The sequence below is a fragment of the Humulus lupulus genome, chromosome 8, assembly GCF_963169125.1.
Source record: "Humulus lupulus chromosome 8, drHumLupu1.1, whole genome shotgun sequence".
Lineage (NCBI taxonomy): Eukaryota > Viridiplantae > Streptophyta > Magnoliopsida > Rosales > Cannabaceae > Humulus > Humulus lupulus.
Window position 1 is genome coordinate 169,137,067 of NC_084800.1, and position 72,089 is coordinate 169,209,155.

General features: G+C 37.3%; 2 protein-coding genes across 2 annotated transcripts; one reads left to right on the forward strand and one right to left on the reverse strand.

Moving 5' to 3' along the window:
- The first annotated feature begins 21,936 nt into the window (after window positions 1–21,936).
- LOC133798651 (metacaspase-4) lies at window positions 21,937–23,828 on the forward strand. The gene is made up of 2 exons (XM_062237073.1): window positions 21,937–22,379; window positions 22,739–23,828. The coding sequence occupies exons 1-2, from the start codon at window positions 22,034–22,036 to the stop codon at window positions 23,659–23,661; spliced, it is 1,269 nt and encodes a 422-aa protein (XP_062093057.1). The 5' UTR covers window positions 21,937–22,033; the 3' UTR covers window positions 23,662–23,828.
- LOC133798650 (protein FORGETTER 1) lies at window positions 23,805–45,957 on the reverse strand. Its single transcript, XM_062237072.1, has 32 exons — window positions 45,240–45,957; window positions 42,795–42,860; window positions 42,491–42,664; window positions 42,270–42,400; window positions 41,937–42,013; window positions 40,566–40,747; window positions 40,360–40,437; window positions 38,384–38,516; window positions 35,911–35,971; window positions 35,754–35,835; window positions 34,666–34,794; window positions 33,917–34,060; window positions 33,703–33,802; window positions 33,498–33,629; window positions 33,132–33,202; window positions 32,829–33,001; window positions 32,631–32,724; window positions 29,682–29,779; window positions 29,456–29,591; window positions 29,220–29,326; window positions 28,734–28,829; window positions 28,518–28,605; window positions 28,301–28,421; window positions 28,065–28,164; window positions 27,865–27,988; window positions 27,033–27,110; window positions 26,826–26,944; window positions 26,402–26,452; window positions 26,217–26,319; window positions 25,357–25,485; window positions 24,486–24,597; window positions 23,805–24,191 (listed from the first exon to the last, which is right to left on the reverse strand). Exons 1-32 carry the CDS (start codon window positions 45,726–45,728, stop codon window positions 24,160–24,162), a joined length of 3,810 nt encoding a protein of 1,269 aa, XP_062093056.1. The 5' UTR covers window positions 45,729–45,957; the 3' UTR covers window positions 23,805–24,159.
- Window positions 45,958–72,089: the final 26,132 nt, after the last annotated feature.

Here is a 72,089-nt window from a genome sequence, read left to right on the forward strand (position 1 = left end):
GCATTGGTCGCAGCCCTGAAACGTAGTGTCAACATCTATTCACTATGTTCCTCATTTTACTATATTGAGTCATGGAGGGTGTCATATGCAGAAACTATATATCCTTGTGGTAATGAGGATGAATGGATTGTTCCTGATGTAAAAAATATACAAGCGTGGGTACTTGTTGATAAAAATCTTGTTGGTCATCCAAAGAAAAAAGTAGAAAGCTCAAAGAGAAAGCGTCTATCGTCCCTAGGTGAACATCTGGTAGGAGGGCGTAAATGCAGTAGATGTGGTGGTCATGGCCACAATAGGGCATCTTGTAAAGCCAGATTTCAAGTTAAAAATATTTTTTGTTTGTTGTCTTTTACGCAACATCACCCTGTATTTTGGAGAAGAATAAAAAAAATATGTGTTCATGCCTTTCTTTATTTTTTCCCTCAAATTTCGTGCTATAATTTGATGATTTTTTATTCTTATTCGGTGATTTTCAATAGTTAAATTGATATCAAAATAGTAGCTAAACCTATTGAACGATATCGAAATTAATTAGCATTTATGTGTATGGATTGAAGGATTCAAATTTTTTATGTTCCTCAATGTCAACTCGATAGACTCGATTGCTTCACATTTATTTAACTATAATCGAGTAGACATCGAAGAGCATCGAAATATATTGAATTTAATTAGCATTTCTTTGTATGGAGTAAAAGGTTAAAATGTTCGATGTTCATCAATGGAAAAATGCTAATTAAATTTGATGTAGTTCGATGTTTCTTTGATGTCTAATGGTCATTATAAATTACTTTTTTATAAATGTATCTTTAATATAACTTTCAATATAAATTATTTTTCTTAATAAATATTTAATATGTTAAATAAACTCCTATAATTATATAGACAGCATTGTTACGAGCAGCAACACAAGTTTGTTTTTTATTGTATATTGTTTTGACTATTTGATTGAAAGCAATATAAAATTAAAAAAAACGAACAACTCATTTTGGGATAAAAATTGGGAAATTTTACATTATATGCCCTATAACATAGCTAATTTTTTTAAAATGCCAACATATCTTACTGTCCCAAACATATGACATTTCCAATTTTTTGGACAAAAGCACCCCTAACATTAAACACTCACAACCAAACTCTCTCATTTCTCTATCAGGTGAATTTTCTCTCTATCTCTCAGACCCCTCACATTCTCACTCTCTCTCTCAGGTGAAACTCTCTCTCTCTCTCTCTCCTCGTCACAGCCGTCGTCGCCACCATCTTCTCCGTCGTCAGCAACGATAAGGTTGTTTTTTTTATAATTTGAATCATAATGTATAAAATTGATGAAATGAGTTTGATTTTAATCTTAATAGAGGATTTTAATCTCTATTTTACAAAAATATAGCTTGAAATGGGTTTGATTCTATGTGCATCGTTTTGGAAGGTTGGGTTTAAGTTCGGCGAAATTTGGTTGGTCAATGTTCATTCAATGTCATTTCGATGCTAAATCGATGGTAATTCAATGACATTCAGTGCATGTGTATATTTTTTTAATAATTGAAATGTTGTGTCATCGATGCTCAATCGATGGTATTTCGATGAATCATTAAATAAAGACGATAGTCAATCCATGGTTTTTTTATGCTTGCACAGTTTTCAGTTTTCATTTTGCATAAAATCAATGAAATTTTGATGATATTTTGATGTTGATTTTGATGGTTTTTTAGTATTAGTTGTTATTTGTTAAATGTCCGTCCATGCAATTTTGATTCTAGTTAGATGGTATTTCGATGCTTTCTTGGTTTTAGTTTTCTTTTGATAAATATATTAATTTTGATGCAATTTCGATGGTTGTTCGATCACATTAATTCAAATGGTGATGCATCGATGCTATGTCAATGCGATGTCAATGACTTTTAAATGTTATCTGCTTGAAAGATATTCGATGCTATTTCGATGGTATATCGATACTTTTTTGTTGATTTTATTTTGTATATAATCAATGTTATTTCGATGCTGATTCGAGGGTGGCTTAGTTTAGTTGTTATTTGTTAAATGTATATCGAGGCAATTTCGATTCCATTTTGATGGCATGTCGATAGTTTGTTTATTGATTCGTAAAATCAATTTCGATGGTATATCGATAGTATTTTGATGTTGTTTCGATGAATACTTGTATATGTTGATTTTTTATTTTTGCTTCAATGTAAAATCGATGGTAATGCGATGGCATTTCGATGACAACAGCAGACTGAGTTTTTTTTTTTTTTTGTTTGTAAATTTAACTAACTAATTCTCTCTTTTTTTGGATATTTTGCATATTCCTCCCAAACGTATCCCACTGCTTAAGATCCCCATAGAGGATCATTTTGTTGGTCATATGACCTATAGGGGTTCTGGGAGGTTAACTAAATTGAAGAAAAGGTTTGAGGAGCATGGATTGTTGGGGAGGGTGAATGAGTCTATTTTTGTACTATTCTTCACAGCCCCTGCCTTTTCGTTCTTTGGCGCATTGGTGCACACACTACTTCAGGGATAAATTATGCATAAGCATCGGGAAAAATAGTTCACAAGGCATGTGTAATACTTGCATGCTTGCCAGATACAAACGATAGATCCTCAACTTCCCCAATCGCTTCCTTTAGCTTTGACATGAAATACTTCCAAAATCATGATTCTCACTATCCACAATACCAAATGCAACTGCACATAGATGGTTATTTGCATCCAGCATGACTACACATAACATCTTCCCAGTGTATTTTTTCTTTAAAAAAGTATCGTCCACACATAACACAGAACGACATGTACGAAACCCTCTTCTACTAACTCCAGGTGAGAAAAAGCAATATTTGAGCTGATCCTCCTCAGTGACAAAATCTATCAACGTCTCAGCTTAGTGTAGTGCACCCAACTGTCTAGGTGGCATCGAAATAGCATCGATGTCGAATACCAGAGTTATCGTGATGAACAAGATTTCCCTTCATAGCCCCATTTTCGTACTTATGTTGTTGTGATGAGCGTTTATTTCTCACAAGTGATACCTTCCCGATATCATCAGCACAAGATGAGTACCGACAAAACAAAGTTTTTGTGGGATTCTGACGTGTTGTCCATGGTGACCGGCATTGAGCAGCAATTTCTGGCATCTTGGGGAGGATTTCAGAGTGTATATTGGTGCCAGATTTATGAACATCAACATTGGTTTGCCATTGAGGCTTCTATTTCTAGTTGGACACTCACTGTTTATGAGTCATACATCTCGGTGATTAGTGACGAAAAGATGGAGGAAGTTATGAAGTCATGGTGATTGTTGTTTCCTTCTCTGTTGCTGCAAAGTAAACTATTATCTGATAGCTTGATGTTGAAGATTCCTGCAGAAGGAAAAAAGCCGCATCAGTTCATATGGCATCGCCTAAAGCAACACGAGCTCACTCAGTCAAAGAGAAGGTAAAAAACATCATCTTCATACTATATCTGTTACTAAGGAAAATTATAGTATTGTACACTTAATGTTTATATTTTTTCTACAAAGGAGATTATGGTGTGTATGCTATCAAGCATATTGAGCATCTCATTGCCGGCATTCCATTGGAAACCATCTGCGATGAAAATATAGAGTTGTTCAGGAACAAGTGGACGACAGACTTATGGTATCAAAATGTGCGGCCTTAACTGCCTTTTGTATGAAACATGTACATTGTGTTTTTTTTTTGGACATATATTATAAGAGCAATTATGATATGCTCTTCATTTTTTGTTGATGAGTGTATATATACATGGTCTTTACATGTTCAATTTGTGTTTTGGGTTCTCTTGTTTACATTTTTTGTAACTTTCATATATCATATATCGAGCTGCCATCGAGCTATATTAAACTATTATCGAACTGTCATCAAACTATTATCGAGTTCATATCAATCTAGGATCGACATAACATCGATTTCATGGCGAGCTACAATTGAGCTAAACATAACTTGTAAGAAAAAATTAAAGAAAAAAGAAGGGAAAATAAGCTAACTTAATGATACAACAAGTCCAAATGGGAAAAAAAGTTTATAGCCTAGCTTTGCATGTAGCCCTGTAGTGGCCAAGACCACCACACATACTACACTTGCACTCTTTGCGAATGATTTCGCCATTCGATAGATAGCGGTTTATCTTCCTTCTTCCCACCTTTTTCTTCTTCGGTCGACCAACTGGTTGTTTCTCAACGGGTACCCCAACTTGCATATTCTCTATGTTCTCAGGAACTTCCCACTCGTCCTTATTTCCAGTTGGGTAAATTGTTTCTTTGTAAGTCTCCCTCCACATCTCAGTAGTGTAATATGGGGAACACGATGAATAAATGTTGACACCGTGCAGGATGGTTGCAGCCACAGCACAAACACAAGGGTAACCCATTATTTGAAACATGCCACTGGAACATGATTTGTTCATCAAATTCACCTCACCATCACCTCTTGATGTACCACATGAAATTCGAATTGTCCAAGTGGGTGGACTTTCAAGTACCTTGCATCATCCACAATGTCTGAGACATCTTTCTCATATATTGTTGATAATTTGGATGTGCACTTCTCTACCTCATCACAGCACACAGCAAACCATGACTGAATTGTGAAACGAATTAATTCCACAAAATTAGTGACTGAGAAGGTTGTTGCGTCTCTGGTTTTGTTGTTGAAACTTTTAGCGTAGTTGCTTGTCATTATATTGTATCGATTCCCAGGAAAGTAAGCACGAGTCCACTTATCGAAGCCAATACCCTCAAGATATCGAGCGATGGTAGGATCAATTTGCTTTATATTGTTGAATAACCTGTGAAATTTTGACTTCCGAAATTCATAGGCCACATTCCACATCTCCTTGTGACAGTGATCAGTCTTGAACTTAGTGATTACATTCATACTTATATGATAGTAGCATGCACCGTGGTAGGCATCAGGGAAGACCAACTCAAGAGCATGAATAATGCTAGCATGCATCTCTAATACAAAAGCCAAATTATCAACAACTCCAATGGCTTCCTTCAATTTCATCATGAAATACTTCCAAGAATTATGATTCTCACTGTCCACAATTGCGAACGCAATTGGATAAATGTGGCTATTCGCATCCAATGCAATAGCACACAACATGTGGCCACCATACCTTGCATTTAAGAAAGCTTCTTCCATACATATAATAGGACGACATGATGTAAATCCCTTTCTACAAACTCCAAGTGAGAAGAAACTGTAACGTCCCAAATTTCTAATAAGGCTTAGTGCCTTGATTAGTGTGTCGAGAGGGCATAATTGGATATGTGTGTGTGTGTGTGTGTGTGTGTGTGAAATTAATTGATTAAATGTGTGATTATGTGGCATACATGATTTATATGGTAATATGAATATATGTGCATGTTTATGTGAATTAAATATGCATGGGAGCTCGTTCTTGTTAATAAGGGCATATTTTTAATTTTTGACCTATTGAGGGTATAAATGTGATTATGTGTTAAATGATTGAGAGACCACATTATTATGTGGATATATTTTCAGTATTCGGCTCGAGGCGATCCTAGGGAGCGGATTAACAGAATAGTCACAACGGGGTCAAATGCCCGGCTTAGGGTGAGCCTAGGGGTATTTTGGGAACTTAGCGTATATTTGGGATTTACCGGGTAACGGGTAATTATTTGGTGATTAATTGCGCACGTCGGGATTAATTGGGAATTTATACGACCACTTGAGGATTAGCGGGAAATGTGGTAAATGACGAGTTTGCCCTTAAAGGCATTAAGAGGCTGAGATAACATTAGGGTCTTTTTGGTCATTCCCTAGGCTTAGGATAGACTTGGGGGACCTAAGGAAACAACTGGAAACTAAAAAGAAAACTCACAGTTCTCTCTCTCTCTCTCTCATTTTTCTCTTCTCTTCTTGGTGCTTTGGAAGATTTTGAAGCTCTAAGGAATTGGCCAGGAAATCCAAGGATTTAAAGCAAGGATGACTTGAGGATCAGTTCAGGGTCGGAATAACTATCAAGGTAAGATTTAAAACCAGTTTATTAGGTGAATTTCTCTGATCAAGTTAAGCCTTTCTTAAGTTTTTAGCCTAAGTATGAATCTTAAGATTAAAGGTAGTTTTGAGCTAGTTTATAGGTCATAGATGTTGTATATGCTGTAGTGAACTTGTTGAGGGTTTGATTATGGAAAAATGAGGTTTTTGGTATGGAAATTCTAAAGATTTTTTTATTGAAAACGTTGAAGATGTTGGGGTTTTATGCCCTAATTAAAACCCAAATTCTTTGTAATCTCATTTTATTATCAATAAAAGAATAGAAATCATTTTTTGACTTGGTCAATCACTTTGCTCACATGTTTTATTTTCATGATTATTTGTTTAATATAAACTTCTATTAAATCCTGAGCATATAGCTAATCTTATTTATAGTGACGTAATCACAGTGGAATATAAATATGATTATATGTTCAAAATAAGTTAGTCCTAAGATTAGTCAGTGCACCAGATTTACACTGACTTGCCAATCTACGATATGATCTACTTCCACATTATAGTGTTATGTTCTTTCCAGAATATTAGCAAAGTAGATAAGATCGGATGTATTTGTTACATTGGACAGGACCGATATTGACAGTTGATAAGATAAGTAAACATACCGTAATTATCTATTCTAGTCATATCATATAGTTGACCATAGGTCAATTGAATCTCAATTCTGAGTGATTAGTATTCTAACTGATTATATTATTTGAGTTCTTTGACTTGTTCGTTACCAGCTTACCCTACGGACTAGCCCATACTTACATCTTGGGAACTCGGTAGTATAATTGAGTGGGAGTGTTAATCATAGATATGAACATCTATAGCTTCTGATGAAGAAGTGAAACGATGGTTTCCTTTTAGTTTGGTTCAAGGTGTTAAATGATAGAGATCTCATTTCAGTAATTAAATTAGTTTACTGAAATATCATTTACAAGGAACTAAGTGTTTTAAGGATAAAATACAATGAGGGGTAAAACGGTATTTTAGTCCTATCTCATTGTAGACCGTCTATAAAGGATTGAGTGACAATTATGGTTGTAACAATGGATAATTAATAGCGTATCTATATTTGTTATAGAGTGTTCTATGAATTCAAGAGTACAATTCCAAGTCTATAGTGGAGTCACGAGGAATTAATAAGTTAGTAAATTTATTTGTTAGATTTATGATAACTTATTGGAGCTTGATTTCATAGGCCCATGGTCCTCATTGTACCTTGGATAAAATCATCTAGATAGTCTCAATTAATTGATTTAATCATCAATTAGAATTATCAAAGTTGACCAGGTCAATTTTGGATAGTTTCACAGAGTTGTGTAATTTTGAGAAGAAAAGAGAAATTATGGCAGATTTATTAATTAAGATAAATTGGTATCTAAATTAATAAATAAGTTTAAATCAAGGTTCAAATTATAAATAATTAATTTGATAAAGGATTTAAATAATTATTTAATTAATTAAATCAATAGAAAATAATACATGCCTTGATTTTAAGTCCAATGGGCTTATAATCAAATGGGAAATTTCACGGGCCTATAGCCCATGATAATTTCGACCTAGGGCTTCAAAGTGGCTATTATTTTATTGATTTTTTAATTAAATTAAATGGCCTAATTGAGTCTATAAAAGGAGTGCTTATAGAGAAGTCAAAACATAAGTTTGATAAGTCACAAGTCAGATTTCTGATAGTTTTATATTCTCTCTAAACACAAGTCCTTTTCTAAGCCACTTTGTTATTTTCTCTTCTTCTCTCTATATTTATCTCATGTGTTGAGAATTGCCCACACTAGTCTAGGTGGTTCTAAGGATACATTGGAAGATTGTGAAGAAAATAGAAGATCGGTTCAATTTCTTGATAATACTCTGCAACAGAAAGGATACAAGAGTTAGAGAAACTGAAGGAAGGACTCTTAATTCCGCTGCGTATACTGTAAGTATTATATTATTTGTTTCTCTTTGTATTCAATTTTAGAAACATGTTTTAGGCTATCTCGTATTAATTTGTTTAATATTAGATATACATGAAAATAAATAAAGATATTGTATAAGCTTTTCTAACAACTGGTATCAAAGCCAGGTTTACATGTCTGTTTGCACTATATGTGGTATTTTTGCAATTGGGCTTTGATGCATATAGTGGCTCATATGTTTGTTAGATATATGGTATTTTTCCAAATAAAATATTCATAAAAATGATAGGTCTTATTTGGGCCCATTAGAAAATGTAAAGTTTAAATTCCTCTCTTGTAGGTAATTCCACTTGTGAAGGCTCATTTGCTTTGCATGACTATAGTGGGCCTAATCAATTAATAACAATTAATAAAACAAAGGTTTAAATTCCTGTCTTTTGGACCTTGTATGGAAGATAGGGGACCTTTGTAGTGGGAACGACATACTGGACCCAGCCCTCCTCCATACAAGCCCAATTTTTAAGGCCCATTTACCTGAGTTGGACTTAATTGTATAGGTTCATTATATTAGTTAAACCTAAATATTGATTAGCAACAAATTAATTTTAAATTAATTGAATTTGTTTCAATGTGACACTTTAGAATTAATAAGAAATTATAGGACTTTGGTTTTAAAAATTTTAATCTGTTTAATTTTTTTTTGGAAAACCATAGTCATTAATTTTCTAAAAATAAACAATAAAAATACTAATTTTAATTTTATAATGAGCTTATTTTAAGAATTTGATTCGATCTCCACCGTTGGTTTAACATAGTCAATAGCTTAATGGGGCCTCGAGGCGCTTTGATTCGTCCCCCTACGGAAGGTGTTCATTAGTTATTTTGACAAGGTTAGATTTCAAAAGATAGATAATTATAGATCAAATTCTACTAGACTCACCCCTACGGTGACTACTAGGACTAAATCTATGATTATTGAAACCGTGGGTCTAGCTCATAAAATAAGAGATTTTGTTTTCTTATTTTGATCGAATAGTAGGTTGTTAATAGTGGTGTCCATTATTAAATGAGTTTACAACTCTATTTAACTAGTGGTATTTTTGACTCTCGCCAACCGGGACAAGGATATCATAGATTAGTTAAAAATCTAAAGAAATAGAGATATGATTGTTTTTCGTATTTTTTCTCATATCTTACATATTTTTGGTATATATTGTGCTATTTCTTGAAATTTGTGTGAATAGAAGTTTTATTGAGCAAATGTGATTGATTTCTATTTTATTGATAATTTGTAGTTTTAAGTTAAGTAGTGTCTATGTCTACTCCCATCCTTTCTCAACTTTCGATGGAGAAACTCACTGGAGAAAACTTTCATAATTGGAAGCAGAATATCAACATAGAGTTGATAGGGGACAACTTCGAGTTCGTCATGATTGAGGATTCCCCAGAACGAGCACCGTGTCCGCACGTTAGTGATGGCACCGTAAATGCTCGTGATGGTATCGTAAATGCTTGGATAGCACCGTCTCTGCACGTTCGTGACGGCACCGTAAATTCTCGGATGGCACCGTGTCTGCACGTTCGTGCTCAACTCAACTATGGTCTGACGCAACTCATGAACGAGCTTCAGATTATTGAACCTATCATGGGTGGACCTAGTAAAGGAGGTGAAAATAAGACTACTGATGTTGCTGCACATCTAGCTAAGGCTGAAGCTAACCAAGCTTCGTCTTCGAAAGCTGGAAACAAGAGGAAATGTGGACAAATAAACAACCCCAAGCCTGCAAAGGCTGCAAAGACGAGTGCACAACCAAGTGCACAGACGCCTAAGGGGAAGAACAAGAAAAACAAGAAAGGTAAAGATAAGTGCTTTCATTGCAAAGAGAAGGGGCATTGGAAACGAGATTGCCCTAAGTTTCTAGCAGCGAAAAACAAAGGTAATGATTATAGTTCATTTATCTTGGAAACATGTGTTTTAGAGAATGATAAATCTGTTTGGATTAATGATTCTGGAACTACTAACCATGTTTGTAACTCTTTACAGCTTCTTGAATCGTGGGAGGAAGTGAACGAAGGCGGCTTAAAGCTTAGAGTTGGGAACGGAGCATTCGTTAAGGTCCAAGATAGTGGAATAGCTCGTCTGAAGTTCGGAAATAAATACTTAATTTTAAAAGATGCATTTTTTATTCTGGATTTTAGTAGAAATTTAATTTCAGTTTCCATGTTGCAATTAGAACGATTTGTTATGACTTTCACAAGTTTTAATATATTTATTTCTTTTAATGGATCACAATTGTGTATTGCATGTTTGGAAAACGAGCTTTATAATCTGCGACCTAACGAACCCCTCGCTCTTAACAATGATTTATTCAAAGTAGCTAAACCTAGGACCAATAAACGTCAAAAGACCGATAACAATAATATGACGTATTTATGGAACTTGAGACTAGGTCACATTGGCTATGATAGGATTCAAAGACTTACAAAGGACGGACCTTTGAGGGAACTCACCTTAGGTGAATTACCTGTCTGTGAATCTTGTCTAGAAGGCAAACTGACCAAGCGTCCATTCTCTGCAAAGGGTGATAGGGCCAAAGAACCACTTGGTCTTGTGCATTCAGATGTTTGTGGACCTTTGAATATACAAGCCAGGGGTGGTTTTGAGTATTTCGTCACTTTCATTGACAATTACTCTAGATACTCATGTCTTTACCTAATGCATAGGAAATCAGAAACATTTTCAAAGTTTCAGGAATTCCTAGCAATGGGTCAGAACCAATTAGGTAAAAGGTTAAAGATCTTGCGATCTGATAGGGGTGGAGAATATTTGGATATGCAGTTCCAAGATAATTTAACTAAACTTGGGATTTTATCACAACTTACTGCCTCAGGTACTCAGCAACAAAATGGTGTAGCGGAAGGCCGAAACAAAACTTTATTGGAAATGGTTAGATGCATGCTTAGTTACTCAAATCTACCAACTTCGTTCTGGGGACATGCAATTGAAACTGCAAATGACATTCTCAATGTTGTGCCGTCAAAATCAATCCCCAAAACACCTTTAGAATGCTGGAATGGTCGTGAACCTAGTTTACGCCATTATAGAATCTGGGGGTGTCCCGCTCACGTCCTGAGGAAAAAGGAGAGAAAGCTAGAACCGCGAACTGAAGTTTGCATGTTTTTTGGCTATCCTAAAGGTACTCGGGGTGGACTTTTCTACAGTCATTTAGAAAAGAAAGTGTTTACTTCTACAAATGCTACTTTTCTGGAAAATGACTATGTCCAGAACTTTAAACCTCGCAGCAAAGTAGTTTTAGAGGAGATGGTTAAAGAATTGACTCCATCCAATGTTCCATCGTCATCAACGCAAGTTGATGATGAAATTCCCACTCTTCATGTACAACCGACACAAGTCGATTTAAATGAAGAAAGTACCACTATTCCTGAGCAAACAGTCATGGAGCCTCATCGTAGTGGGAGGGTTTCTAGGAACCCAGTTCGCTACGGTTTGGCTGGTGAAACCAATATGGTTGTTGGTGACACTAGTGATGATGATCCATTGTCTTTCAAACAGGCAATGGCTAGCCTTGAAAAGGAACTATGGCGCGAAGCCATGAAACAGGAAATGGAGTCCATGTACTCAAATTCCGTTTGGGATCTTGTGGAAGCACCTAGTGACTTTAGGGCCATTGGGTGCAAGTGGACCTACAAGAAGAAACGAGGTGTTGATGGAAATATCGAGACTTATAAAGCTCAATTAGTGGCAAAGGGTTATACCCAAAGAGAAGGCGTGGACTATGAGGAAAATTTTAGTCCGGTAGCCATGCTCAAATCCATTCGCATCCTCCTATCCATAGCAGTCGCTCTCGACTATGAGATCTGGCAAATGGACGTCAAGACAGCTTTTCTTAATGGAAAACTTGACGAAGTCATTTATATGGATCAGTCAGAAGGATTTAAAGTATCTGGACAAGAAGGAAAAGTTTACAAGTTGAATAGGTCCATCTATGGACTTAAGCAAGCTTCTCGTTCCTAGAATCTTAGGTTTGATGAAATAATCAAAACCTATGGCTTTGAACAAAATATTGATGAGCCCTGTGTTTACCAACTGAAGGCAAATCAAATAGTGGTATTCCTGGTTCTTTATGTAGATGATATCTTACTCATTGGAAATAATGTTAAGAAATTATCAGATGTGATGAATTGGCTGAGCACTCAATTCCAGATGAAGGATTTGGGTGAAGCAAGTTATGTTCTAGGTATCCAGATCATCAGGGATAGAAAGAACAAACTTTTAGCTCTATCTCAAGCAGCTTACATTGATAAAGTGCTTGAAACGTTTCTCAATGACAAATTCCAAGAAAGGGCGTCTACCGTCCCGCCATGGAATTCATCTTTCAAAGAAGCAGTCTCCCCAGACTCCTGAAGAGGAAGATGCAATGAGAGAAGTTCCTTACGCATCTGCAGTTGGAAGTCTGATGTATGCCATGTTGTGTACTAGACCAGATATCTGCTATGCAGTGGGAGTAGTGAGCAGGTATCAGTCAAACCCAGGACCGGAGCATTAGATAGCAGTTAAGCATATCCTGAAGTATTTGAGACGGACTAGGGATTATATGTTAGTCTACAAGGGTGGTGTTCTGAACCCTGTAGGCTACACCGATTCAGATTTTCATACTGATGTCGATGATAGAAAGTCTACTTCTGGAATGGTGTTTACTCTTGGGGGTGGAGCTGTGATTTGGAGAAGCGTAGAGCAGTCTGCAATCTCAGATTCCACCATGGAGGCTGAGTACATAGTCACGTCAGAAGCAGCTAAGGAAATAGTCTGGCTAAAGAAGTTCTATTCGGATCTTGGTGTTATTCCAGAAATGGATAAACCGCTTGTGTTGTTTTGTAACAATACAGGAGCAATAGCCAACTCAAAAGAACCTCGAAGTCACAAGAGGTGTAAGCATATAGAAAGGAAGTATCACATTATTCGAGAATATGTGGCCAGGGAAGATGTGAAGGTTATGAAGATTGCAACTGAAGACAATCTTGCGGATCCGTTTACAAAGACACTACCAGAAGCTACATTTGATAAGCATATCAAGGAAATGAGATTAGTAGAATTAAGGCATTAGTTTCAATTAGTGCAAGTGGGAGTTTGTTGGGGTTTTATGCCCTAATTAAAACCCAAATTCTTTGTAATCTCATTTTATTATCAATAAAAGAATAGAAATCATTTTTTGACTTGGTTAATCACTTTGCTCACATGTTTTATTTTCATGATTATTTGTTTAATATAAACTTCTATTAAATCCTGAGCATATAGCTAATCTTATTTATAGTGACGTAATCACAGTGGAATATAAATATGATTATATGTTCATAATAAGTTAGTCCTAAGATTAGTCAGTGCATAGGATTTACACTGACTTGCCAATCTACGATATGATCTACTTACACATTATAGTGTTATGTTCTTTCCAGAACATTAGCAAAGTAGATAAGATCGGATGTATTTGTTACATCGGACAGGACCGATATTGACAGTTGATAAGATAAGTAAACACACCGTTATTATCTATTCTAGTCATATCATATAGTTGACCATAGGTCAATTCAATCTCAATTTTGAGTGGTTAGTATTCTAACTGATTGTATTATTTGAGTTCTTTGACTTGTTCGTTACCAGCTTACCCTACGGACTAGCCCATACTTACATCTTGGGAACTCGGTAGTATAATTGAGTGGGAGTGTTAATCATAGATATGAACATCTATAGCTTCTGATGAAGAAGTGAAACGATGGTTTCCTTTTAGTTTGGTTCAAGGTGTTAAATGATAGAGATCTCATTTCAGTAATTAAATTAGTTTACTGAAATATCATTTACAAGGAACTAAGTGTTTTAAGGATAAAATACAATGAGGGGTAAAACGGTATTTTAGTCCTATCTCATTATAGACCGTCTATAGAGGATTGAGTGACAATTATGGTTGTAACAATGGATAATTAATAGCGTATCTATATTTGTTATAGAGCGTTCTATGAATTCAAGAGTGCAATTCCAAGTCTATAGTGGAGCCACGAGGAATTGATAAGTTAGTAAATTTATTTGTTAGATTTATGATAACTTATTGGAGCTTGATTTCATAGGCCCATGGTCCCCATTGTACCTTGGATAAAATCATCTAGATAGTCTCAATTAATTGATTTAATCATCAATTAGAATTATCAAAGTTGACCAGGTCAATTTTGGATAGTTTCACAGAGTTGTGTAATTTTGAGAAGAAAAGAGAAATTATGGCAGATTTATTAATTAAGATAAATTGGTATCTAAATTAATAAATAAGTTTAAATCAAGGTTCAAATTATAAATAATTAATTTGATAAAGGATTTAAATAATTATTTAATTAATTAAATCAATAGAAAATAATACATGCATTGATTTTAAGTCCAATGGGCTTATAATCAAATGCGAAATTTCACGGGCCTATAGCCCATGATAATTTCGACCTAGGGCTTCAACGTGGCTATTATTTTATTGATTTTTTAATTAAATTAAATGACCTAATTGAGTGTATAAAAGGAGTGCTTATAAAAAAGTCAAAACATAAGTTTGATAAGTCACAAGTCAGATTTCTGATAGTTTTATATTCTCTCTAAACACAAGTCTTTTTCTAAGCCACTTTGTTATTTTCTCTTCTTCTCTCTATTTCTATCTCATGTGTTGAGAATTGCCCACACTAGTCTAGGTGGTTCTAAGGATACATTGGAAGATTGTGAAGAAAATAGAAGATCGGTTCAGTTTCTTGATAATACTCTGCGACAGAAAGGATACAAGAGTTAGAGAAACTGAAGGAAGGACTCTTAATTCCGCTGCGTATACTGTAAGTATTATATTATTTGTTTCTCTTTGTATTCAATTTTAGAAACATGTTTTAGGATATCTCGTATTAATTTGTTTAATATTAGATATACATGAAAATAAATAAAGATCCTGTATAAGCTTTTCTAACAGAAGATTTATGGGTTTTGGGCTCGAGTTGCGGAACTGTTTTCAAGTGTCACAGCCTGTGTGTACGAGAAGGCTCTGGGGTCCTTGAAGTTTCCCAAGCGTCGCCGCACAGGTTAGGGTGCGCCACGGCGCGTGTCCAGGGTTTTGCCTTAGAATTCTCTCTAACTTGTAGATGGTCACGGCGCCTCTTAGGAGGGTCGTTGCTCAAATAGGAGTTATTGGCCAAATAGGGTTTTTTGGCTCAAGAACTCAAACCTAAGTGCTCGGAAAGGATTCTACTACCTAGTTTAGTAGAATTTGAGGTCCCGGAGGCTAATATATTATTTTGATGCTTTTAATTGCTTTAGGTTTTAATACTTATTTATTATTACGTTGTGACTAGGTTTACCGTTAAGGCTCGGCATTAGGGATCGTACGTGCTCGGGACCGTCTTACACCTTCAGCTCGGGACTCAAGGTAAGAAAGCTGCACCTAGGTTGTGATTGGGGCTTGGACCCCTGTTAACGAATATTCTTATGATTGTGAATATATCTGTATTTGAGAATATCTAGATAGGCATAATTGTTTGTGCTACAATCAATTGTGTGTTCTGCAATCTATTCATTTGTTATATTTGATCTGAAAGTCCGGCCTAAGGGAGTCGAGGCTGATGTTAAGCTTGCGGAAGTCAGCCCGACCTAAGCTTGCCGGGGTCAGATAAATAACCTGAAGGCTCGACCTAAGGGCATTGGGCCTGAACGTCTTTGAATAAACAAAAATGCCTTTTTGCACTTAACTAACCGTATTGGATGCTGAGATTGAATTACATGTTGGATTAAACTGCTTATCATTGCCTAGCTTATTGCTTATGTTATGTTGTTATTGAATTGATCGGTTTAAGCTTACCGTATTTATATTGTTGTTCATTTGTGATTGTGAATTAAGTTTTCTTATCAAGCCTTGGTTCACGGGTGCTATATGGTGTAGGTAAGGTAAAAGGAAAGTTGGACCAGTCGTGAGTTGGAGAGTTTTAGGGGCGGCGTGTACATTTGTAGCTGCTCAACCACCACGGCCGAGGGATCAACAGGGACTAGAGCCAAACTTGATTTTTCCACTTAGGCTGGCTTTAATTATAATCATTTTGAGAGTTGTAAATGTTGGATTAGCTTATACAGGATCTTTATTTATTTTCATGTATATCTAATATTAAACAAATTAATACGAGATAGCCTAAAACATGTTTCTAAAATTGAATTCAAAGAGAAACAAATAATAGAATACTTACAGTATACGCAGCGAAATTAAGAGTCCTTCCTTCAGTTTCTCTAACTCTTGTATCCTTTCTGTCGCAGAGTATTATCAAGAAACTGAACCGATCTTCTATTTTCTTCACAATCTTCCAATGTATCCTTAGAACCACCTAGACTAGTGTGGGAAATTCTCAACACATGAGATAGATATAGAGAGAAGAAGAGAAAATAACAAAGAGGCTTAGAAAAGGACTTGTGTTTAGAGAGAATCTAAAACTATCAGAAAATCTGACTTGTGACTTACAAACTTATGTTTTGACTTCTCTATAAGCACTCCTTTTATAGACTCAATTAGGTCATTTAATTTAATTAAAAAATCAATAAAATAATAGCCACTTTGAAGCCCTAGGTCGAACTTATCATGGGCTATAGGCCCGTGAAATTTCTCATTTGATTATAAGCCCATTGGACTTAAAATCAAGGCCTGTATTATTTTCTATTGATTTAATTAATTAAATAATTATTTAAATCCTTTATCAAATTAATTATTTATAATTTGAACCTTGATTTAAATTTATTTATTAATTTAGATACCAATTTATCTTAATTAATAAATCTGCCATAATTTCTCTTTTCTTCTCAAAATTACACAACTCTGTGAAACTATCCAAAATTGACCTGGTCAACTTTGATAATTCTAATTGATGATTAAATCAATTAATTAAGACTATCTAGATGATTTTATCCAAGGTACAATGGGGACCATGGGCCTATGAAATCAAGCTCCAATAAGTTATCATAAATCTAACAAATAAATTTACTAACTTATTAATTCCTCGTGACTCCACTATAGACTTGGAATTGCACTCATGAATTCATAGAACGCTCTATAACAAATATAGATACGCTATTAATTATCCATTGTTACAACCATAATTGTCACTCAATCCTCTATAGACGGTCTACAATGAGATGGGACTAAAATACCGTTTTACCCCTCATTGTATTTTATCCTTAAAACACTTAGTTCCTTGTAAATGATATTTCAGTAAACTAATTTAATTACTGAAATGAGATCTCTATCATTTAACACCTTGAACAAAACTAAAAGGAAACCGTCGTTTCACTTCTTCATCAGAAGCTATAGATGTTCATATCTATGATTAACACTCCCACTCAATTATACTACCGAGTTCCCAAGATGTAAGTATGGGCTAGTCCGTAGGGTAAGCTGGTAACGAACAAGTCAAAGAACTCAAATAATACAATCAGTTAGAATACTAACCACTCAAAATTGAGATTGAATTGACCTATGGTCAACTATATGATATGACTAGAATAGATAATAACGGTGTGTTTACTTATCTTATCAACTATCAATATCTGTCCAGTCTGATGTAACAAATACATCCGATCTTATCTACTTTGCTAATGTTCTGGAAAGAACATAACACTATAATGTGTAAGTAGATCATATCGTAGATTGGCAAGTCAGTGTAAATCCTATGCACTGACTAATCTTAGGACTAACTTATTTTGAACATATAATCATATTTATATTCCACTGTGATTACGTCACTATAAATAAGATTAGCTATATGCTCAGGATTTAATAGAAGTTTATATTAAACAAATAATCATGAAAATAAAACATGTGAGCAAAGTGATTAACCAAGTCAAAAAATGATTTCTATTCTTTTATTGATAATAAAATGAGATTACAAAGAATTTGGGTTTTAATTAGGGCATAAAACCCCAACAGTAAATGCCTTGTAGACACCTATTTTTGGGATCCCATGTACAGACTTAACTTTTTATGAAAACAATTATTTTTATAATCAAAATCTTTTAACCCTAATCCATTAGTTGACCTTAGTAACATGTTTATGTCTAAATGACTTGATTAGCAAGTCATGCACTATTTAAAATACACAGTGTAATTGTCTTAGCTATCCAAGGGATTACATAAACAGTAAAGAAACGACCGTCTTCTGTGGCAAAATCAGTTATTGTACCTGGATTCTTTTGCTGCAGCATGTACAAGTAACAAGATAACTTCGAGTACGATTTTTCAGGTGTCCCCCTGACATAACTGAGTGCCTTCTCTCTGCATCTCCAAGCCTTCATATAACTCATATCGATCCCAAAATTATTCTTCATATTCTCCTTTTTGTTGTTTGCCGAGTAGCTAGTGCCATCAGTAGCATATTTATTCTTGATAAAGTGCCCAATGACCCAAGGTGCTGCTTGATGGTGGTATTTATGTCGCAATTCTAGTGAGCATGTATGTACACTATTATAAACAGTGATCTCAAATATCTCCGATTGTGCTACTTTTTTCTCCTTCCAGGTGATATACAAAACATCAGTACCAGACTTCTTAACCATAAACTCAAAATTATTCTTCATTGCGAAGAGAGCCGCTTTGGTTTTCAAAGCCATCTTGTTCTCAAAAGTCTTCCCAAGGTGTAGTTCTCCCAACGGTTCACCGGATGAGGATGTTTCATATCGACTAGAGGCCATAATATCTTCTTTTGTAAACATGGGGGCACTCAATCTTCTGTCGAAAATATTGGAACGTTCTCTGTATTATTATATTCTATTCCACCAGGATGACTAGAGCTGGTGCCAGGTGTTCGGCGTCCTTGACTCTGTGGGTTCGCCCATGCAATAGAATGTACTGACTGTTCTTGTACTTGTTCGACTTGCAAATCATCAGACATGTCAATTAGCACTTCTGCACTATAATATGCCTCTGAATCGTACCATGAGTCCTCATTATGTCTAGCTATTGGATCATCATTCACATAGGGGTCGTACTCATACTGGTTGCCCTCAGGTCACCAATATGACCTCCTAAAGTAGCTCCCTCATGTCCAGCAAGATCTCCCACAAGATCTCTTTCTAGAACAAAAGTGCCCACCTCACTATGAACTTTATTAACACTAGGACTGGTAGTGGAATATGGATCTGCAATGACAATCTTCTTAACAAGAGTGACACACAAGGCTAACCTTTCTTTAGATGTTACTCCTAAGAATGCACGGACACCAAGATCACTTTCAACATGAACGGGTGTAAATGATTGGTCGTCACATGTGTAAGGAACCTCCAATTTCAACCCCTACATCTGTTTATCAACTTTAAGTTCCTTGTGCAATATGTCAAGAAGTTGTAAGTACGTTACATTATCCTCCATTGGTATCACCATGCATTGAGGGTCCTTGAAATTCCACTTCTTCTCTTCTAATTCCCAAACACCATTGTAAGATACAAAAATTTAGACCATGGAACTTGCGTTGGAAAAAAAACAAAGAAACTGTTAAAAAAACTGTAAATTTTTCACAAAGTCATGAAGAATAATATTATCGAGTTTTATCGAGCACCAATCGAACTCTATCAAGTTCCCATCAAGCTCTCATCGAGATATTATCGAGTTCTTATCGAGCTAACAGTTCTTAAACCAAACATAACCCTAACCAAAACCTTTATTGAGCCCCTATCGGGCACTCACCATCGAGCCACAATCGAGCAACAACGAACTCTTAACATTACATACACATCTGCCAATTATCGAACCCCGATCGAGCACATATCAAGAAGACTACTAAACCAAATATTCTAGGGTCCAATCGAACCCCTATTGAGTTGTCATCAAGGACAATCGAGCAACAGAGCCTAAAACTATCAAACTATATTGAGCAACATCGAACTCATGAAAGAATTGTCTTCTACATACCATCGAGCCCCTATCGAGCAAAAAGGTTGCAGTAACCCCAGAAAACGCAGATCGCGAAATCTCTCTAACAAACCCAACACCAATATAGGCTCAGATCTATTCGAAATAGCCAAATAAAAAAAGTAAACAAACAATACCCAACACAAAAAATGAACAATCTTCTTACCCACGGTTTTTCTCCTCCAAAAATGTAAAGTCCTAAATTGGCTAACCTTTTTAATAAATATATTTTATTATTTAATTGGTATTTTTGAAATTATATATTGGGTAAGTAAGTGGATTGTGTCTCTTTTTGGTAAGAATAAATTCTTTATTAAGTGCATTTTATATATAGTCAAGTTTCCTTATTTATTTATGGCAACTTTGTCTATAATAAGTATGTATATTATAGAACTATTCACTACATATTTTGATTGATTCTAGTTTATTTAAAAAGAGGAAACTGAGTGAGTCTTGATCCCCAAGAAATGAAACTTTGAAATGAACTTGGCTGTGTTTTAAGACCAGGTTCGTCCATTTCCTGATGCTATAAAATGTTTGTCTATCACATCTGGAAAATCCTGCAGTTAATCAAATGAGAAGTTATTTTGAGTAACTTCCAGATTTGGTCTGATTTGGGCCATAAACGAGATTGGCTGGCTTAGGGGTTTCTAAACTCTATAAATATCAGACCTAAGCAGCAGCCATTCTCATCTCTTAACCCTTCTGACGCTTCATTCTTTGAAGAGATCTTTTATATGTAAAGAATAGTCTTTGTTCAACTATCTCTTTGTTTGTTTGTTTTGTTTTGTGTTATTTATTCTTAAACAGGTCATAAAGCTTGTGAACGTGACATACAATCTTCGGGAGAAAATTTCCATAAGTCTCACTTCAAGAGGAAGTGAGCACTCATCAAGTTTAGAAGGGATTTCGTGTTCTTGGTGTTTATCAAAATCAGATTATTATAGTGGGGTATTTCAAGGTTGCGACAAGAATTTAGAGGGAGTCTAAACTTGTATAAGTCAATTGCTTATTATATTCTTGAGACTATACTAATTGATTTTATCTTTGGGCGTGGCCCCGTAGACTAGGTTTTCCGAACCACGTAAAAAACCTCTTGTGTCACGTTACTTTTAGTATATTTACTTTTTGTTCGTATACTCAGTTCATCAGCAATCTGTCTTGATACATCAGAATATTTGTATGTTCAAACAATTGTTTAACTATTCCACATTAATTAAATTGTTTGTTAAATTCAATTGGTAATTTTAAAAAATGAAATTTCAAAAAACCTCAAAATGAATGTTGTCTTTGATATTGGGGACTTCACAGAGATATTGAAGATAGCTAACAACCATTTCAGCAAGAAAATCATAGTGGGTTTTGGTGAGAATGAGAGAGATAAGAGAGGAAGAGAAGGTAAAAGGGATTCTTAATATAATGATAGTGGTATTTTGGGTACGAGGAGAATGTTTAGCATCAAATTAAAATGATAAATAGTAATAGAATTTTTTTGGTAATATTATATACTATCAAATATAAATAGTGAAATTTCCTAAAGTAAATAAGGAAATGCAAAAGGCACCCCATGGCACATATATTGGATGTGTTTGGCATGGAGTATTCAAAAATATATCTTTAATGTTTTTTTCTCTTTTTTAGATGTTGAAAAATATAACTTTATCGCTAGAGTGGGGACTACAGAGAGGTGGCTAATATTTATAAAGAAAGTCAAATATATTTGCACAATTATTAGTTTTCCTTAAACATCGGGAAAATAAATAATCATTCGCGGGGGCAAAGTCGTGTGTATCTCTGATCCAAATTATTGTAAACGAAGGCTCCAAAAGATTATCCGAAAGAAAGAAGTCTCTCAAGGCGGAAACCAAAACAGTAACATAACACAAGTGATTTTTCAATACTCGGTAGTAACACGTTGTACACACCCACGGTACAACTAAAAACAAAAATAAAATAAAATAATAATAATATAAAGGAAAAGTAGAAAAAATAAAGCCTTGACAGCAAGTATATAGATAGAGATACCGAAAGCCATCTTAAGCATAGCTTTTGAGGAATAGTCACAGCTAGAGAGAGAAAGAGTCACAGCTAGAGAGACAGCTAGAGAGAGAGAGAGAGAGAGAGAATGGTGAAGAAGGCATTGCTGATCGGATGCAACTATCCAGGAACAAAGGCAGAATTGAGAGGATGCATAAACGACGTGAAAAGGATGCACAAATGCTTGATTGAGCGGTTTGGATTCAGTGAGGATGACATTACTGTCCTCATCGACACCGATGACTCTTACACTCAACCTACCGGAAAGAACATCCGCGCCGCTCTCTCACGCCTCATCCGATCCGGCCGCCCTGGCGATTTCCTCTTCGTCCACTACAGTGGCCACGGCACCCGCCTCCCTGCCGAGACTGGCGAGGACGACGATACCGGCTATGATGAGTGCATAGTTCCTTCTGACATGAATCTCATCACTGGTATTTGCTTTCTCTCTCGATTCTTTTCTGTTTTGTATTTTGTTACTGCGTTTAAACAATTGTCTGGATTTTAGATTATTTGAGATCGTCGATTTTGATGAGAGGAGAAGATCATTTTTGGTTTGTACAGTTTCTAGGTGGACATGATCAGATCTTTTGGGATGGAAGAATTCTCATAAAGAAAAGAGAAAAGAATTCTTTTGGCATCAATTATGATGCAGACCAATTGAGAAAAAGTGTTGCTTTTTTTTTTTTTCCTTTGAATCAAACAGATTCCGATCTTTAGAAAATCTACTGTTGATTGTTCCATCTTCATTTGTTTTTTTCTTGAGAATAACAATACCGAATTTCAACAACAGATGACGACTTCAGAGATTTCGTTGACCAAATTCGGGACGGTTGTCGCTTGACAATTGTATCGGATTCCTGCCACAGTGGTGGCCTCATTGACGAAGCTAAGGAGCAGATTGGCGAGAGCACCAAGAAAGACGACGATGATTCTGAATCCTCCTCATTTGGAGGATTCAAGAGCTTTTTCCATCGAAAAGTTGAGGATGCAATTGAATCTCGTGGATTCCACGTCCCCTCTAAACTGCGTCACCACGGTCGTGGTGACGATGGTGATGAAGACGAAGATGTTCAAGAGAGAGAGTTTGAGATGGATGGAATCAGGGTCAAGAGTAGGTCTCTTCCACTCTCCACTTACATAGAAATGCTTAAGCAGAAGACTGGTAAAGACGACATTGATGTTGGCAAAGTGAGACCAACACTTTTTGATGTCTTTGGGGAAGATGCCAGCCCCAAGGTTAAGAAGTTCATGAAGGTCATTCTGAACAAACTCAACCATAGTGGTCATGGAGAGGAGGGTGGAGAAGGCGGCAGTGGTCTCCTTGGGATGGTGGGGAGTCTGGCCCAGGAGTTTCTCAAGCATAAACTTGAGGATGATGAAGACTATGCAAAGCCTGCAATGGAGACAGAGGTTGGTAGCAAACAGGAGGTTTACGCAGGATCAAGCAACAGGGAACTTCCTGATGGCGGGATCTTGATTAGTGGATGCCAGACACACCAAACATCTGCTGATGCTGCTCCAGGCGGAAATGCCGCTGAAGCTTATGGAGCTCTCAGCAATGCAATCCAGATAATCCTTGCTGAGACAGACGGCGAAGTTTCGAACCAGGAGCTTGTTATGAAGGCTAGGAAAAAGCTCAAGAGTCAAGGCTTCACTCAGCAGCCTGGCCTCTATTGCAGTGACCATCATGTTGATGCTACTTTTGTGTGCTGATCTTTTTAATCCTATTTCAAGTCTTTATGCTAATAGGAAATAAGACATTAAAATGGTTGCTTGAATCAATGAGTTTGTTGGGATTGCTAGTTGCTATCGTTGTAATCTTTTGGGTTTTGGACAGTTGAACCTTTGCACAAAAATGAAATTTAATATTTCATCTATCATTTTCATTTCCATTAAAATTGTACTGTCAATTACAAAACTATTAGCATCTTCGTGAGACCTTTTGTCTGTAGCATTTAACAAAATTACAAGGCCAAAAAATTAAGCCATAATAAACAAAAATCAATAAGAATGAGACTGCACAGTTGTCATTTGAGGTTGCAGAAATACTTCTTTCTTCATCTCTTTCGCGTAAATTATGATGCTTCACTTTTTCCTTTTGTTCCTCGTAATTTTATTTTGACATTAAATTCTTCAGAAACCAGAAGCATCTGCATAATCTTGGGGGTATCTACGACTACATCCAACAACCCATCTGATTATTAATTCACTTTAATCATCAACATCCTGAACCCAAGCTAAGCCTGCAAGGAATAATGGATTTACTTTAGTGCAAGCACAAATCAAACTGATGCACTCAAATTAAGTCCCATGCACGACCATCTAGAGGATTGTTTCGGCATCATTTTTTTAAGATGTGAAAGCATTTTGCTTTAAACTTTAACTCAAGAACTGCAAAATAATGTCAATTCTTTAACCCTAGCTCAAAAATCACTAGGGAGTGGTTTCAGTTCCAAATATTTTAGTGATACCAAGTCAAAAATAGCAACAACTGAAGCAAGGTGGAAAAAGAAAACAGTAGAGAGAGAGAGAAAGACCTTGGAGTACTGTTTCAACTGCCGCATTAGGAACAAGTAATCCAACAATGCGCTGGCTATCTGTAGTAGTTTCTATCCGCACAACTCGAAGTCGCTTGTGGCTTTGACGGGCCTGTAAGGGATAAATAGTCCAGCAATATGATGATGAATCAGCCGAAGTAAATGAGATATACAATATTAGAATTGCCCAGCAATGAAAGTCTTATATTATATGTTTAGATATATATTTATATTTACAGGGTAAAAGGAATTAGAATTACTGTCTTGATGAATCAAGTATGTACAATCTTTGCCCAAATGCTATTGAAAATATAAGAGTTTGGGATGAAAATATGAAATAAATAACAAGAAATGGAAGAAAGGACAACTGTGCTAAATCACCCAATCCCAATTTTCAATTGCTATGCAATCAAGAATTCAATTAGGATTACCTAAAACACTGCTTTATCACCTTTTATACCAAAGCTAGCTAATTACGTAACGGACTACAAAGATCCATAAATGACATTATCCTGCAATTTATTTCCACTGACCAATAAATGACAATATTGTTCCTTTAGGTCATATTTGGTGAGTTGGATAGAAAAGTATTGGATAGAGGAAAAAAAAATGAGTGAGAAAACAAGTTGGATTAAAAAATATATATATAAAAATAAATAAAATTGTCTTATCATTGTTATATATATATATATATATGAAAATAAGGTAATGGATGGGATAAAATAATTTTAAATTTCTTAATGGGACAATGATAAATGATCAATTAGATTGTTGGATTGATTTTTTCTATCTTCCCAATGCTGTATAAAGTTGGCAAGCTTCGGCTTTCTTTAACATAGGATTATCGATTAAGCAAATGATACGAGATTACCTGCTTAGAAAGAGCTTTCTCAATTGTGCCCCAGACTGGAAGAATGAGGCCACCTAAAATGTTAACTTCTTGTACTCTTCTACCAACAGTACAGAAGTTGCCTAGCTTACATTTTGGACCGTGCATGCACTGCATATAAAGGTAACAGAAGAAGTTAATAAGAATTACCAGTCAATAAGATGTATGATCAAATTCTTGTAGAACAAGAATCACAAACAAGAGTACTTTAGTTGCACAATAAAAGAAAAATTCAAAAAAAAAAAAAAAAAAGTGGCACGGCAGTTCACAAGGAATTCAATAGTAGATACAAAAGAAGAAAGGATAATTATCACAGAAGATTGTGTATGATTCTTCTGGTAAAGTTTTTAACAGCATTAATTTCAATAATTAACCAGTATGTGATATAATTTCAACAGCATCATGTAAGAAAATAAAATTTCCACCCTCCAATACGCATACTTCTGACCACACAAATTTTACTCATCCAGCAGACCAGATATTTGGACAAAAAGTAGACAGAAATATTTTATTCTTTATTCTCAAATAACAAAAAGAGTTATGTTGACAGATCAAATCTTCTCTGATCATTGTCAAATCACATCAACTTGTGCAGAATAAATCTGCAAAAACAGTCCAGGTTTTACAAACAGGAGTAGTCAACTACTTTCTATGTAATTAGGGATTAGTATTTAGTGTTTTACATATCTTCATGTCTCTACTGGACCTATGTTTTCTTTCCTTTTATGGTTGTACAGTTTGAGTAAAGGGGTCTTAGAAATAATCCAATGAGTAATTTTCTCCTCCAATTCAGTCTTTTTCCACTTTCACCTTTCCTAATTAGCCTCCTCAAGAATCCATACCTGTTTCAATGAAGCTTCATATTCAGCTTCCCAGCCACGGCGAGCCTTCTCTAAAGATGAAGTTTTTCTGTATTTGCTTTTCAACTCTACCAAAGACATTTCCCTGCACAATGAAAATTGAAGGGGGTAATACAGAGTACAGACAGAAAAAGTATCATGGTGCACAGTCATTTTCAGATTCATACCGTACTGACTCTCCAACAGCAGGACGTACTATCTTGTACATTCCTGTAGAACTGAAACATAATTGATAGGAACGTTATTTAACTAAAAAATCCAACAGGACACTCACCCCAACAAAGGAATCAATGCATGTTGAATCATGTTATCCTTAAGGAAAAATAAAATATAGTAAAGAGTATAGTAACAAATAAAAAAGAGACATAAGGGTAAGGACCTATATTTAGGATTTAGAAATAGGTATTAAATAATTTTCCAAGTGGAGATTCCTGAAATTGCAAATCTACACTTAAAACTAAAGAAATGTAGGTACTATTAAAATCATCAATAACCCGTGAGGGTTGAGCATAAGGAGGGTTGAGCATAAGAATTACTATTGGCAGAAGAATGAAGTAACATAGAAAAGTTAATAAAAGTTAAGTTTTGTACCTTTCAAATGCCAAAATGAAGTGACGTTTTCCCATCCATTCCCGTTTTGATTCATAGAAATCATCATGGCTTGAACCAAGCCCATCCTTTTGTTTTTCTTCGAGCATGGTACTTGCAGACTATTGCAGTGAATAATTGAAAGTTATAGGTTGTAAAATAAAAAGGTAAACATGTCATTCAGAAAGTCAAACCCAAATATACAAGTACCTCCCATGTGATCCCTCGATCCAACGTAAATGTAAAAAGCACTGTAGATGCCCCAGACATTTCATCAACATGAACAGTCTGCTAAGCAATTATAAGTCAATAAATAAAGTAAGCAGCTGTATTTCAGATCTAGGAAGTTTAGTTACAGCTCCTCTTCGGATGTATTGCAAAATTTTTAGAGATGTCCTTTTCTTCATTTTTATTATTTTTTCATTTTACATAAAAACAATAACTTACAAGAGAGATAACAAAAAATTGTGAAAAAACAACAACAACAGCAGCAGCATTAAATGAAACAATACAGAGCCTAAATATTAGAAGAAGATATTTCAAACCAATAAATGGGACATTCCTACACTCATTGCAGGTGAAAATACAAATTCAAAAGAAAAAGACAATGTCTGAGGTTCAAGTCCCTCTTTGGCACCTATGTAGCAATTGCAATAGTTTCTTCATCCTCAAATATTGTAGGGTTAGGTGGGGGAGCCTAGTTTCAAATAAGCAATAATAATAAAATACGAACTTATGAACACGGAGAAAAACTGGGTGGCCCTTCCTTGAGGATGTGGTTGTGTGTCTGCAAATAGGATCTCATCATTACAACACTTTCTTTTCTCTCATTTATAATACCATTTGAGCATAATATTTGGTGGTTCAGCAGTAACCTATGAACTCATTGTACATTTTCACTTTCTGTTTAGAAAAGTACTCATTTCTAACAAATATATATATGGTGATAAAATAACATTTTACTGTGATAAAGTCATGCTTACAAAAAAAATAACAATAATATACGTATAAAGGTATAAAGGAAAGACAACAAAAAGTTGACCTTTGGTTTTCCTTGTAGTTCCACAATGTTAGCTTTCATATCAACAATCCCAGAGTCGAGATTTCCCTCAATTCGAGCATTTTGAACAAGAAGATCCAAAATGCTAACAAATAACTCAAACAGCCTGTATAATGGTTATAAGCATACTTAGCATTATTCCCACTGCAGTAAAAAAATTACTCTAATAATATGTTGCACACCTATTTTGAATCTCAGGTGCCAGTCCTAATATGCGATTGAGAAAACGACCAACATCATGCATGTCAGATTCAACTATACGAGCTCCAAACTTCCCATTACCTGTAACACCAGCGTGTATGACATAATTTAATGCATTATAACTTATAGAATTCAAAATACATATTTTATGATTTCAGGGAAAAGGAAAGAAATTTAGACGTTAAAAAATTTGCACTTCAATTATAAAAATAAATACCTATAAAAGCATCCCTAACTATTCCTACTGCCATAAGAGCAGCTTGTGCCTTTGCAATGAAGTCTTCGATAGCATCATCATTTTCAGATGAACACCCAGGAGGCACAACTGGCAAAGAATCCTGAAAACTGAAATTTAGTTATTCCTCACAAAAATTAGTTGAAAAGTCTATTAACTTTGTATTTACATATCATCTGCAAGAAGTTTCAACAAAAACCTGTCCAATGATTCCTTTATACATCATCACAAGGGCCTTCTTTCCAAAAGCACTATCATAATTGTAGGCACTCAAAGATGGCCCTGCCCTGCAATTCATTTAACCACCCAGTGCGAAAGGGCAGAGCAGAGATTTCACATGTTAAAACAACTTTACAAGTCTTATTCATATAGCTCAACAACAAAACCAAAATACAGGAAACAAATATGAGCTAACCTGCGGTCTCCCTGTGTTAAGGCTCCAAGAGATTGCAATCTCTTGGCAACAATAGAAGCAAACCGGCGTTCTCCCCCGAGGTTAGTAAAAAGTAGTCTGTAAAGTAACAAAGGAAAAAAATTTAGTTCAAGGAACTGATTTGCCAACTTAAAATAAAAACAAATGATTAAGAAACTTCACCATTGTCCATATTTGGCTCAACCTACACTACTTTCTTCGAATTTTAGTGGAAAGCAAATAATAAAGCTTGTTTGAGTGAAAGCACTAATGAAAAACAACCTTCCAAACAAATTGAAAAATAAAGTAACTATTCTAAAAGAACACTAAGAGCCAATTACGAAGCCCTCCGAAAATTGCTAAACTAAATCATAATTGATATTTCCTGTTTTTTTTTTTGTCAGATTTACATAAGGAATTTGTTTTAGATCAGTCTGTTTAGATTTAATACATAAATATGTATCTGTAGCATATTTATCCTGTAACCACCTGTATTGAGGGGCCGATGCTTGATTTGATCGATGAGTTCTTCCAAACTGTTGAATGGCACGGTCAGCACTCCATGGAAGTTCTAATGTCAAATGCACCCTTCTTTTCTGTTATGCAAATAGTAATTGCAGACAATAAGAAAAGACAAATGGTGAAGAACTTCATATCTGAACACCAATTTTACATTGTCATTTCCTGGATATTTGGCAGAACAGAAGTTCAAGCATTTGAAATACCTGATTCAAGGCTCTTCTATCTGCTTGCAATGAAACACCCGCTGACCCAGCCTCAGAAATTACAGCAACCAACTTCTTACCATCCATAAATAGCTTCTTCTCATGCATGTTGACCATTTCCATGGAGACATCCTTTCTAATGAAAAGGAAAAGAAAAAAAACCATTAGTGATTTAAACATTTTAAAGAAAGTTAAAATACAGAGAAAACACTATCCCATAACTCACGTGTTCCGTGCCTGATAAGTTACACCTTTCCCATTAGATGCCCTCACAAGCATGCCACGCCTACCAGTCATTTCTGCCACTTTATCAGGGCCTCCAAGCTGCCAAGTTAAACATAAGTGATCAAACTAGGATAGTAATCAATTAAAAAACACATAATTATTGCTGTTGATTTGAGCAGAACAACCAGAGATCAGATAAGTAAGTCAGTGGTATGCTCTGTTAATGCAAACACTAAACACATTGAGTGGATTTCTTAGATGGAGGTGACCTTAGAAGTTTAGATAAATGAATGACCCCTAGCATTATCTTTTCTTAAATGTAGTTGCAAACATCAACTAATTCATGTAATACTGATTTACCTTAAACCACACATCCTAGATAGTGTCTGTTATTAAGTCTGCAACCAGGCAAAACATCAGTGCTTTGTGGAAGAGTCGTGTTCCTTCTAAAGTTAAGGTTTTCGGCTGGTTGTTGTTTGTTGAGAAACTGAATGTTAATGTTATACTTCAACGTCGTCGTCCTTATCAGTGATTGTCCCCCAGTGGGTGTGTTTGTTGCAAAAAGGGGGCTGAATTTTTTAGTTATCTCTATTTGGATTATGATTTTGCCTGGTTGTTATGGTCAAGAGTTTTGGGAGAGTTTGGGTTGAATTGGTGTATGCCGGCTTCTTGTAATCAGCTGATTGGCTGTAGATTATTGGGGGATAAGCACTTGAATTTTCTTTGGAATTCTACTATTTTGGCTTGCTTTTGGGCGATTTGGCTAGATCGGAATAGTAGAATTTTTTAAGATAAGTCTTCTTCGTGCGATCAAATTTGGGAGAGAGTTAAGTTTTGGGTGGCCACTAGGGTGTATCGTACGAAAGATTTTGAGGGATTATCTTTCTTAGACCTAACTAGGGATTGGAGAAGGTTTTTGTATGTAAAGTTTTGCTTCGTTGTTTTGGGGTCTAAGAATAATTTTTTGTTTGTTACCACTGTTTTCCTCCGCCAAAAGTGAAGTTTTTTAATAAATGTGAGAGGAGGTCAGTCTAAGACAAAGGCCTCTATCTCTTTTTTCAAAAATATCAAAACATCAGTGCTTGTATTATTAATATGAAAAATAATACAAGAGGGTATGGGAATACAAGATATCATACTCATTGCGACAAATTTACTAGCAGCGAAAGAGAAAAGAAAATCATTCATATTCTTAAAAACAAGTAAGGCTTCCTGGAAAGAGGGGGCAAAGAGAGGACGAAAAAGTTAAGTCCAGAAAGATTTTGTAAGAGGAGCCACTCGTGATTGTTTATCCACACTAGACAGAATTTAAAACAAGGACTCTAATCTGAGAAAACAATTAAGTTTAAATTTGGTAGAGTAAGAAAGCAGCACGAGAGTAATCCTAGTGAGTTTCAGAAGTATTCAAAGCAGATGTGTTAGCAACACTAACTTACAAGAATATTGATTAGAGTACAAAACAGAGTAGCTGACCTATATGACGACTTTTTAAATCTGATCCACTTTAAGGTAGGGAAGGGAGATAGGATCAGATTTTGGGAAGAGCACCAAAGACCCAGTTTCCTGATTTGTTTTCAGTTTCTGTAGCTAAGAACAGGTGCATTAAAGATGTGGTTGAAAGTGAAGGGAATTCTTATTATGTAGATGGCTGAAACTTCCAATTTGGAAGAAACATGCATGAAAGGGAAAGGAGGGTGTGGATTTTAACTACAAATGAAGTTTTTCTTGCAAATATACTCTTAGTTTACATCATTTGACCCCTGAGGACAGGTGGGCCAAAATAGTGTGGAAGAGCTGTGTACCATCAAAAGTAAGTGTTCGCTTGGTTACTTTCTTTGGAAAAATCTGAATGTTCATGAGAAGCTTCAACAGAGGCGGCCATATCAAGTGTTGTCATCAGGATGATGTGTATGTTGCAAGAAAAATGGAGAGAATTTTTCACATCTTTTCCAGGTGTGTGATTTTGTTAATGATTTGAGGGTTAAAGTGCTTACTGCATTCGATGTTCAAGGGTGCATGCCTAAATCTTGAGTGTACATTACACAGGGGAAGGAGGATTTCTACATTATGGACAGCAGCTATCGTTGCTGTTTTCTGGTCTGTGGCTGGAAAAAAACAATAGAATTTTTTAAGATAAAGAGGAATCAGCAGCAGGGCTTTGGGAGAAAGTTAAGTTTTGGGTAGAAACTTGGTTTTATCAAACTAAAGGTTTTGAGGGCTTATCTTTTCTTGATCATTGTAGAGAGTGGGCAACTTTCCTGTATTGGGAACAATTGAGGGTTTTATGTCTTAGTTTGTACTTTTCGATTTGTTTTTTGTTGTTTTTTGATGTTTAAGTTTTCAAGTTGCTGCTCCACCATAAGTGGGGACCATTAATAATTTGGGAGGAGATTACTTGTGGACATGTGACATTCGTCTCTTTACAAAAGGACAAAAAAATACAAACCTCATAATTTACCAGTTCTTTCAAAAGATGTTTACAATGGCGAAATGAAACTAACTTTTTGCACCAAATGAAGTGGCATAAATTTTAAATTGCATTACATCTTAATCTTATGACAAAGTGGGATCACACAATTCAAAGCTCTGCAATTGAAAATCATGTCACATTAGTGTACAGTGCTGTGTTTATCTTCCCAAAAGCTCTACTGTTTGATCTACTATAGATTTCACACTATAATGTACCTTTTATGGTACCGTGTAGTCACAATAATGCAATTCATACAGAAAATCATGAAATTAATCCAAAAAACGAATCTGAAATATAAGCACAATTTCTTCAATCTGTACTAAGTACATAAGGTTACGAGCATCTAGGAAATTCAGAAAATGAAAAAAGTTAATTAATGTTTCCAAGATGGAAGTGCCCATATGATTAGCAATAAAATAAATTCGAAGGTATGCTGTCTTAGCGAAATTATCAATAAGAGAGAGAGAGAGAGAGAGATACCTGATCAATAATGTCATCTAAAGGGTTGTTTGGAAGATTCATAGATCGAATTATCTCCAAAATTTTTGACTTACGCTCTAAAGCTGCTTCATACCTGACATCGAGAGTACAATCCTTGTGTTAATCTTCTTAAAAAAGTTACAATTCAACAAGACTGCACTGTCACAACACATAGGACGGAACTTTCGAAATGTGAACCTCTTTAAAAGCTCTGTTACATAGGCATGTCTTTTTTGAAGATATTCCTCGGTTTTTATGTTGCAGGTATAACATGACCAATCTCCTGAGACTAAATCTGTCACTGGAGGAACAAGACATGCAGGATGGACAAGCTGACCACAGCTAGAGCACTGAAGTAATTTCTTTCTTTCCTGCAGCAAAGAATGCAATCATGATAATACTGCAAAAGATAAAATGTTGAACACAACATAGACTTCATATAAGAAAAAAAATATTACAAAAACAAAAACCAAAAGTATCGGATGCACAAAATGAGTTTACCTCTTCAGAGCTACAAATCTCACATATTTGGAACTCATCATCTGATTCAGTAGACTCATGACCAGAATTAGCTGCATTATCAAACCAGAAATTTAAAAAAGGCAAACTATAATTATACTATGTTGACAAAATGAGAAAAACACCACCAGAAAGGTCTCAAAAAGAAAATGTCCTACCCAACATCAGGGAAATAGGGAAATCTATATTAAGGGAACTACAAAACAGCACTTGAGAAGTACAACAATGATAATGGGGAAGAAGAAAGGGAGAACAATGTACCATTCTGCAAGTATATACAATTATAAATACAAGAAAAATCTAAAATGCAATGATGTCCAAGAAACCATGCAGTTTCTGAAAACTCACAATCAGATTCTTCATCACTTTCAACATCACTTGCAGGTTTCCATCTTGCAATTTTTCTCACTCTCCCTTTCATAGAAACGCCAGGAGTTGCTGAGTGCCTCTTTCTCTGAAGCTCCTTGACGCTATCTTCCCCTGTAACAAGTTAAGAGAGTAAACATAAAAGAAAGTGGAAAAGTTCCAAACACTGTAAGAACCACATACACACCTTGGAGAGGTTCAGGTTTTTCAGGCAACGGGTAGTTTTCTTCAACAAATTTCAGCAACAGTTCTCGAGGTCCAGAAATAAAGTCATCAAGTTCAAGCCCCTAGTAAATCAAATTCAGATGCAGCATTTAATTCAGCAAATTAGAAGCACACAAAGCACATAATCTTCAGTAGGAAGTTCACACGCCAGATAGCACAAAACAAGATCTACCCACATATTTTGTAACAGCTTCCTCCGTTCTCGCCTCTCCAGTACTCTGAAGGCCAATAACCACACACTTATCTTCACGCAATGCTTGCTGAGCTAGTCTTACAGCAGCAGGCACCTTAGCTGACATGCACATATGTCTAAAGAAACGCTACAAAAGAAAAATGACAAATGAATTCAAACTATTCAAAAGTTATTAATGCATAAACAAAACAGATAAAAAAGTTAAATAGATATGTAGTCCCCCAAACTTTGAGCTTAATAACTGTGAGATCCCTAAACTTTTATTTCTATTGTTTTTTATCATTATTATTGATAGCAAACACTGGTTGTTATTATTAAACGGTAATAAGAGGTCATCCAAATTACAACCTAGTAAGTTATTCATGATCTAATACAGAAAAGAAAAGCTCAGTATCGAATTACACTAAGAATGACCAATCAGAAATAACTTTTATTTATTTTCATGTAGCCCCTGAACTATGTTTAAGTACAATTTTGGATCCCTCTGTCTCAATACAATGTCTGTAATTTTAAAGAGAATAAAAATTTTGAGAAGTTGTCTGGACTTCAGAGACTATATGCTACACAAGTGAAATTTATAGAACATGGTCTCAAATTTCTTGAACCAGAGACGCATTTAAGGACAATTTATATATGCTATTACGTATGGTAAAGTACAAAATTTTACACCACTAGGCAGCCACACTTGACAAATTTACCAGTAATGAAAGAAAGAATAAAAAGATTAAGTACCTGATGACTGGCCCAATATAGCCGCCATACTTGGCTAGAATTAGGTTTCTCGGACTCATAGGCACTAAGTGCAGTCAGTATTTCTACTCGTAACTCTGCCCAAAATTCTGCTGCTCTTTTGTACATCTCCTACATTTAAAAGCATGTAATATAGGTTAACATAAATATATTTATTAAATGTTAATATGTTTTTGTCAAATACAAGGAAAGACTTTATAATGAATCAAAAAAAAAGGAAAGACTTTATAGTATGATTATATTGAATTCATAAAATACTAGTTCAATTGTGTCAAGTGTAGGAAGCTTATGCAATAGCAAATAATCAGCAGTCCTCTATTCTTTTCCCTGAAGATCATAAAAAGACTATGCATCCATAAAATTTATACAGTAAATCTCTTTATTAACGAGAGACGAAGAGCTCCTGGATCAGATATAATATAAGCAGCAAGCACTTTTGAGGAACATGACCCAAGAAAGCTCATTATTGCATGAAAGACAATAAAGAAATTTATAACAATTTTTTTAAAAAAGAGAGGAAGACCACATGTAAAGAAATTTATAACAATTAACAAACAAAAAGACATAGATGCATGCCTCGCACATACCAACACCAAAAAAAATAAGAATATATTTGAATTATTTCCTTTTGTTTGCTACCTTTTTGTTTTTTCTGTTTCTCTTATTTCTTCTTCTTCTTCTTCTTGTTACTACTTATATTTGGGTAAGAAAATATAATTTTTTGATACTGAATTCAGGTACCAAGTCGATAAGACAGTGCCACCTAGGGCCAATATGACACTGTTACAGAGGGCAGACCCCATCTTTTATTTTTTTCCGCCCTTATTTGTTGTCCATTTATTACGATCAAAGCAAACTCTACTATCAAGATTTTTCCATTAAAGAGTTCTTGTTTATTTTTTTTATTTTATTTTTGAAAAAGTAACGACAGCTATTATTGATCAATACTAAACACAAAAGAGGGACAATGAGTTCTTCTAAAGAGAAACATTATTATAAGAAACAGCATCAAAATACAAATTGATCACTAAGGCTATTATAATTCTTTTCAAGAAAATGAATGTGCTTACCATCATAGCAGCTTCTAACGGTGCTTCAACAACTTCAAACTCTGCCCCTTTGTAGCTAAGTGTACGACACACATACATTCCCCTGAAATACAAAGAAATGACATTTCTAGACAGCTTATAGTATATATCTTAGAACAGAATATTAATGCCTTATAACCTTGCTTTCATATCCATGGCAACAAGTTCAAGTGCACCAACACCTCCTTTCTCCAGAGCAACTGCAATGTTGATCACTAAATGTAAGATACAAAGTTGAAAAGAGGGGAGAAAATTGATAAAATGGTGAAAGAAGAAAACAGAGGAGAAGAAAAGTGAGAAATGAAACAAACTGAATTGCTACTGCAAAGTAACAATTCATATGGAATTTATATGGTCTCTTAATTGTTCAGAAATATGCATGTATAGCTTCACATACAGGCAGCACAGACAAGTATCAAAAAGTATCACACTTAAATAGACTAGTATCTCCTACAACAGAGAGCAAGTAAAAACATGAAGGTACAAAGTACATCATGTCTACTTCTGACGTGAAGGTTCAGAATAAATAACTTGTATAACTAAAGATGGATGAATGTTACACTTAGGGTGCATTTGATGCACCGTATTGTATTTTATAGTATATTTTTATACCGTACTATATTTGTTATTGTCTTGTATTTACATATAAATATACAATATTTTAATAAAATCAATATCAAATATAGTACTATATAAAAATATATTACATAATGCAATTTAAAATAGAATAAATAACATTTTTGTCACGTGAACTTTTGACACTACCAGATTTTGCCCTTAAAATATTTAAAATTTTCCCCTAAAATATTGATACTATCAAATCATATCTCATGTTATGATTTGCATAAAATAATTAGCAATTTTCCTCCCGAACTTAGACAATTATCAAATTGTGCCTCCTTTAATTATAAAAATTTAAAAATCTATTTTTTTATTAATTCTTAAAAAATTAAAGAAAAATTATTAAAAAATCTCAATAAAAGACTAAAATGATTTAAAATTCAATTTCAATACATTTAAGTTTAAAAATACTCTTTAAAAGAAAAACTATATTATTACAATAAAAAAAAACATATTCCCTTCTTTATTCTTTTTTATTAATTTTTCTAATTATTTTCTATTCTTTCATTTTTGCCCCCTAAAATCATTTTAAAAATTAAATATAAATAAAATATTACAAATTTAAATGTACTAATTTTAAAAGAAATATATAAAATTAATTAATTCAAAATATTGGGAAAAAAATGAAAGAATAGAAAGTAATTTAAAAAATATATCAAAAAAGAATAAAAAAGAAGGGAATATGTTTTTTTTATTTGTAACAATTTAGTTTTTCTTTTAAAAAATATTTTTAAACTTAAATGTATTTAAAATAAATTTTAAATAATTTTACTCTTTTATTGAATTTTTTTTAATTTTTTAAGAATTAATTATAAAAATAGATTTTAAATTTTTATAATTAAAGGGGACACAATTTTGTAGTTGCCAAAATTCGGGAATAAGAATGCTAATTATTTTATGCAAATCGTAACAGGAGGCACGATTTGATAGTTTTAATAGTCTAGGGGGAAATTTTAACCGAAAGGACACAATCTGGTAGTGTTACAAAAATGTTATTTATTCTTTAAAATAATACTATACAAATACGATATAATACGGGTACCAAACATACCCTTAATGTCACACTTAATAATACATGCTTCTCTAATTAACCATAATTCTATAATATCTATGTTATATAAATAAATATAACAAAGAAGTTCTGTATGGAAATCCCTCATCAGAAAACTTACTCAATGAAACTTCAAATGCATAGGAAATAAAGTAAAACATAAAAACTCAAAAGAGGTCCCTATGGGAGAATAAAAGAAATGCACTAGTAATAATAATGTTGATCACTGATAACCAAAACACTGATCATCATTTTAGTTACAAATCTACTTTATTATGTGGTATAGACCTGCATATTTTATTACAGATGAAAATATTAGTGAATTCAAAGTAACTCCATCAAATGTGGAACAAAGACTCAATGATCCAAAACAATATGGGAGCATAAGATTTACTGATAAGATAATGATTTTCTTATTAAAACAGAAACTTTATTAATGAGAATAAATGAAAATGAACACATAAGCGTAAGATATCCTCCTGAAAAAATCAGTTAAAAAAAGGACCAGCAACTAAAACCCCAAAAATGGAAACTATCAAATTTGTGAAATATGGCTGTTTCGGTTATGCGTTGGACCATCTGGTTTGAAAGAAACAACAGATTTTAAACAATAAAGACAATGTTTGGTTGCTCTTTGTTTATTTGATGTAAGGAAATTTAAGGGTACTTTTGTTTCTAATTTTATGAGATTAAATCTCATGTAGTACGCTTCTTGCAGTTTAAGTGGATTACTTGGCCACGCTTAATCTTGTATTTCTTCTTTATTAATACAAATTCCATTTCTTATCAAAAATATAAAAAAGACTTGGTTCACAAACATAATTAAAATGAATCAAATAATTCATGAAATAGTAACTCCATGAAAAGTAAAAATTTTAAAATTAATACCACAATTTTATAGAAGAAAAAAAAGAGCAGGCAAGTTAAGCAAAATTTGCACCTAAAAAGTCTCGGAAATCAAGGAAGGATGTTCCAGCTCCCCAAAGACCGAGACGAACCATATAACCCATATTGCGAGGCTCAGAAGCACCAGTTGCTGAGCAGTAAACAACACGAGCCTCGGGAAGTCGATCCTGTGATGTTAAGATTATAAACATAAAAATTTAAGATATTTCCAAATAAATCATTGGCTGCCCTTTGTCCACTACAAAACATCACAATACCTCATTCATAAACAGGGAAAACAAGGACCATTTTGCACAATGTAAAAATCATGTGTATTATTAAGTTGTAATGTGCAAATGTTAGTGTTGGTAGGTGGAAGGGGGAGGAGGAGTTAAGGAAGAAAAGGCAAGGGAGTTGCAGGGTGACAATCTCATTTTCGGAACAGGTGATGCACAACAAAAATAATAATTAAAATATATATAATTATTATTGGTTAGGATACTTTTGGATTATTGCTGGATTCTATAATTCTGAGTGATTATTACTTTTAAATTTTTATAGTTAGTTTTCCAATAGTATTTAGTCTCCTATTTGTATTTAGTTTCCTACTTGTTTTACCTATCTATTATGATCATAATTTGGAGAAGACGCAACAAACTATAAAAGAATTCAAATTTCCTTTTGTTTCCAATTGAAGTGAATTGTTTCAAAAAATTGCTAATCGTAAGATGAAACAAGAGTTCAAAAGTTGTTTATTTATTAATTTATTTTAAAGCAAAACAACTTGTATTATTGATATGGATTAAAGGTACAAGACAGGGTAAGGGAGTACAAATTTATAACTGATGATAAGCTATTAACTTAAATTTACAACCAAGTACACCAATTCCTGAGTAATTTAGAAAAAGATAAATCTTTATTATCAAACACCCATAGAACCACTCAATACTTGACTCTACCCCGTAAAGACTCTAAACTCTCCTCTAGAACTTCAAAAACACTATTACTCCTTTCCAGCCACAAAGACCACCATATTGCCATTTGCCACATTCCGCAAAGACCCCTTCTACCATGAAACCTAGCATCTAACTGTAGCACAGTCTTGCATTAACAATGCCAAACCCAAGACAAATGGAACTCCATAAGAAAATTGTACAGAAGTCCTGTTGCTGTAGAGCAATGCAAAAAGAGGTGATTCATAGATTCACACCCATTACACACCAGTTTGGAGAGATATCTAAATAAGGCTTATGATTTAATAGAACATCATAGGTATTTAGTTTCCCCAAAATCAACAGCCAGGTGAAAATCTTAACCTTTGGTAAAATTGGAATTTTTCAAACAGCTGAATGTGGAAAAGGCAAACTACCCTCAAACGAGAGATTTAAAGTTGACCAGACCTTATTTTTTTAAGCTGTAAATTCCTCTCTCGTTTCATACTTGTTCTTCTGCCAAACCCCAAAATATTTGGGAACATGAAACTATAGCAAATTGCCAGATACCTCTCCATGAGGAACCGAAGCCCCTACTTTATGGAAACAAAACAAGAGTTGACTGCTTAACCTAATTTATATGGGTGTAACTCCTCTCTTTTTTTGTATCATTTTCTATCTAACTATTCTGTCTTGTATCTACATCACAAGGTAATTGTTGAAACATGTTTTATCCCATGTTTTTTGAAGTACGATGACACACACAAATCCTTCATGCTAGAAAAGAATCGTTAAGCTTTGCCCCACACAATTATTAAGCATGGGTAAGTTAGATGTCCACTAAGAAACTCACCCAACAAACCCTAATTATTAATACTTGAAGGTTATGTTATTTAAGCTACACCTTTTTGACTACTTAAATGGAAGCAAGTCCGAGATAGACCTATAGAAGTACCAAAGGAGTGTAAAGTCCAACTAGATTACCAAAATTTGAGGGCTTACGCACTGATACCTAGTGTGTAATTCATCATCCTGAGGACTTGAAAAAGATAAATAACAAAACATATGTGATATGCAATCATGTTTTAAAAGAGAAAACCTGAATTTCTACAACTGCTTCCCCAGTTCGTGTTGGCTGACTTCCAGCTTCAGGTACCAGATTTTTAGCTTTGTGGCACTACAATTAAGCCATTTGACCCTTAGCATGAAAGATAGAAGAATATATTGAAATCCTATATTAACCTTTTCATTATTTAAAGCTTAAAATCAATTGCATAAAAGGTAAAACCTATGAATATGTACTACCTCATCAAATATAATGAGACCATCAAAATTAGGTCCACACCACTGAACAAGCTGCTGCAAACGAGAACGACCTTTCTCAGAGGATGCAATGAGGCTGCTGTATGTCAAAAAAATAACTCCCTCCATGATGTTATTTGTCTTTGAATCTAGCTTAGTATATGGCAGCTTGTTCAATGGAGAAACTGCAGAAAAATAAATAAATATATATGACCATTTTTTTCATTTAAGAAAAGATATACACTAAGATTCCAATTTTCTTTTTCTTTTGTTTTTTTTTTAACAAACAAAACACAAACTATCTTTTCTAGCATTGGTGTTGAAAAATGTCCTGTCTCCAAAGTGAAAAACTTCTCATCCAACAACAGGAAAAAAAAACTGAAATAACCTCCATAAAAATTGCTCTCCCACACCAATAATGCCTCAAACACTACAAGTGTTGGAATTCACTTTCCAATGCATGCCCCAAAAATAATTTCTGCTATGTCCTTGAAATGTTTTTTGCATACTCTGTTTCTCAACAATATTTCAAAGCAAAAAAGAAAGAGCTTTTACCAAGTATGTGAAACTCCTGGTTATCCACTCTAGGTGACTATGAGGAATCGAATCTCAGACCATGTGAAATAAAACCACAGGCCTAAGCACTCAATTAGTCCAGCCCCTTACAGCACTTTCTTATTTCCTTCAAGTAAAGTATTATCTCTAATTAGCTAAGGAAAAAAAACTCTTAATCAGTGAAGCCTAATCAATTACATTCCTTCAATTTAAATTAATTAGACTTCAGCCATTCAGGACTCTGCCAAATATTAGTCTGATTACACTTATTGCATAGTTTTACCCATTCCCAATCCCAAGACTCTTCCAAATTGTTGTATAGATTGCTCAGGGATGACCTGGGTTTAAGAGTTATTCCAAAAAAAATATCAGCATCACTCTTTTCAGAGTATAGTAGGAAAGGGAAAAAATGGAATGTGGTAGTTTTGCGATTGCTTTGGTTGATTATGCTTGGGGAGGAACAAATGAATTTTTGAGGGTATAGAGATGAGTCCTGATGAGTTAAGGCCTTGCAGGATAAGAATGAGCAGGTTGTGTATATGAGGCCCTCTGATATTATAATTTTCATGTCTTATTTCCAACTGTCTTAATCAGAGATTTGTCTCCCTTTGTGTCAGATCAATCTGTCAAGTCATTTTTATTCTTTCCTTTGATGCGGACTTCTTCTCAACAGTATGTACTTTATGCTTGTTAAACAAAACTTCCGTTTCTTTTTTTAAAAAGAAAATAATAATAATAAAAGCATCCTGTCACAACAAAATTGAGAACTAAAAGGTTCCGTACAAAATCATCTTTGTACATTCATAGTCTAGTTTTTACCCTTTATGCCTTTAGCGCCCACATCTGCTAAGTCTCTTTCTGCATCAAATTTCAGGTCTGAACCAACAGAAATCCACCTATGCAAGGTCATAAGAACCAGAGAAGAATATTACTCAACATGAACAAGAACTCGTGATAAAACAAGCATCAAAGTCTGCATGATTATGTATTTTGAATGAAGACAATGTTGCTTTATGCATTCTAAAAGTTTAAAAGAATCAAAGTATTTTGAATGAAGACAATGTTGCTTTATGCATTCTAAAAGTTTAAAAGAAACAAAGTATGTTTATGACAACATAGGTGCAACAAAGAGAGATGATTCATAAAACTTACAATGCTTTCCTCCTATGATGATGCCAATTTTCCCATATCAACCCTGCAATTGTTCGACCTTTACCCACGCCTGCTCCATCTCCAACAAAAAATCCGGCCCTAGCACCACTAGGAAGATGATGAAGGTGTCTCTGTCATGGAAACTAACTATGTCACTCTGTAAAAATAAAAAATAAAATAATATTAAACTCATTAATCTTGAACCCGGTGTTAGCAGCAACCTGACAAGCATAGACCAATGTCTCAATCTGCAAACATGACAAAGCCTTGGATACTTCCAAGTCATCCCTGATTTCAAGGTCATAAGTAGGCTCAGGTGGCTGTACAGCAGACAAGGAAGATGTCTCCACAATAGGATCTGGATGAGGAGGTCCAATAGATAATTTTGGAGGGCGCTGCGTTCATAAATGCATAACCTTAAACAGTGTATCACTTCCTATTATTTCAATTAACTGAAGGCATGAAATGGGGGGAAAATCCAACATAAAACTTTAATCAGGATCTAGAAAAACTAGAAATACTAACATAGTCTGTAAATGTATCTCCGGCTGTTCCCCCTTCGTCTTCTTCCCTTTCCACTTCAATGGCCACCTGACATAATAAGATGTAATAAAGGAGAACGAAATCCAGCAAAAGAAAGTAAACTTTTCTCAAAAAATTTAAATAGGACAAGTATGCGTATCAAAAATCATATGTCAAACTCTAAAATTAAGAGATTTCAGCACAGACATGAAAGTTCAAAAACTTTTAATTAACTACAGGATGTCTTCAACCATGCAATTTTCCATACTCCATAGAAAGTAATCCAAGCTTTTGCCACTACTCTTGAAGAGAACAAACAAATTAAAGAGAGAATCTTAATAGGTTTTCTTCGCCGCAACATTTCATTGTTATTCTTTTTCCCAGGGCAACCGACCAAGAGAATACCTTAATTTGTGGGACCTTAGAGTTTTACATTAAACTGATAAGGACTAAAAGTAGAAATTAAAGAGTCATTTTTTAAAAAAAAAAAGTAAAGATCTTTTATTAGGAACACCCACCCCAAAACCATTATTAGATTTCTCATATGAAAATACAAGAATTTATCATAAAATAATTCAGTTTTGCAAGTTCCCTAACAACAACATTTTTTTCTTTTTTAAGAAACAACACCTCTATTAATAAAGATACAATACAAAGAAGGAACGTGTGAAAATTTTAAAGTAACTTAGCAACCCAAACAGCTTCAAAACTGAAAGATTCCAACAAAAAAAAAACAAAAGCAATAAGAACCACATATTCTCTCAACAGGTCAGAAATCGGAAATGAATTAAACTCTTTCACTCTTGAGCCAGATAGCAACCCAAACTTTATCACTTCCCATATATTATCTAGCAAGTTCTCCTTTACTTGAAAGATCCTATCATTCATTTCCAACCAGATTTTCCACATAATAAGCAACACTATACAATTGCCGATTTTCTTCTTCTTTGAATTAGACATCGTTACAAAATCTAGAATCATAAACCCTAATCATAACTACTTCTGGGGGCAGACCATTGCAAACAAACAACCAGAAACTTAGCCCGCAAAGACACTGCAAACTCACAATTAATGAAAATGTGATCTACAGACTCAAAGATTTTTTTGGTAGAGAACATACCATACTGAGAGAAACACTTGATAAGGGCTTCATTTCTGAATGTTATCAACCATACTAATTCTATTCAAGGCAACCATCCAACCTTTACCTTAAATTTCGTCTCCTGATAAGAGCCCTTAGATTGAGTCAAAATTAAAGATGATCAACAAAATTATCCAATATGAAAAATAAAGATACCTTGGTAGAACCTCAACTATCCAAATCTTTTCAACAAAGAGCTTTCTTCAAACTATCAGAATCAATGGTACCAGGATATATTCCATGTTATGTGACTATCCTCTTTGACACCCAACATACCCTTCTCAATTTTTTTAATAGCAAACCAAATTTTATTAAACAATAATGGAATAGAATATAGGAGGTCAAGATGTCTCTAAAACTACATATCAAATTTCAAAGATAGCTACCCCCTGTTCCTTACTAAACATAAAATATGTAAAAGGAATGTCCTTATCAACTTTCAAGGTCTTAACTCAACACGTTTCTAAATGTTCTAACATATCCCTCTTAAATAATTTGAAACAGAAAAATCTTTGAAATTTAATAGTAGTTTGTGAGACACAGTGAGATAAAATTTGGGTGGCTTTATGGTTAGACATTGAAAAGGAAGTTGGGAACCTAACGATTCTGACTTTCTAGGGGTTTTGGGTTCTTTGTTATATTGTAAGTCCTTTAAAGACATCACGCTCCTCTTTGCATATTGTATTTGGATTCATATTAAAATAAAATACATACCATCATCTCCTTATCCAAGAAAAAAAAATCCTTATCAAAGAATTCTATCCATATCCCGAGAATCGAAAAATAATGTGTACGTTTCCGATGGTAGATGTAATAAATAAGTGGAAATTTTGACATTCTTAGATCATCTTTTATGGCATCACTGAATCGTTTGACCTTTGAAAGTTTAAAGTATTCAAACTGTGTAATCCTTTGTCTTTTCCATTCTACTTGAAACTCTAATTCCATCTATCGACTACCAGTTGTGCAAATGCGAAGCAAGTCCTTACTATCACAGAGCCTTGAAAAATCCTCAACTGTGAAGTCTTTAAATGAAATGTCTACCTAGTTTTGACACTCAGAAAGCAAAATGCCGATTCAAACTGTATGTTTTCTAACATCAAACTTCACAATGACGCCACAACCATTTCTGTACTGAGCTACTGGAAGTGAGTAAGCAAGCAAGAAGAACATAATTCTAAAACACTTCTCTATCATCAACTTGAGCTCGAAACAGTAAGCAAGCATGATTAAACGGCAAAGTCCTCTAATCCACACAGTAATTCACATAACAAATTGTAAAAAGTAGATGGAACAGGAAAGCAAACCTCGTTGACCTCCTCGGGTGGAGGAGGAAGAAGAGGAAGAGGCGGGGATGGGGGGGTCAGCGAGTGTTGCTTGAGCTTGGACACATCGACGGCAAGGTCAACCCCGCACTGCGGACAAGAGAACCTAGCGAGGCCATGGGGCACATTAAGGATGGCCTTGCAATTGGCGCAAGGGAGCTGGATCTTTGTGGGATCGATGCCGTGTGCCGGCACTTGGGGAGAAGAAGAAGATGAAGAAGGAGGATTAGTATAAGAAGCCGCCGGAGCAACGTACTTCTGGTGAGCCCTACTCATGAGCTCCGGTGGAAGCATTTGGGGCAATTTGCAGGTAGGGCAGACGAACTCCAACACCCCCGAAGTCACCGTCAGGATCGCACGACAACCGGCACACCGGACCTGGACTGTTCCAGGGCTAACACCACCAGGAAGCATAACACCCAACGGCGGAGGCGGAGGCGGAACGGGAGGTTGCTGCTGAGGCTGGGTCATTGGCGATGAGTGGGGGAGAGAGAGGTTACGGGGTTTGGGTTAACAATGGTGATTTTGGGGAATTGGAGAAGTTGATTTTGATAATGGTGAATTCGGTGTTGAGAGCTAATTAGGCGCCAAATGTGAGAAGGGTTTGGGGGGATTGCCCACACTCCCTTTTTTCTCTCTCTCGAAAGCCCTTTTTTTTCACTTTTTTATTTATTTATTTTGTCTTCCTGTTCGATTTGGTTTTAGTTTATTAGACGACGAGGATTCATGTTTATACTGTCGCTTCAGTTCTCATGATACCACTTAACTAACACCACCGGTTTCCGCTACAACTTCCGCCCACGTGCAAGCCTCACGTGACTATTATGCTTTATAATTATGAATTAATTTGGGATATTTAGCAGTTTTTAGAGTTGCTTAACTAAATATACCTACAAACAATATTTAATTCATTTATACCCAGTTTTATAATGATATTTCCTAATTAGCTCATTACGCCTCTGTTCCTCTGCTATTGTCACCATTATTATTTATTTGGTGAGTTCTTCATTCTTTTGAGATTGAATTTCTCTCTTCCTCCCGACTCAATTTTTATTTTTTATTTTTTTGAAGTGTATGTGTTTGTTGGGTTTATACATATAAATGAACATACATGTGTGTATAAAATTTTAGTGTAGTTATATGAAATTGAATATGTCATATTATACATAATTTGAAATATCTTTTTAGTGTTTGTTAAAATAACTAGTAAAAACTCCAAAAATGCTATTGCAAAACTCATGCATCATTTAATCAGTTTTAACTTTTGATTACACTTGCTCAACAATGAACCAAGGTCTTTCTTAGTCCAATTCAACTATTGTCATTACTAACATGAATATTACTTTCTACTCCATGATAATTATGTAGAAAGAGGTGTCTTAACATAGAAATGACACCTCGGAGCTATTAGACAAAAGTTCTCAGAGCATATTAAGTCACTTGTTGATTCGCTTTTAGCGATTATGGAAGATGTCCAAAATATTAATTAATTATTTCACCATGATCAACTCCATTTCTCTTTTAAACGTATAATTTTTTTTGTTCTGATTTTTTTCATTTTTGCATATTATCAAATTTTTAGTTGTTGTAGAGGTGATGATGAAGCAATATTAGATAGATAATTTACATTTTTATATTTTGCTTGCATTCTTTTGGTCTCCATTCTATAGAGAAAAGACTTTGAGTGTCACGAATTCTCTTAAGTGTTCTTAAAAATCTATAAGAGAGCAAGTGTGGAAATGAAGAGCTTCTAGACTGGACATTGATATATGAGTTGTGTAACGTCCTCCTAATCCAGGACCATTATACTGTGTACTTTAAATAATGTCACACTTGCTAATCAAATCCCTTTGGTTATAAACATGTAACTAAGGATAATGTCAAGGGTTAGGGTTAAAAATTTTGGTCAAAAGAAACGTTGACTTTTCATTTAAAAATTTAATACATACATGGGATCCCAAAAGGTTACAAACAGATGTTTAAAAGGTTATATACAGGTCAAAAGTTACAACCAGCCGACCTAAGCGGCAAAATAAGAGTTACAACCCTAGCTCCTCTGAGATAACCCCAGTTGTGGTGGTCGAGTAATCGCATATGTATACATTGCCACTGATGCTCTCAAACTCATGGTTGGTCCAATTTCCATTTCCCTTTACATGCACCACATAGCACCCATGAGTCGAGGCTCAGCAAGAAAACTTAACCATATGTATGAATAGTAAATACAGACTCCAGATGCATATCTAGCATGCCCAGCAGTAATAACATACTCATGCATACATACAATAACAAATAAATGTCTACCATGTCATAATGGGGCCCGCTGCCCTAAATAAATGATTAATAAGTCATATTGGGACCCAGTGCCCTAGGATATGGGACTAATGAGTCACCCTGGGGCTTGTGCCCTATCCTTTGTATAACCAGCCTTTGAGCTAGCCCAGCGTACTTGGCGTTTTAATTTTCCTCGACCATTGGGTCGGACAAGCGTATAATGCGTTCTTAATTAGGTCTAACCATATCGACCAACGCTCAGCGCGCTATTGTCGCCCTTGACTTATAAGCCAAGGCTTTTCAATTAGATAATGCAAACAAGCCTACATCTTTTAACAATTATCCCAAAACAGAGCATTCACGCATGCTTAATCAATTAATCACAGACATAATAATAATCATGTTCATTCTCAGGGGCCCAAGCCCTATTTATAATCACATTAAACAACCAGATAAACAGATAACCAAATATTGATAAGCATACTTCAAATAATACAAGTACGCATGCATATTAAGCATACATCTCAGCCAATTAGATACAAACACAGTAATGACCATGTTCCTTAATGGGGTCGAGCCCTAACCACGGACATAATCACATTTAACACGTACTGGGTGCAGTATTATTACCTTAGGTCCGAGTGCAATGTATATTGAGAAAGACCTTCGAGCACAATCTTAGTTCCAAGCCCATGGTGATAACCTAATCACAACCATAATAGAGAATATTGTTAAAAACGAGCGACTAAAGGCTTCCGGACCGAGTCCTAGCCTCCAAGACGTCGAATTCTACTAAACCGGATAGTAGAATCGATCCCGAGCTCTTAGATTTGAGTTCCCGCACTCAAAACCCTTCCCAGGGCTCAAAAGTTCTTCAAGCTCCACGACCTGCCTCAAGTCAGAGAGTCGAAGGGCTCTCCTCTGGACAACACATGCCGCGACTCGAATGGGATTTCAGCACCTGCTTCTCCCAGCACTCATGAGAGTCGCAGCGCCCCAAGAACAGGGTCGCGGCTCACCATGAAAACCCAATTTTCCCCTTTGTTTCTTCAAGCCAAAAGACACCAAAAACCTACCCCAAACATAGCTAAATCCAAAAAACAAAGTTCTCAAACAACTCAGCACTTCAATACCCATAAAACCCAAGCTAAAACTTGGCTAAAACCTCACCAAATCTCCAACTCATAATTGAGTTTTAAAAACTCTTAAACTTAACAGAAACCAAAGAAAATACAAGGAATAAGGCTAGAAATCATTGCCTCTGCTGCCCAAAATGATGCTAAGCTTTTCCCCTAGCAATCTTGAGCCTAAGATAGCTTCGATTCCTCCTAGATCGCGAGAAATTCCCAGTGAATCGAGAGACAGAGAGAGAGAGAGTATGAACAGGAGAGAGAGAGAGAGTTGAGAGGGAGTTTGCTGAGTGTTTGTGTGTCTTTTGGTTTGTGAGGTTACTTAGCGTTCAAGTAACTTTAAGTAGATCCTAAGGGCTCAGGGTACCAAAAACGTCCCTGAAGGTAAAACGGTCAAAATCTCTTAAATTCCCTCATAATCTCACTAACTCCAAAAATATCCTCGAATATTTATCCCCGTTACCCGATAACCCAGTAATGTACTAAATACCCAAAATACCCATTGACTCACTTCGAGTTGGGTATTCGGTCATGTTGTAACTTTCCCGCTAACTTGCTCCCTAAGATCGCCTCGTGCCAAGTAACCCAAATATATCCACATAATAATGTGGTCTCACACATATATCACATGCATGCACATATATTCCAAATATATATTCGTAATGGGCCAAATTACGAAAATTGCACTTCTAATAAGAAACAGGCCCACATGCATATTTAATACACCTAACACATGCATATCGAGTCATATTATAATATAACTCACGTAATCATACAATGATACACATGTGATTTATAAATGTGTCATTAGCTCGCTAATCGAGGCTTTAGGTTAAAAAGTGTGATTAAATTGAAATAAAAACTCATTTGGCAACATTGGATATAAAGATTTGGACATTCATCAAAATCATAAATTATACATTTGGGATCCTAAAATACTGTTACAAAATGTATTCCAATTCAAAAGTTAATAACAATAAAGTCAACCTAAGCGACAAAATCAGCCATACATAGTAATTCCTCAAACAACCCTAATTGTGGCAGCCAGGTAGGATGAACATGTACACGTCGCTCCACGCTCTCCAACTCATGGTTGGTCGACCTTCCCCTTGCCCTTACCTGTACCATAGAGCACACGTGAGCCGAAGCCCATCAAGAAAACTCACGCATAACAAATCACATATCAATCCAACAATATACAGCAAAAGAGTCAACAGACTAAACATTTAGCGGCCTACGCCGACCTAAGTGCTTTATCGGGCCCTGGGTTCGCGGTCTTCATCAAGCCAGTGGATACAGCACCCTTGGAGGGTCTCGCCCTAGCAGCCTGCACACAACGTGCTTAACGTCGATCCCGGCCCTTGCCGTACCCAGCCTTTGTCGTTCCTGGCCTTCGCCGTTCTTTCATAAGCATGCACAACACATCATAGCATTCATAGATATTCACACATATATTAAACACAAACAATAGGGTCATGCCCTGAAACACAAATAATAGGGTCATGCTCTGCTCTACGGGCACAAATAGTTTTCTTACTTGTGTCCCGAGCTAACAAGTTAATACGATCCCGAGCACGTTCCCCTAACCCAAGCTTTGACGTAAAAACCTAGTCGCAACGCCATAATAAATAGGTATCCATCAATCTCTAATCAATTTAGAACTTCATATTAAAATACTAGCCTTCGGGACCTCGAATTCTACTAAACCGGGTAGTAGAATCCTTCCCGAGCCTTAACATTTGGGCTTCCGAGCTTAAAACCCTCAAATATCCAGCAATTCCCATTTGAGCCGTGGCCCGGCCCTTAAGGGTTGCAGCGCGCTCAAGTCAGAGAGCACGACTCTCTTTGTTGGAGGACATGGGTTGCGGCACACCTCAACCTGCAGTGCGGTGCCTGGGCAAAAATCTGAGGCTCCCAAGCCTCAAAGTTCAAGCGGGTTGTGACACTTGATGAATAGGGCTACGACGTGAGCCTCAAAACCTAGAAATCCCACAATTTTCCTACGTTTTTCTCAAGCCTAAACCACCAAATCACACCCCAATCAGCATCTAAACCTGGAATTAAGTCTAGAATCCTCATCCACACAGCCTAAACATCACAACATCCCTAGAAATCATTCCATATCTTCACCAACACTCAGAATCAACTTAAAGTTCAACTCTCATGCAAACTTCCAATTCACAGCAGAATTAAACAGAAAGAAATCAAGTTTGAATCATTACCTCACTGAGAATCCAATTTAGGCTAGCTCTCCAGCACTTCTAGCTTCACAACCTCAATTCCTTGCCCCAAATTATGGGCTTCACCACCAAAATTCCCAAAGTCTTCTAAGTCACCAAGAGAGGGAGAGAGAGTCGTGTAACTAAATGTGATTAACGGTTTAGGGTTAAAAATTTTGGTCAAAGATACAACGTTTCACTAAAACGTTTACTGTATACATTGGGATCACGAAAATATATTTTAAAGGTTAATTACAATAAAAGATTTACAATCAGCCAACCTAAGCGACAAAATAGGGTTTAACCCTAGTTCCTCTTTAAACCCTCGGCCATGGTGGTCAAGTAGTCGCATATGTACACACCGTCACCTAAGCTCTCCAACTCAAGGATGGTCCAGCTTTCTTTTGCCTTTACCTGCACCACATAGCACCCGTGAGCCGAGGCTCAGCAAGAAAACTCAATATGCTCAAACTCAGGTAACAACATGTCACCAAATCACAATAAGCATGCCTATCAATAATAGCCCTATTCATGCATGCAAGCAAGTCCAAGTAAATGATTGTGGGCCCTGCCCTCCTCTATGGATGACTATCAAGTCAATCCTAAGTGAACATCAATAATGATTCTGGTAATCGTGTTGGGGCTTGCAGCCCAATCAGATAAGTGACTCAGGAGCCACGAACTTGGGTTCCACACCCTAACCAGATAAGTGACTATGGAGTCACGAACTTGAACCAAATAAGTGACTATGGAGTCATGAACTTGAACCAGAAAAGTGACTATGGAGTCACGAACTTGAACCAGATAAGTGACTATGGAGTCACAAACTTGAACTAGATAAGTGACTATAGAGTCACGAACTTGAACCAGATAAGTGACTATAGAGTCATGAACTTGAACCGGATAAGTAACTAATAAGTCACGAACTTAAACCAGATAAGTAACTAATAAGTGATGAAGTTGGGCTCTGCACCCTAAGCCATGTGACATTATGGTCACCTGAGCCTTTTGGCTCTGGCTCTAAGTAACTAGCCTTTAGACTAGACAAGCGCTTTTATCTTGATCGAACTTAAGGTCGGTCAAGCATTTCATACTTATGTTGATAATGATTATGTCGATTAGATCTAATATTTTTGGCTTGCATTAAACACGCTAATACCGTTCTTGACTCATGGGTCAATTCCATACAACCAGTGCTCAGTACTACTGTCGAACTTGACTAATAAGTCACATCTTCACAGTCAATACTGACACCATTGTCGATTCTGACTATGGAGCCAGTTCCACTCATAAGTAAGCAATGCACCCAGGTGTATATCATATGCCAAATATCCAAATATAATGCATTCAACATGCTTACTCAACATTCACTAGCATAATTATGATCATGCACATTTACAGAGACTCAAGCTCTGATCAATCTCATATTCAATATTCATGCCATGCCCTAATCACATGTGTTGCTATGCACTTACAATGCAATCAATGTCCATATATATAGCACTCAACATGCCTCATTAATAGCCATGCATGTCACATACTGGGTGCAATTTTCTTACCTTTGGTCCAAGCACAGGTTACCAATAAATGAGCCACAAGCACGATCCTGTTTCCAAGCCCTTAGCAATAGCCTAGTCACAACCATAATATAAAACCTCATCAAAAATGAGTAAATAAATACTTCCAGACCCAATCCTAGCCTTCGGGATGTCAAATCCTACTCAACTGGGTAGTAGGATCGATCCCAGGCCCTTAGAGATAAGTTCCCACGATTAAAAACCAAATCTAGGCAAAAATGTCCAAGCCGGTCGCGACTTGGCCTAGTGAGTCGCGACTTGCCCCAAGTCAGAGAGCTCCCTTGCCTGGGCTCTGGGGCAGGCCGCGACTTGACCCCTCTTGGGTCGCAGCACGCCCCTCAGTGTAACGCCCTACTTCCTTAGAGCCGTTACTAAGTGAGTTTTAAGACAAAACAGTGTGCAATGAGCTCGCTAACCGAGGTTTTGAAACAAAAGTGTAACTAATTAAAAGTTAGGGCTGTTATCGTTGAAAATGCGCCGTTTCATTAAAAACTTCTAGTATTAAACAATTGGGATCCCAAAATAAGGTTTGAAAACTATTTACTTCTTAAAATAAGTTTACAATTGATTAGTTATAAAAATCATAGGTTATTACAGCCATTTCTCGTAAAAACCCCCAACCAAAGCAGTCGGGCAGGCCAAACATGTACGCGTCGCTTCACGCTCTCCGTACTCATGGTTGGTTGACTCAGTCTTTGCCCTTACCTGCAACACAGAGCACCCGTGAGCCGAAGCCCAGCAAGAAAACTCATGCAGAACATAACATATGCAATTTATACAGTTTATCATATCAGATAATCACAGACAAACAAGTCAACCATTAGACTAAGCAAACACGGCCATGCCGCCCCAGAACCCTTACCACAGCCTGGGGTCTCGGTCCTCACCATAAGGATCTCACATGTATCCTCTGGGTCCTACCCTGACTATAAGCATCCCATGTGCTAAGTGTTACTTCCGGCCCCGCTGCCGTTCTCGGCCTTGCCGCCCTCGGCCATAGCCGTTCATTTCACTATAATCATATATAGCATAAATCAAACAACATTCAAACAAATATCAATTCATTTAAATCTGCAGCCTAACATGTAATGCAATATAGGGTCGTGCCCTGCAATCATCTCATCATGCAACATGCAATATAGGGTCGTGCCTCGCAATCACACTATGGGCCCATGCCCCATCCTACGGGTGTTATAGTTTTCTTACATTTCCCTTCAATAGCTTAGATCACCTGACTCCTTGAGCACGATCCCACTCGAGCCTTAGCGCACACCTAGGCATAAACATAGGTCAAAGTCAACACCGAACCCCAAGTCCGAATACCTAGCCTCGGGACCAATCCCAAGCCCCCGGGAAGTCCTAAATCCCCAAAACAAAGTGGCGGAATCGAGCCCCGAACCCTAGGTCAAAATCCCTCATCAAAAACCCAAAAATTCACCTCTGTGAATAGTGCAGCGCTACAGCGCTCAAAAGAGGGCGCTGTAGTGCTACAAGCAGAACACACCCCCCAGAACAGGGGCTAGCGCTACAGCGCCCACTGACTAGCGCTACAGCGCCCACTGACTAGCGCTGTAGCGCTAGTTGCAGCCCAGCAAAACCCGAAAATCGCATCTTGCGATTTCCTTCAACCAATTTAACCCCAAACTTGTCCAAACCTTTTCCAAACCCAAAAACACACCTATCCACACCTCACACTCATCCCAAGCATCCCAAGAACTCAATCCCAAGCTCAAGCAACCCAAAACTCAAAATCTACCATGATGAACCCAAAAACCAGAAATTCATTCAAACAACAAAGATAGAGTCTTAGAAATCATACCATTGATGCAATTTCGACCTTGATTCAACCCTAGGCCTCCTTAGCTTGTTCATCCTCAAAGCTTGCCCAGAAATCCCCTAAAGTTCCCAACAACTCAGCTCAAAACACAGCTCAAACCAGCCAAACCCTAAAACAGAAATCTCCAAGAACTTACCTCAAATTTCTGATGTGATCTTGCTAACCCCTTGCCAATCCTCAAGCCTAACCCAAGATCCTTGATGCTCAGCCTATCATTGCTCTCCACTAAGCTTTGCTCCAAGAAAAATGGAGGGAAAATGGTGCAAGAATGCACAAACCTAACCTTGAGGAAAACCCCTCTGTTTTCCCTCTTTTCTTTCTTTCCTTTCTCTCCACAGCCAACACACTATCTCTATAAATCCCACTAAGTGTAAAGCCTCATTTAATCTATCTCCAAAAAGCCAAATGTCCAAAATGCCCTCCCTATTAATTCTAAATCCTTTTGTCCAAGTAGGGCCATTTTAGTCATTTTACCCAATTCCCGCTAATCCTCAAGTGTCTCTAATATTTTCCCGTTGCTTCCCAACTCCTGATAAATCACCAAATAATATTCCTCGATATCGAAAATAAACGCCAATAAACTCAACATATCCTATTTATACCCCAGGCTCGCCCCGAGCCGGGTACAAATTCCCGCCATGACTTTCCGCTAGCCTGCTCACTGGGATCGTCTCGAGTCACAAATCACAGATACACCCACATACCACTGTGGTCTCAACAATCATCACATATCAATGCAGTTATGCCCAACATGGCCAAAATTACAATCATGCCCTTCTAACACGGTCCGGGCCTACATGCATACTAATATACATAGTCATGCATCTCAGATAAACAAATAGTCATATAACATGCTTTAAATCATAATCATGCATTTAATTCATCAAAGTCACACATAAATCCCATCATGCCCTCCTGGCACGCTAATCAAGGCCCTTAAGCCTTATTAGTGAAATTGGGTCGTTACACTCAGGCTCCCTATTTCTGACACCTGGCTTCATCCAAATCGAGACTTGCTAGAGCTAGGTCGCGATTTGACCATGAAATCAGACATAACCTTCGATTTTCCCCACTTAAAACCTTCCTAAAACCTATCCAAACATATCCAAATTCAAAAATCAAAGTTCCCAAACATCCTAGTTATCAAATACCAATAAAACCCAAGCTTCAATTTATTTAAAAACTCATCAAAACACAAAATCCAATCAAAACTTAAAAACTTTAAAACTTTGCACTTAAAACTTGGATTACCTCCGATTGAGTCGTTTCCCAACTAAATCCTTCGGTTAAAAAGCTTTTAATCTTTCCTAGAATCGATATGCCTCGATCCTTGCTTGAATCCGAGTCCTAAAACTCAAGTTTCCTTCAAAAATGTGATCGGGTGTCGAAAATGGAACGGGAGCGAGAGAAAAACGTTCTGAACGTTCTTTTTATTTCTTAACAGATTACTTCAAGCTTAGATAACCTCAAGCAAATCCTAATGCTCGGGGTCCCGAAAAATCCCACGGGGGTAAAATAGTCAAAATTCCCCGAATTTCCCCCTGATCTCACTAACTTCCAATTTATCATCAAATATTTATTCCATTACCCAATATCCCGGTAATGTGCTAAATACCCCTTGACTCACTCCAAGTCAAGTATAAATCCTATTGTGACTTTCCCACTAGCTTGTTTCCTAGGATCGTCTCGTGCTGAGTAACCCTAGCATAACCAAATAATAATGAAGCACCACACATATACCACATATATGCCAAATATACCCAAAATTGCCAAAATATGAAAATTGCCCAATTTAACAGAATTGGGCCCACATGCATATTTAATACACCTAAACATGCATATCAAGTCATATTATGATGTTATTCACATATTCACATAATGATACACACAAATATCATATAATCATATAATTCCATATTGCCATCCTGACCCTCTAATCAAGGTCCTAAACCTTATTAGGAAATTTGGGTTGTTACACTATGCAACCTTCTTGCAGTAGGTCTCTTGCCTTCAGTGCAGAAATCATAGGTACTCGCGACCCACTTGCCGTCCCCACAAATACAAAGGGTACCCCCCTTCCGGTTCAAATGTCACCATCCTTTGCTTGCAGTCAATCGTTGCCTCGTACTTTGATAACCAATCCATCCCCATAATCATATCAAAGTCATCCATCACTAGCTCAATCAGATCTATAGACAACTCCATACTGTCTATCTCTATTGGCAATGCTCTAATCCATCTCCTAGAGACTACCGGTTCCCCAGTTGGCAACAAAGTCCTGAATCCCCTAGCATACAAATCACTAGGTCTACACAAACGATCTATCACTCTAGAAAATACAAACGAATGAGTAGCCCCTGAATCAATCAATCCAGTAAATGAAGAACCGACACTAGAAATCTGACCTGTCACGACCGAGGGACTAGCCTCAGCCTCAGTCTGGGTCAAGGTAATTACTCTGGTTAAAATGAGGTTGTCGCTCTGCTTCGGTTCTTCTTTCCTGGCTTATGGGTAGTCCTTCCTCAGATGACCAATACTCCCACAAGTAAAGCAGGCTCTGATTCTGCACTCTCCATGATGTCATCACCTGCACCAAGGACACACTGGGAAACTCCTCCAGTTGTCTCCCCCACCCTAATGGCCACTAAAAGCACCCCATGCCCTCCTATCTGAGCTAGAGGAACAAAAGAATCTGGGGCCTTTCTCTTCTGCTCACTGGGGCCACTACCCCGGCTAGATCTAGTAAAAGGAGGCACCGTCCTCCGAGCATCACGCCTAGCGATGCCCTCTCTCCATATCTGATCCTCGACCCCCCCAGCTATAAGGGCCTTCTCGACTAACTGTGCATAGGTGGTAGTCCTCGGGTCTAGTGTTATCCTGACATCACGGGCGATCACAACGTTTAATCCTTGCACAAACTAATCCCTCTGTGCCATATCAGTAGGCACCAAGTCTAACGGGAACTTTACTAAGCGGTCAAACTTCAGGGCATATTCTGTAATTGTCATTCGGTTCTGAGTCAGGTTGACAAACTCTTCCACTTTTGCAGCTCGGACTGCAACACTGTAGTATTTCTCGTTGAAGACGTCTTTGAATTCTTCCCAAGTCATAACTGTCACATCCCTCCTCTGGGACACAACGTCCCACCAGATGCGGGTGTCTTCTCTCAACATATAGCTGGCGTAGGCCACTCTCTCATTCCCCTCCACCCTCATGAAATCCAGGATGGAAAAAATCATATTCATCCACTACTCTGCCCGTAATGGGTCTGGGCCACCCTCAAAGGTGGGAGGAAGCTGCTTCCTGAATCTTTCACCTATTTTCCATCACAAGCTGGCCTGGCACAGGTGCCACAACCGATGAAATTTGTAGCCCAATATCCCGAGGAGGGGCCTGTTTCCTCAACTCTCGGAGCTCATCTTCCGTTCGTTGAAGTATGGCTTCCATTTCAGCAAACAACTGTTGCCAATTATGTGGGGCAGGTGTAGGGTCCTGGCTCTGGTTGTCATCCTCAACCCTATTGCCGCGGAGTTTGATCTATTGTCGATGCATAGCTGCAATATGTCTACAATCAATGACGCCCCACATTAGGCATGATAACAACATCCAAAAATCCACCTCCTAGTCCCATCAATCCAAGTACGCATGCATATTAATCATACATCTCAGATAATTAGATACAAACACAGTAATGACCATGTTCCTTAACGGGGTCGAGCCCTAACCACGCAGATAATCACATTTAACACGTACTAGGTGTAGTATTCTTACCTTAGATCCGAGTGCAATGTATATTAAGAACGACCCTCGAGCACGATCTCAGTTCTAAGCCCCTAGCGATAACCTAGTCACAACCATAATAGAGAATCTTGTTAAAAACAAGCGACTAAAGGCTTTTGGACCGAGTCCTAGCCTCCAAGACGTCGAATTCTTCTAAATCGGGTAATAGAATCGACCCTGAGCCCTTAGGTTGGAGTTCTTGCACTCAAAACCCTTCCTGGGGCTCAAAAGCCTTTAAAGTGTCACGACCTAAGGTAAAAGAGCCGCGACCCGTCTCAACTCAGAGAGCCCAAGGGTTGTCCTCTAGACCACATGTGCCACGACTCAAATGGGATTTCAGCACCAGCTTCTCCCAGCACTCATGATAGCCACGATGCCCCAAGAATAAGGCCATGGTTCTCCATGAAAACCCATCTTCAAGCCAAAAAACACCAATAACCTACCCAAATATAGTTAAATCCGAAAAACAAAGTTCCCAAACAACTCAGCACCTCAATACCAACAAAACTCAATCTAAAACTTGGCTGAAACCTCACCAAACCTCCAACTCAGGATTGAGTTTTCAAAACTCTGAAACTTAACTAAAACCAGAGAAAATACAGGGAACTAAGGCTAGAAAGTGTTACCTCTACTGCCCAAAATGATGCTAAGCTTCTCCCCTAGCAATCCCGATCCTAAGCTAGCTTTGATTCCTCCTAGATCGTGAGAAATTCCTAGTGAATCAAGAGAGAGAGAGAGTATGAGCGGGAGAGAGAGAGTTGAGAGGGAGCTTGCTTAACGTTTGTGTGTCTTTCAGTTTGACAACTTACTTAGAGTTCAAGTAAGCCTAAGTAAATCTCGAGGGCTCGGGGTACCAAAAACGTCCCCAATGGTAAAATGGTCAAAATCCCCGAAATTACCTCCTAATCTCACTAACTCCAAAAATATCCTCGAATATTTACCTGATAATCCGGTAATGTATTAAATACCCAAAATACCCCTTGACTTACCCCGAGTTGGGTATTCGGTTCCGTTGTGACTTTCCCGCTAACTTGCTTCCTAGGATCGTGTCGACGGTGAGAACTCGTCAACGAAGTTAAATTAGAAAAATCAAAGTATAGAGATTACCAATGAAGAACTTCAAAAATCTAAACAGAAACTTAGAGAATAGTTGCAGAAAGAAAATGGTGAAAAGAACTTGTATTTCTTATGGTATGATGCTACAGTGTTTTTTCCAACCCCCTTCCATGTGGAAATGGGATTCCTTTTATAGTGGGCTCTACTGGCCTCTGATACATTGTGGTCCAGGGGACCAGATGGTACACAAGTACACTGTCAGGAGAGTGGTCTCAGAGGTAGTGGTGTTGGCTCCAGTACGTGGTCAGATACCATGAGGATGTCTCCACCACTTGTTTCGTACGAATGTCAGAGTCGTTAAGATTAGAAAAAATCTTGACGATGATAGGAAGGAGGAGTTTATTAATTTTCTGCAAAGGAGTCTAGATGTCTTCGCCTGGTCTCATGAAGACATGGTGGGAATAAGCCCAAGTGTGATCATGCACACCTTGAGCTTGGATAAAAGTGTGCCTGCGAAATCCCAAAAATCGAGACGTTTGGGAACAGTCCGAGCTGAGGCATTGGAAGAAGAAGTAGCTCGGTTATTAAAGTGTGGATTCATTCGGGAAGCTAAATATCTGATCTGGGTAGCGAATCCCGTTCTGGTATCGAAGCCGAATGGAAAGTGGCGGACTTGCATCGATTTCTTCGATCTGAATAAAGCTTGTCCTAAGGATTGCTTCCCATTGCCGAGGATTGATCAGTCGGTAGACGCCACTACGGGCCACGAGCACATGTCCTTTATGGATGCGTATTCTGGGTATAACCAGATCGTGATGAATCCTGCGGACCAGGAGCATACTAGCTTTATGACTCCGACAAATGTATACTGTTATAAAGTTATGCCCTTCGGGCTGAAAAATGTTAGGGCTACCTACCAACGGTTAGTCAACAAAATGTCCGTTGATCAGATCGGGAAAAACATGGAAGTGTATGTCGACGATATGCTAGTAAAGTCAAAGACTGCTGATAACCATATTTCCGATCTGAAGGAATGTTTTGAGATCCTGAGGAAATATAATATGAGGCTAAATCCCCAGAAATGTACTTTTGAAGTAGCATCGGGAAAGTTTCTGGGATTCATAGTCAATACAAGGGGGATAGAGGCGAAACTAGAGAAAATCAAGTCATTGTTGGAGATGCCTTCGCCCAGCTCGCGCAAAGAACTTCAGAGTTTGACTGGAAAAGTGGCGGCGCTAAACCGATTTATTTCAAAGTCCACTGACAAGTGTTTGCCCTTTTATAACTTGCTCAGGGGAAATAAGAAATTTGAATGGACTGAAGAGTGTGAGCTGGAATTCCTCACCCTAAAAATGCATTTGGCCGAACCCCCAGTATTGTCTAAGCCTATATCCGGAGAGCCCCTGTTCCTATATTTGGTCGTAACAGAAAATGCAGTCAACGCTGTGTTAGTTCGGGAAGAAGATCATGCTCAGAAACCAGTATACTATATAAGTCAAAGACTTCTTGGGGCTGAATCACGGTACTCGCTAATCGAGAAGATAACATTCTGCCTGATATTGGCTTCTAGGAAGCTTAGACCATACTTCCACTCCTATTCTATCCACATCATGACCGACCAGCCTCTAAGGCAAGTATTGCAAAAACCTGAAGCGTCGGGACGTCTTTTAAAATGGGCAGTAGAGCTCAGCCAGTTTGAGATACTATACATACCAAAGACCTCGATCAAGAGCCAGGCCCTTGCTGACTTTGTGGCTGAATGTACCGGATTTCAAGAAGAGTTGTTGAAGGAGCCAGTACAGGAGTTATGGAGAATATTTGCGGATGGCTCATCTAACGAAAATGGATCCGGAGCTGGAATCATATTGATTTCTCCAAAGGGGCATCGATTTCATATAGCATTGAGGTTTGGATTCAAAGCCTCAAACAATGAAGCCGAGTACGAGGCTTTGTGTAATGCCCCAAATTTCCTAATAAGGTTTTGGACCTTAATTAGGAGGCCGGGAGGGCCATAATTGATTTATTGTGTTATTAAATGATTATATGCATGTGTTGGATGTATTAAATATGCATGTGAACCCATTTATGAGTAATTGGGTGATTTTCATATTTTTCCCATTTCGGGCATATTTGGCATATATGTGATATGTGTGTGGTGCTTTATTATTGTTTGGTTATGCTAGGGTTATTCAGCACAAGATGATCCTAGGAGCTAAGCTAGTGGGAAGTCACAACGAGATTTATTCTTGACTCGGAGTGAGTCAAGGGGGTATTTAGAGCATTACTGGGCTATTGGGTAATGGGAATAAATATTTGGTGATAAATTGGGAGTTAGTAAGATCAGGGGGAAATTCTGGAGGTTTTGACTATTTTGTCCCCAGGGGTGTTTTCGGGACCCCGAGCGTTAGGATTTGGTTGAGGCTACTTAAGCTTGAAGTAACATTTTAAAAGAATAAAAGAATGTTCTGTACGTTCTCTCTCCCTCTAAGTTCCATTTTCGTCTCTCGATCGCATTTTCAAAGGTAACTTGAGTTCTAGGACTCGGATTCAAGAAAGGATCGAGGCATAGCGATCCTAGGGAAGATTAGAAGCTTTTTAGCCGGAGGATGTAGTTGGAAACAACTTAATTGGAGGTAATTCAAGTTTTAAGTTTTAAGTTTTTAAAGTTTTTAAGCTTGAATTGGACTTTGTGTTTTGATGAGTTTTTGTTAGATTTGAAGCTTGGGTTTTTATGGGTTTTGGATCATGGGGATGTTTGGGAACTTTGATTTTTGGATTTGGAGGTGTTTAGGTATGTTTTTGGGAGGTTTTAAAAGGTTGAAAATGGAGAAAAATGGCTGGCCCGAAGTTGGGCCACGGCCCTAGTTCGAAGAAGCTGGAGGGGGCTTATTGGCCTTGCTGGGCGTCGCGGCCCTGTGTGTGGGGCGCCACGGCCCTTGCTCCTGGGATGGCTAGGGGTCGCAGCCCAAGGTTCTAGGGCCGTGACTCAGGCAGGTTTTTGAGCCCGTTTGGGTGTTTTGACCTCAAGAACTTGGTTTTAGGCCTCGGGACCATTCCTACTACCCGGATTAGTGGGGTTTGATGTCTTGGAGGCTAGGTCTTGGTTCCGGGATTGGTTTTGAACTTGAACTCATTGGATCACCATTTGTGGTTATGACTAGGTTATCACTAGAGGCTTGGAATCAAGATCGTGCTTGTGGCTCATTTATTGGTAACCTGTGCTTGGACTAAAGGTAAGAAAACTGCACCCCATATGTGACATGCATGGTTATTCTTGATGCATGTTGGATGTTTAAATGTAAACATTGATAGCATATTGAATGCTTAGCAATCTTGCTCATATGCATATGGTTATTATTGAGGTATGCTGGATGATTAAATGTGATGCACGAGAAACATGTGTTTAGGGCATGCCATGAATATTGACTATGAGATTGATCAGAGCTTGAGTCTCTGTGTTTGTGCATGATCATAATTATGCTAGCAACTGTTAAGTAAGCATGCTGAATGCCCTACGTTTGAATATTCAACATATGACATATGCTTGTGCATGGCACTGACTAATTAGTCAGAATTGGCAAAGGTGTCAATATCAATTGTGAAGCTGTGACTCATTAGTCAAGTTCGGCAGTGGTACTGGGCACTGGTCACACAGTGCTGACTCATAAGTCAGGAACGGCCTTAGCGTGTTCAACGCAAGCCAACAAAGATTAGATCTAATCGACATTCTGCATTAGATGACTCAACAAGAGCATTAATGCCGGACCGACCTCAAGTTCGATGAAAACTAAAAGCGCTTGTGTGACTTACCCATCAGTCACTCATCTGTTTAAGCTAGTGACTACCCATCAGTCACTCATCTGTTTAATCTAATGACTACCCATCAGTCACTCATCTTATTAGAGCCATTGCAAGAAAGCCCAGGTAACGGTTTCGTTACACGGCTATGGGCACCGAGCCCCATAGTGACTTGCTTGTCAGTCACTCAGTATGGTTAACAGAACCTCCAAGTGATATTCACTCATCTGTTCAGAGCTATGAGCTCTGTATGATCATTCTGATCATCATTTGCATGGCTTTGGGTGTTGAGCCCCGTAGTGACTTGTTTGTCAATCACTCAGTATGGTTTACTAGAACCTCTAGTGTTAAATCACTCATCTGATTAGGATTGACTTGATAGTCATCCAATCAGGAGGGCAGGATTTCTTATCCTCAATTCCCCAACATTGTTTGAATTTATTTGCATTCTTGAATAAAGCTATGTTTGCTAGGCATGCCAGATATGATTTGATATCATAATATGATTGTTCATGAGCATATTGAGTTTTCTTACTGGGCTTTGGCTCACGGGTGCTATGTGGTGCAGGTAAAGGCAAAAGAAAGCTGGACCATCCTTGAGTTGGAGAGCTTAGGTGACGACGTGTACATATGCAGCTGCTCGACCGCCACGGCCGAGGTTTGAAGGAGAGGAACTCGGGTTAAACCCTGTTTTGCCGCTTAGATTGGCTGGTTGTAAATATTTTGTTTTAATAAACCTTTAAATTATATTTTTGGGATCCCAATGTATACAGTAAACGTTTTAGTGAAACGTTGTATCTTAACCGAAATTTTTAATCCCTAAACCGCTAATCATACTTAGTTACACGTTTATGGCCAAATGACTCGATTAGCGAGTTTAGCACTGTTTGCAATGTGCACCGTAATGGTCCCTGGAGTTTAGGGCGTTACACTTTGTTAGCCGGGCTCAGAGTGGCAAGAGAATTGAAAGCAAGGGTCGTCCAGTGTTATAGTGATTCCCAGCTCGTGGTTAATCAAGTGCTGTGGGAATATCAAGCGCGTGGTACCAAGATGGCAGCTTACTTAGCTAAGGTGAAGAAAGAGTTGTCAGAATTTGAGTATGGTACTGTCGAACAGATCCCCCGTGAGCAGAACACTAATGCTGATGCTTTGGCAAGACTTGCCACTACCAAGGAAGCTGAAACTTTGAACGTGGTACCAGTGGAATTCCTGAAGAGTCCAAGTGTGGCAGAAAAAATGAAAGAGGTCAAGATGATTGACACAAGGCCGACCTGGATGACCCCCATAATGGAGTATCTTACAACAGGAAGGCTACCTGAGGAAAGAAAGGACGCGAGAAAGATACTCTATCAAGCTCTGAGGTATGTGATAGTAGATGGAACGCTATATCGGCGTGGTCATTCACTGCCGCTTCTACGATGTGTTCTGCCTGAGGAGGCTAAAACCATTCTGTAAGAGGTGCATGAAGGCTTTTGTGGAGATCATGCTGGGGGAAAAACCTAGCTTTGAAAATTTTAAGGCAAGGGTATTTTTGCCCACTTTAACAAAGGTTTCCATCTCCTATGTTCAGAAATGCAACAAATGCCAGTGTTTTTCCACAGTTGCACGAGCTGCTCCAGTCGAGCTGATGATGGTCTCATCCCCGTGGCCATTTGCAGTATGGGGAATTGATTTAATAGGATCTTTACCTATGGGAAAAGGAGGAGTTCGTTATGCGGTGGTTGCCATCGATTATTTTACGAAATGGGTAGAGGCCGAGCCTTTAACAACCATCACTTCAAAGAGAGTCCTCAACTTTGTGGTCAAAAACATTGTGTGTCGATTTGGGCTTCCTAAAAAGATCGTGTCAGATAATGGAACCCAGTTTGCCAGTGATATTTCCACCGATTTCTGCGAAAAGCACGGAGTTATTAAAAGCTTTTCTTCGGCTGCATATCCATAGGCCAATGGACAGGTCTAGGCTGTGAATAAGAACCTAAAGGCGAGCCTTAAGAAAAGGTTAGATGAGGCCAAAGGAGTATGGCTCGAGCAGCTCCCGCAAGTACTCTGGGCATACCGAACCTCCCATAGGACACACTCATTCCTCCTTGACTTTTGGAAGTGAGGCCGTCCTTTTCGTTGAAGCAAAGGGAGCCACGCACAGACTAAGGACATTCAGCCAGGAACTGAATGATAAATTACTCAATGCGTCTCTCGACCTGATAGATGAAAAATGAGAGGATTCACAGTTACAGCTCGCGCATTACCAATAGAAAATCACTCGTTATTTCAATTCTAAGGTCAAAATACGTAGTTTTGGATTGCGCGACCTAGTTCTCTGAAGGGTCTTTTTGGCAAACAAGGATCCTAAGGACGGCGCTTTAGGCCCGAAATGGGAAGGACCTTACCAGATCGTGGAAGTTTTGCATGAGGGAACTTTCAAGTTAGCTCGGCTTAATGGAGAGATAGTCCCACGAACCTAGAACGTCGTGCACTTAAAGAAGTATTACCAACCATCTATGTAAGGCTTAGTTATAAAATTCATTTAATTAAATAACAGGGGAATAGTATGTAGTTTTTCTCAGAAGTATGATTTTAAATAATTTTCCTTTATAAGGTTATTTATAAATTAGCCAGTGTGTTGGTGTTTATAAAAGCAACCAAGAAAGTCCTTACATTCTGGTTACTTGGGGGGCATATAACCCGAGGTGGATCAGAACAAGGTTGCCGATTGAGTTTGTAATGCCCTGAATTCTCCGATGTGTTTAGTGGCGGTTTAGTAGGCCGGGAGGGCCGTAATTGTTTAATTACGCCATTAAATGAATATATGCATGTTTATGTGAATTATATTATAATATGATGATATATGCATGCATGTGGGTCCACATTTGATATATTATGTTGTTTTGATAATTTGGCCCATTGAGGGTAATTTGTGTATTTGGGTGCATGATGTGATTTGTGAATGAGATTCCATTATTATGGAGATATATTCGAGCTATTTGGCATGAGACGGTCATTTTTAGTGGATTAGCGGTTTTGTCATAACGGGGTCAATTTTGGGGTAATAGGAATGTTTATTTGATGATAAATTGGGAATATTTGAGATCAGGGTGAAATTCTGGAAGTTTTGACTATAATGTCCCCGGGGGTATTTTCGGGACCCCGAGCATTAGGTTTTATTTGAGGTTACTTAAGCTTGAAGTAGCTGTCAGATAGAACGTACGATAAGGAAACCTCTCGTTCTCCTTCGTTAGTTCATTTTTGTCACCCGAAGCATATTTGAAGAAATCTTGAGTTCTAGGAGTCGGAATCGAGTGAGGATCGAGGCATAGTAATCCTAGGAAAGATTAGAAGCTTCTTGACCGAAGGATTTGACAGAAAACAACCTAATCGAAGGTAATCTAAGTTTAAAGTTTTGAGTTTTTAGAGTTTCTAAGCTTTGAATTGGACTTTGTGAATTGTTGAGTTTTCGATTCGTTTGAACCTTGGGTTTTGAAGGTTTTGATGCATTGGGAAGCTTGGGAACCTTGTTTTGATGATTGGGGAAGGTTTAGGGATGATTTTGGAGGTTTTGAGAAGCTGAAAACGCGTTTGAGAATGGCCCAGGGTTGGGGGCCGTGGCTCTGTTCTTGGGCGCCGCGGCCCTAGCTTGAGGTAGGGGGAGAGGTTCTGTTTGCGCTGGGTGTCGCGGCGCTTGCCTCTGGAAATTTCTGGGGGCCGCGGCACAAGGTGCTAGGGCCGCGACTCAGGTGCAGGGTTGAGCCCATTTGCATGTTTTGACCCCGGGATCATGGTTTTAGGCCTCGGGAGTGTCCCTACTACTTGGATTAGTTTGGATTAATCTCTCGGAGGCTAGATTATGGTTTGAGAACCTTTGATTATCATGTTATTGATGGTATCCTATAATGTGTTATGATTAGGTAACCGCTAAAGGACTAAAGGCTAAACTGTTCTCAAGGGTTGTTCTTTTGTTCATTCTAGCTCAAATCAGAGGTAAGAAAATTGCACCCCAAATGTGACATGCATGGTTATTCATGAGGCATGTTGGTTGTATAAATGTGGACATGAATTGATTGTGGAATACTTAGCAGCAAATATTGCTCACTTGTGCATGGTACTGACTCATTAGTCAGATTTGGCAAAGGTGCTAGTATCAACTGTGAAGTTGTGACTCATTAGTCAGGTTCGGCAGTGGTACTGGGCACTAGTCACATTGGGCTGACTCATTAGTCAGGACGGCCTTAGCGTGACGCAAGCCAATAAAGATTATATCTAATCGACTTTCTGCATTGAATGACTCAAAGAGCATTAATGCCGGACTGACCTCTAGTTTGAGGAACATTATAAGCGCTTGAAGGCTAGTGGCTTACCCATCAGCCACTCTTCCATTTGAATAAGTGACTTGTTGGTCACTCAGTATGGTTTACCAGAACCTGTTGAAGGCTAGTGGCTTACCTAGCAGCCACTCTTCCATTTGAATTAGTGACTTGCTTGTCAGTCACTCAGTATGGTTTATCAGAACCTTAAGTGATATTCACTCGTTTGTTTGAAAGCTATGAGCTCTGTGTGATTATAATGATAATCATTTGATGATGTTTACATATAATACTGTGTTTTCTTGCTGGGCTTTGGCTCATGGGTGCTATGTGGTGCAGGTAAAGGAAAAGAAAAACTCACCTAGTCCTGAGTAGAGAGCTTAGGTGGTGATGTGTACATATGCGGCCGCTTGACCACCACGGCCAAGGAGTTCTCAGAGGAACTAGGGGGTTTACCCTATTTTTGCCGCTTAGGTCGGCGGGGTTTGAAATTTTGGAACAGTAATGACCTTTTTGAGTTGTAAATAACTTGTAAATGTTCTTGTGGGCCCATGAACAGTTTTATGTATCAGTAAAACATATCCTTTCCTTTTTATTGGTTTTTACCTTAACCTGTTAATAACACCTAGAACACGTTTTTAACCAAAGGACTCAGGCAATGAGTCAACTTTCCGTTTCACCGTTCACCGTAACTGTTCTGGGGTAACCAGGGCGTTACAGAGTTTAAATTTTTAAACTACTTATAATCCTAGATACAACCAGGTCAGAAACTTAGACGCCTGGAAAATTGGTTATCCAACGGCTTTTTAAGAGCTCGAGGTGTCAATAAACCTAGCACGAACTAAGTTCAAATCACGTAAAACCCTGGATATAACTGTAGGATCTTGGAATTTAAATCTTGATGCATGCTTTCTATTATTTTTCTAAACACATAATAGAAACATAGAATAACACGACATACATATGAACATTAGATTCGTAAATTAACATAAACACAATGATGTAGAAACTTACGAATACGCAGCGGAACTGGAACAACTCCTTCCTTCAATCTCTCTAACTCTTGATTCCTTTCTGTAGCAGAGTATTATCAAGAGATTGAACTAGATCAGCAACACAGTCTTCCTCACCAATCCTTTGATCAATTTAGAACTAGTGTGGGCTGGTTCTCAACACATGAGATAGAGATCTAGAAAAGAATAAGAGAAAGTGGCTAAGAAAGGATTAGAGTGTCTAGGTTTTCACTTACCCAATGAATCAACTGAGACTGACTTATGAAAACCCTAGATATCATATTCCTTATATAGACAACTTAATGGGTTTTATTTAAATTTAAATTTTAAATTAATTAAAATAATAAACAAAAAGATAAAAGCCTTGGGCTCCCACAAATAGACTTGGGCCCAATACTTTTATTTTGAATTTAAATCTCAATTGGGCCTAAATTCAAAACATTTTATTTATTTTAATTAATTAACTAAATCCTTATTCAAATTAACTAATTATAATTTGAAACTTGATTTAATTTTCATTTACTTATATTGACACAAATTTATCAATATTAATAAATTTACCCAAAGATTCTCTTTTATTCTCTAAATCTCATATCTCTATAAATTTTCCAAAATTGACATAGTCAACTTTAAAAAATCCTAATTGATAATTAAATCAATTAATTGAGACATTCGAGATGATTTACTCAAAGGTGATGCGGGGACCATGGATCCATGAAATCAAGCTCCAATAAGTTACAGTGAATTTATTTACGAATAATTTCACTACCTTATTAATTCCTCGTAACTCCACTATAGACTTGGAATTGAACTCTTGAATTCATAGAACGTATTTTCCAAACCATAAATACGTTATCCATTGTTATAACCATTACAGTTAGTCAATCCTCTATCGATGACTCACTAACAAGCTGGGTGAAAATTACCGTTTTACCCCTCATCAGTATTTTATCCTTAACTCCCACTAAGTTCCTTATAAATGATATTTCCGTGAACTTAATCACAGAAATGAGATCTCAATTATTTAACCTTTTGAACAAAGCAATTAAGGAAATCATCTTTTCACTTCTCATACAGAAGTTATAGAGTTCATATCTATGAATAATACTCCCACTCAATTTCATTACTAAATCTCCAAGATGTAAGTATGGGCTAGACCGTAGGGTAAGCTGGTAACGAACAAGTCAAAAGATTTAAATAATATAATTAGCAGAATATTATCACTCAGAATTAAGATCGACTTAACCTATGGCAACGTTGTGATATTGATTAGATTCGATAACAACGATACTTATTTATCAATCAATAATCAATATCGGTCCTAGTCCGATGTAACCAAATACATCCGATCATATCTACTTGGTCAATGCCTTGGACAAGACATCACACTCCTAATGTGTAAGTAGATCATATCGTAGATTTCCTAATCAGTGAAAATCCAATGCACTGATCTAATCTAGGACTTGTTCTTTTGAACATATAATTACAACTATAATCCACTGTGACCTAGTCACCATAATTGTAACTATCCATATGTTCAGGATTTTATGAATGTTTGTATTAATTGAATAAACATGTAATAAAACAAGCGAACAATGCAATTGAATAAACAAAATGATTTCTACTTCTTTTATTGATAATAATAACATGTTACATAAGAAAAATGGTTTTATTAAGGGCATAAAACCCAACAATAACCAGGTCCAAAACTTAGAAGTTAGCAGAATTGAATATTTGATGGCTTCTTTAGAAGCTCGAGATGACAACAAACCTAACACGAACTAAGTTTAAAATATTTAAAATCCTTGATATAACCGGGTCCAAGACCTGATACTTAACAGGTATGATATAAATCAACACATTAATTTTGGATATAACCAAACTCAAAATATCTATCCCGATCTAAAAATCGATTCCTAAAATCTCAAATGTGCAAGTCTAAGAAAGCATAAACATGAGAGACAATCAAGAAAAAGACAAATAGATTATAAGTTAGATATATGAATTAAAATTCAAATTGTCCCGAGGAGAGAAACCTCGAACTGGCCAAGAGGTGAATGTTTACATAAAAAAAATAATAAATAAAGAAAACTTCATCAAGACCCTCCAGGCATTCTGAGGACGTAACATCTTTAGTCTCCTGCTCGCCCATAGTAGAAGCATCCCCTGTCTCAGACTACTCTTGCAGGATCTGGGCTTTAAATTTATCGAGGTATGGATCCCATAGTTCAGGAGCTAGGAAAGAGAAGTTACCATCCTGGTTAAAGGCCCAGCAGTGGTACAACATACCTTCCATGGAGGATAGTGTGGCTGCTTTCTCCTCTTTAACAGCAACCTCGACCTCTAGCTACTTGGCTTTGGCCTTAGCAACCTCGACTTGAAGAGCAGCCAAGGCAACCTTTGTTGCCTGCTCGCTTTCTTGAGATGATGCAAGGGCAGCCTTGGCATCTTGCTCGCCTTTTTGAGTAGCTGCAACGGCAGCTTTTGCAGTTCGCTCACTTTCTTGGGCAGCGACCAGGGCGGTCTTGGCAGCCTGGAGCTCAACTTGGAGCTCATCATTCCTAGCCCTAGCCTGGGCTATACTGCGGTGGTGAGCCAAGACCGACTGCAAAAATAAAGAGACAAGTTAGACGCATACTAGGGCTAAATAAAAAAAATGTTCAATAAGGAAAAATATCTTACTGTGAGGGTCATTCCCAAGGTAGATTCAAGGACGTTCTCCGGGCTCCTCTCTTCTATCGTCCTCAGATCCCTCGAATCAGCTTTATATATGTGCTCCACCACATGGTTTGTCGTCTCGTAGAGGGTCCCTAAAAAAGTATCGGAGATCTTCTCCAGATCTTGGGAATTGACTGGGATGCGCACGGTAGCAGTGGGGACAATAGGAGTTGGGGGATCAGCTTGTATAACTTGATCCCGAGCAGGAGCAGGTGGAAATCGAGGAGGAGGAGCCATTTTCTCCGTTACGGCGAAAGTCGGAGCTGTTGAGTTGGTGCCTTTCCCCTTAGCCGGAGATTTAGAGGTATTTCTTGTTGCAAGAGGCGTTTTCTTTGTTGTGTACCGAGGCTTCTTTATGACTGGAGCCGAGTTGTGTTTTTCCCTCCTGGAAAACTGTGCGGAGGTTGAGAGCTCCTGGTCGTTCCATCTCTTCGCCTGAAAAGAATAAGAAGGGAGTTAATACACAAGTAAAGTCTTAAATTTACCTAAAAGAAATAAATGAAAATCCTACCCTCCGGGCTGGGGGAGGAGTCTATTATCACGACCTCCGGCCTTGGGACTACTGGAGGAGATGGGGAGTCTATGTCTACAATTTCTCGGATTATGGGAGGTTCAGGCTCAAGTTCTACCTCGGGGCTAGACTCATCTACATATTGCCTAAATCCAGGGGCAAAAGCGCCCTGGAGCAAAGAAGGCCACGACCTACGAATGGTCCCATATTCCTCAAAAATAGCTGACCTAAAGTTTAAGGTGTTGTCTACAACAATGGTACCCTTAGGATAACACATATCATAACACAACACTAGATGGTCCACGCACTGGAGAAAGGTTATGTTACGGTTTGTATTGCTAAGATGGCGGTGGACGAGCTAGTTTCGGTTAAATCTAACTAGCCTAAAATCAGCGACAACCCTATGTAATTCCCTATAAGGATATGGGTTACCTTGGCCGAAGGGGCCGGCTGCTGCCCCTGATGCAGCTCATTCTAGGTTAGGGCCCCGAGCAGCCTCGAGAGCCTGCCTCTTCCTTACAAGAGGGACCTCGTCTTCTTCTTGTTCCTCCCCCTCAACGGCCTCAGGGTTTCCTTCTTGGGGAGGCAGGAGCACAGGACTACCGAAAGGGTAGCCCGTGT

Coding starts and splice junctions, on each gene's coding strand:
- LOC133798651 (XM_062237073.1), top strand. CDS start 22,034: ATGGTGAAGAAGGCATTGCTGATCGGATGCAACTATCCAGGAACAAAG. Junction 22,380..22,738: donor TGACATGAATCTCATCACTG/GTATTTGCTTTC, acceptor TTTCAACAACAG/ATGACGACTTCAGAGATTTC.
- LOC133798650 (XM_062237072.1), bottom strand. CDS start 45,728: ATGACCCAGCCTCAGCAGCAACCTCCCGTTCCGCCTCCGCCTCCGCCG. Junction 29,780..32,630: donor TAGATGACATTATTGATCAG/GTATCTCTCTCT, acceptor TTAACTTGGCAG/CTTGGAGGCCCTGATAAAGT. Junction 25,486..26,216: donor ATGAAGCTTCATTGAAACAG/GTATGGATTCTT, acceptor CTTTATATGCAG/TGCATGCACGGTCCAAAATG.